The following is a 72089-nucleotide window of genomic DNA, read 5'->3' as shown; positions in this document are numbered from 1 at the left end:
ACATTGAAACATATTAAATCTCTTTTTGCCAGCATGACTCTCTGAATTCAAATACATTTCTTCTGCAGATGACAAAAGCCACATAAATGGATTGATCCTACTACAGAATCTATCAGACATTACATGTTTCTTCTTATTTAGGTATTTGTTATACACATAACGTTATTAACTGTAGAAAATGGAAAGTGGAGACTTCGTTTATGTACAACTAGTGATTCTTTCCAGGCTAGTACAAATTGAATCATATAAGCTCTTGGAGAGTATTTGTCGTGCTCAAATGTTATATACCAAGAACATCTGGGACAGGAAAAATCATACAGCACAAACTTTGTAAGGAGAATGTTCAGCCTCTCAAATTAAACCCTTGACGCTTGCTTTAGAGGACATTCAGAAAAAGTAGCATTTCAGCTGAAGCCTGTATTTGAAATATAAATTAAACAAACAAATTTACAGAACCTCTCCAGGTTACTGCTGAAGAAAAAGCTTAAACTTCTACAATTTAGAAAGCCACCATTCATTCTAGACTTCAAACATCTCAAAATTTAAATGCTGCTAAGACTGCAGACAAAAGCATAGGATCTTTAAAACTTAACACAAGAGATTTTTTTTAAAAGCAGAAGCAACAAATATCACCTTGGCTTCTCGTTTTAAATAACATCTACATTTATGAGAAATATTCTGCGCAATTAATGCTATTTTGTCTGCCTCTCCATCTCAAACTATACCACGCATATTCTAAAGGAACTTATGGTAGTACCAAGTAGATGATTTGCTCAATGTGCAACTAAGATTTTACCAGACTAGGCGCTTCTTTGTAACCCATACTGTCATGCAGAAACAAATAGAATTTCTTGCAGTTTCATCTCTACTGCATTAAATTCTAAAAAACCAAGAGCATCTTTTTCCCAGTAAAATGTTTTGTTCTTATATGGCATCAGCCTATTACCTCAGTGATGGCAAAAATGAGAAAAAAAATGAAAGTAGAAAGTTTTTCTTTTAAAGTGTTTCTAATTCCTTGTTTAATTATTTCATATTGCAACATGGATTATGTTTTGAGAAACATATCTTTTCCTGCAAATATTACTGAACTTGTATTTTTATACGTCTAAACTATTTTGAAAACCTACACTGATTTTAGTAATCTTATGTTTTCATTACAACATTTAAAATATAAGACAATTCTATGAATTAATTCATAAATAATGGAAAAAACCTGCTATTTAAGCAACTGATATAAGGTAATTTTGATTGCAACTTTCTTTTCTGAAGTAAATAGAAGTCAATGTCCTTGCTTTTTAATTACTCAGTTCAGTAGAGTTTTTTTTTTAACCAGAGAAAAAAAACGGTTATTGAGATAACTATCTGTCAAAAGTATATCAGTAGTAAGATTGTACTAGTGAAAACAAGTTCTTCCACGGTAGAAGTTGAAAATGAATTAAAATTGTGTCCTTGAGACAATGAAGGTCAACTGCATACTGGGTTGCATTGATAAGCCTGCTGAGGAAAGCAGTAGGCTGAATAAAAAAGTTACTCTCCCCTATTCTGCACTCATAAAGCCTCATCTGTAGAACTAAGTCCAGCTTAGGGCTCCCCAGAACAAGACAGACATTGAAATGCTGCAGGAAATCCACAGAAAGGCCATGAAGTTAGGGGGCCGAAAGAGGTGGAGGTAGTTCAAAACTGGATTTCTCAGTAATGCTGTGAAATTTCCACTTTTGGAGATGTTTAAAGGCTGACAGATGAGGGTCTGAGAAAGCTGACAATTTTGAAGTTGGCCCTGTGTTGAGGAGGGTTAGAACAGATGATCTCCAGAGTCAACCTAATGTTTTTCATGATTCTATGAATAAATCATTTGGCAATGATTCATCTTCTTTTGCAATGATTCATCTTCCTTTACAATAGTTAAAGAAGTTACCTAAATCATACCACCTGACTTAGAAGTCAGATAGAACTAGAATTTCTACAGTTTAAAAGCTAATTCATTACCAGATGCCAAATTGATTGAAGCTAGTGGCTTGGGATTATGCACCTTTGAACACAGACCTTTTATTATCAACAAACTTCTTGCCTACCTTACCTAAGCATAGAATCTTAGATCAGGCAATATCCACTTGAATGACAGAGTAATCACTAGTGGCTGAAAGGATTTCAGCTAATCCTAATTCAACACTTCTCATTTCAGTTTAGAGCATCACTCTTTAAAATAATATTCTAGGGCAAAATCCTAAATGCCAGTTGTCAGTCAGTAACACAGCCCCCCTGAAACTGCAGTTTGTATGGATCTTTCTGTAGCATTTTAGTCACTAACACTAAGCTTGGCAAAATAATATCTGCCACTACAGAAGCCTAACAGGAATTATTCTATTTACTGTGAATAAAATCCAGTTCAAAACCCAATCATATCTGTTTATCAAGACCTAATCCAATCCATTCGAAAAAAAATTCTCCTGGAGATGGAGCATCATAACACAATTTATCACCTTATCTTAATAGGAAAAGTTTAGCAGTTGCATCCTTTTCCCAGCATGGGATACCGTAAGAAGACCCCATCTTTCTCTACAATGGATAAAAGAAAAATTTTCCACTTCTTTCTTTGTTCACCTAAGGGAAAATTTTTGAGTACTTTGAAAGACAGCCAAGTCTCAGAGATGTTCTTGGAAATAGATGTCCAAAAACTTTTACAGAACTTGGACTAAAGAACCACTGTCACAACTGATATCTTTATCTTGCATTGCTGCTTCCAAATTTAACATCCAGGCTTAAGGGGCAGGTGGTATCATACAAAAAACTCCACACAATTTATGTAGGCTAAAGAAACGTGCCTTCTAAGTGAAGGTAGGAATCTATTATTAGTCCAATCAAAGTCTTAAAAGTTTAACTGAAGGATTATTATTAGTCCAGTTATATAACTTCTTCCTAATAAAGACAGTTAAAACTGACATTCACAAACTTTCTAACATATACTTCTTTTGCTGGTATTCCTCTGCTCACTCTATGCTCCTCTTCTTCCTCTGCTCTTCCTTCTGTGCCCCCTTCGGTTCACAGCTTATGGTGTCGGGTTCCCTTAAGGAAAAAGGGGGATGGGGGTTACAACAATTTATTAGCGTTCTATGTTCTTTGCCAGGAGTACGATGTTGATAATTCATTTCACCTTGATATTGGATGTGCTTGAGACCATTTTTACCTATTTTTTTTTTTAAACATGCACTTACTAGCTCCCTTCTAATTGGTTCACAATTGTATGTTATATATGAATTTACTGTATAAGGTTGTGTATTTTATATGTGTATTTTAATGTGATGGATACTTGCTCTTTATTTTCTCTGCTATCCCTAAAACTGGTTTTAACAGCTCTTGAGGTTGCACTAATTTAATAACCACTGGTGAGTTGTTTATTGCTCTGATACCTCTAGTATCATGCTGTGTTTGTACTTTCAAGACCTATGCTATCACTTTGTATTTGCGCATTTCAGTAACCTCTGTTACATCCTTCAAGCTGTGGTTAGCTGATAACTAAGGTTTTATTAGCACAGGATAATCATGCATATATCTTTGCTCGAGGTCAGTAATAGTTCACTCTTCAAAAACTATGATACATGAAGATACACACACATAGAAACACAATGCTCTGGTAATGACTTGCTACATCAGTAGCTGCTAGTTATTGCAGTATCTCCAGTATGTTATTGAAATTGCCTGACAATTCAAAGAACATTTACAAAGAACAGCAATGAAAATGTCTATAAGGTGAGACCTTCCTAATTGTAATGTACATTTTTGTGCTCCATTTATAAGTGTTCATTAAGTCCACATGAACTAATGCCAAAAATACTGACAAGCACTAGTCCATAGGGATTATTTCTAAAACTCTAAATATTGAGGGAGTCAGATGAGAATAGTTTGCATAAAAACATTGAGAAATGAGCCATTTTAAACAAACAAAACCTTCAAACAACTAAAGTTTAGATGAAGTCTGTATTTCCTTATAGGTACAGTATCTGTAACAGCAAAAATCATGCCTCAGTATTAGTGATTCATATGAAAAATCTTCTGTGCTGATATAGTTTGAAAATACCCCTTTAAGATGACTTGCCTGGTTACAGCTGAGGATCAGGACACACTTGGCATCGTTTGGCTGGAGAAGATTCTGACAAAATGGCCGTGAGATGGTTTTGTTCATGACCTTGTGAGGAGAAAGTGAGGCAAAAAAGCAAGACCACAACCCTGGACTCAGAGATCATCTAGCGCAGGCTCCTCTCAAAGCAGGGTTATCTTCAAAGGTGATGGATGATTAAGCTGCTGATGTTGAAAGTTCTTGTGATTGTTACCACAGCTTGTTCCCGATGCTTTAAACAAATCAAATTTATTCTGTATTGGCACTGAGCAAGGAGTACACATATGGGGTAGGTTAATGTGCCTCAGCTGACAACCTGCAACTTGTTTGAGAATTCATGGGTATATCAGAAGATTTGTCACTGCACCAGAAAAGTTGTATTCATCTCTGGCAGTAGCAAAGCTCTAAATTGGGCAAATATTTGCCAGAGTTCAATCAAACTGGCCAGAAGTAGCATTTGGCAAATTGAAGCTTATTTGCTATATAACTTCTGAAAAAAGGCTAATGACAAATAATGTCAAGAAAACATTAAACATAAGGACAGGTTTACTTTAGATTTTGCCTCAGAAGGCATTTTTGGATACCAAGGGCTGTGCTATGCTGCTGAGGTCAGCAGTGACAATGACTTTGTGATTGAGTTCAGCAAGTGCATTACATGTGGAGGCACAAAGAAGGAGCTGCAGGACTGTGCTAAGGGATAAGAGTGGATGAAAAGTCTGGCATGAAGAAAAAGGTAAAACCACACAGATTAATCTAAAGGAAAGCAAAGAAGAGATGTGGTAAGATGACAAGCCAGGAAGACTAATTTACTTTTATTGATTGCAGAATATAAAACCCAATTATCAGAGAGGTGGTTACAGGTCAAAATTAAAGGAAACAATTACTTACACAGAAATATTTAGCAGTATACATAAAACCAAAGACTGCATTTTAAATGCTTTGTACAAAAGGGCAGGATCTGAATGTAGCTCTGGGTCAACAAAGGTATCTTTACAATATAGATATGTGAATATAGGCAGGAGAGGCAGGTGACAAGTGAGAAGCAAAGGACAAAAATCAAGTAACAAAGTAACCACATGAAGGACGGGAGATGGAAGGAGAATGCAACACCTAGTTCAAGTTTAATTTTATTCAAATTCTTCTGCCATAGAAAACACATGAGTAAATCACAAAAGGATCTGTTCAGTTAAAAACGAGAAAACAACACCAGACAAGAAAAGGTAGTAGATTTTTTTTAAAAACAGATCCTATAAAAATGATCAATACAGGATCAGAGGACAAGTATAAAAGTAGAAACATGAAAGAAAGAATGTAACCTAAGATGACATCATTCTATTCACTATTGTTATAAACTTTGTTGAAGAATGGAAAGCCTGGGAGGGAATGGAGGTTTGCTGAGAAATGATACAAGATTCAGTCATAGCAGATAAGCAGGCAGCACTAAGGGAAGAAGGCAGAAAATACGTAGCAACAATAATGTAAATGGAAATGAACCACTTTGTCAGTGGGTTGTTGGCAGTAAAAACTGAATTAAGAGGTGGCCTGACACAGAAATTACTTAAGAAATGTTCAACAATTCAATCATGGGAATAGAAGCAAATGCACTGTTCAAATTTATTGGAAGAAATGTGCAAATGTGAACAATGACATTCACTTTAAGCTGCAATGCACTAGCGTAAAGCAGATGTAGGGCTGTAAAAATGGAGATGAAGACATTATTCTTGTTTGTGGAAATAGCTCCCAGTATAAATTCTCTATGAGAAGTTCAAGACAACTAAGTAGGCTCTGCTATTATCAATTGTTATGTTAATTTGTATATACAATGTACAATAACAATTCTAGGCTAAACATTAAGTTTGTTACAAGATTATTTTTATCTGACACCACTTTCTGCAAGGGCAAGAATTCAGAGAAAGCAAAATGCAGGAAAACATTATTCCCATATGTCATCTAACAGCTCTATTGGGTGTAGTTGTCTCAACAGCAAGAGGAATTTGTGCCAAGTAAAATCCTTAAAGATTAACAATGAGAAGAGTTGTCAGTACCTTGTCTTTTTCATATCACCCACTCAGCAATTTGGTTTATTCATAGCATTTTCAGAATGACCCATTCCCTTTGAAATACTGATTTAGATGCATAAACTAAGCTTGTGTAGAATGCCATGTTAGGAAGGCTGTATGCCCAGATTTTCTTGCACCATTTTTTTGTTTGTTTGTTTCAAAGCAAGTTTGTGTACTTTACATCGTGCCAAGGCCTCCCATTTAAGCTGTAGTTTAATCACTCAAAGATCATCAATCTTTGGGAGAAGTGTACCTGCATAGAAAGCCAGCAGGGTCCATGTTCAACACCTAAGTCACTAGTGACCTTCAAAGAGAGATGGAATAGAATAGTTCAGTTGGAAGGGACCTACAAGAATCATCTAGTCCAATGGCCTGGCCATTCCAGGGCTTCAATTTAATAAGCAAATAATCTTTTGTATTCTTTTTATTGGGGTGAATTCACCCAAGTAAGTTGAGTAAGGAGCCTTGAGCAAGAAGTGAGGATTAGCTCCAGTTATTCAGAATTAGTCAAATTAACTCCTTTCCATCTGAGCCAAACTGAAAAACTGGAGAAAATGTGATCATTTATCACAAACCAGGTCAATTTTCTAACTTACAGTTCCATTATATTCTGTTTTGAGGCCCATTAGTGCATTACTACATATATTTTTTTAAATCACTATTGTGACTGTAAGGAAGGAATATTAATACCAAAACTGATACATTCATCTCTCTTCCCAAGGATTCCCTCTTGTGTTAATTAAACAATTGTGGTGAGAACAAACTCTTCATTACAGTGATAAAGTTTTGCAGTTCTGCCTGTACACATTTCCTGTGCCCTCTCCGACACAGCAGTCGTTTTTTTGCACAGAATTTCCCCTATGTAAGCACCATCCATGCCATACCAGTTCTGGAAAATCTTGTATACACAAAGCCACATGGCAAAAGCTGCTATACAAGGAAGATAGGTAGTTAGTCTTAAAATAGTTTTCTGTACGCTCTGGGGACTTCTAATTCTATATCCTCATTTCTGCCTTTCCAGAACATTTTTAATTCATCACCAGGGGAAAAAAGAATAATAATGAAAAAAATGTTTGGAGTTCATCTACAGCGAGCACATGGTCAGTAGGGTATGTGAGCGTGTACTCTGCTGATACTATGTGTACACCACACGTTAGGAATGCAAGTATGTCAATTAGCTTGTTCTTAAGTAAACCATGGGAAATTTTATTTAAGCTGCCTTGGAAGGACGGAAGACTGAACCAACCCAATTTGGACATGACCCTGATGTTCTTTCTGGACTTTAGTCCAAAGAGCTGAATAGTAAATACAAGCTCAGCTATTTTAAGTAGATTTAGGTGCATGACTCACTAATATGCATAGAACTCAGTCAACTAAATCCACAAATGGCAGTTGAAAAATATTAGTATTAAACAAAGCTGAATGTTATATATGCAGAAGACTACAAAACCAATCACATTTCTTTTTTTCCTCACTTCTCATAAGGCTACACAGTGTTTCAGCCTCAGAGCTACAGTTCAGATCTCTGGACCAATAACTAGTAGGGTCTGTTCTTTCGAATGCTTTGTTTTAATGTTCTCCAACAATTACAGTATGCAAATATTTTTCTTAACTACACTTGCTTTGTACAGCTATAAGAGAGGTTTGCCATGTTTGACTTCATTAAGTGATACCGGATGTCTCCAGGCATTTAACAAAGTCAGTTAATGAAATAACTGGCATATGCTAATAAGAGCAAAGCAGACTCAACCTAACATCACAGCAGAACAGAATTAAATAGTTCAAGGCAACATATCAAAGGATAAAGCATTTTGTCTGTCTGCCAGAGATTCTTCTCATCCTCTTGCACCCCAAAATTGAACACAAGCACCCTCAATAGCCTTTAGAATTCTGTGCTACTTATTTACTAGTTTATTTTGCTAAATATCTCCTGTCAACATACCCAGGAACCTGGGATTTTGAACGAGGTTCATCATGTTAAATAGGTTTGTGTTTAATTTCCTCTCTTGCTTATAAACTTTATCAGGCAAACTGATTATTTCCATGGCATTCAGCATTGCACAGAGGATGCCAGCTTTTCATCTCTAGTATCTCTTGCTGTGCCAATGACACCTGCATTTATTTTACATCTCCTTTCACAGGATTTCGAAGGATAATACAGTCAGCTCAATTTATGCCTCAGTTCTCAAGACACAGGGTAAGAATATAATAAACATAACTTAAACAGACTCAAGCGAAAACAAAGCAGGACAGAGCAGATGTGCCTCCTACATTTCATCATTCTTTATGCAATGCAGGTTTGTAAGTAGAGATCTCCTTGCTGAAAAAGAGAGCATCTCTTTGTAATCATAAGTATTGTGCACAAAAGGATACTCTTTTAAGGTACCTAATACAGTCCTTGCCACGTTTTGATAATCAGTGTTACAAAGACATCAGAACTCTGCAACAGATTACTGCAAAATCTTTCACAAAATCATACCGTGTCTAATCAGGAGTAACTGGGACAGAGTCTCTATAGGTTCTCATCATCTGGGCCTTTGTATACTTCTATTCTGCTTCAGACTACCCAACAATGGATTCCTTTTTAGTATGATTCTGTTTACTTTCATCCTCTTCACATTTTGAACAGTCGCATCAGGCCCCCGTGCATGTACATCCCCTCATAGACAGTGTTGTGCAATCCAGCAAAGACTTCTAAAAAATCTTCAGCATAAGTTTTAAGTGTACACAGCAGAGCACAAACACAATTGTTAGAAAAGGACATAGAACATGTGGAAGCTGCATACGTTGCATTTTATTTTGAACTGAAGAAAAAAAAAAAAAAAGAATTTTGGGCTAGGATTAGTAGCAAATTCTGATCTGTGTTGAACCAATGCCAAATTAGAAATTCATGATTTTACCAGGCAGATTTTTTTCCCTAGCCCAAAAAATAATTTGTCTCATCTTCCATTACATACAAAGGATTATTCCAAGTTGTAAAAAAGAAAAGCCTGAAGATATTAATTCTAAATTAACTATTTAACTTAGAACTCCTAAAGAAATTTCTAAAATGTAAGGCAAATATAAAGCTAAAGTTGATACGTTATATTAAAAGATAAAGTTTTAAAACTTTTGTCAGCAAGTCACTCATGATTTTTTTGAGATTGGCTGAAAAGCTTAAATGTAAACAATGAATTTAACAAGTCCAATCCCTTTTCTTTGTTAGACATAAAATATGACACAACCAACCTTAGTAGGAATTTGAAACGAACATACATAAACTTGCTTTATAGTCAGACTTAAAGCAACCTTTGTTCTTTCTTCTGCTGGTGAATTCCTGCTTCTGCTGAGGAACAATTCACCAACAAAAACAGCGAACACATTTAGAAGTGCAAAGCAACAGTGACATAACAGGAAAGGCCTCAATATCCTCACCTATGTCCAGAAGACAACATGGTTTATGAGCTTCTGATCAGGATTTTGAACAAAGAGCTGAGAAACAGATGGTGAAGCAACTCAATTGCTTCACTGCTCTCTTCCCTGCTGTAGAAACAAGCTTGTGCACAGTAAGACAACAAACTTATTCAGGGGGGAAAAAAAAAGCAGCCAAACACCACAAAAAATCACCCAGAAACAAGTAACAGGAAAAGTCATATTTTACCACTGCACTGAATTTACACTCCTGCAATGCCTGTCCACTTCTGAATCACAGATTCTTAAGTCTCGTAGCGTTTTCTCTGCCGACCATAAGCAAAGGTACTAAAAACATGTTCATGAAACACATGCAGACTAATTTGAAAAACACTCTTACAGGCAGACAAGTGTGCACACTTTTTTGATGTGCATCTGTTTAAACTTAAACTGCCAGTAAGTGCCGAGTCCAGAATTTTCCGTGCTCTTTGCAGGTTGAGAGATTTTTGAGTTTTAATCCCTGTATATGCATATTTTGCTTTATAAACAAAAATCCTTTCGAGATTTACATAATAGTTTCTCTCACAGCTGACCAACCCATGGTTTTCCAGGAAAATAATTTACTGATAAAACTGGATGGAATACAGTCATATACACAAACACGGAAGCAGTTTTATTTTCACCAACTCCACCTGCTAAAAAAGCAGAAGTCTTAGCCTTTTTGAAAAGCAAAGGAATGATAAAGTGAAACGTACTGATTCCAGATAACCAACCCATTACTTCAAAACGTGCTTTTTCTTCTTTGCTTGCCTGTGCAGCCCCACTAGCTGATACTTTACATCAATTCTGCACAGAACACTGAACACAGAGCTAGGTTTTCCATATATGAAACATTTTTCCTCATATCTCAATACTTCAACAGCAAAAGTCAGTGTTGTGACAATTTGACAGTATCTAATTCCCTAGGAAGCTTTCATATTTATCTCTGACAAGCTATATGCACCCAAATTTGAGTAAACTTGCACCTAACACAAAACCTGAATTATGACCAGAAATTTTACCTACAGATCAGCACCTGTAAATTTCATTTATTGCACAGTCAAGCAAATTGTTCTACCTGTTGAGGCAGAATACTTCGCTATAACACAGACCAAGAGTGCAGCCTCACACTAAATTTAATGCAATCTAATTGCAGGCTACCTTCTAATGGGCAGTCATAATCCCCCCTTCCAGATGTTAGACAGAGCAGTGGACTGATTTAATGATCATGTGCCCACATGAGCTCACAATTAGACAGGCAGGGCAGGTAAGGGGGACATGTAGTTGGCGATCAGGCTGTCAGTGGCACGGCCCTTTCTGGCAGGATCCAGAACAAAACACAACAGATTTTAGCTTATTCATAGTCAGTTAAAGGCAATGTAGTTTTTTCTGTGGTGCATGCATTTAATGTTTCAGTTACCTAAAGCCCAAAGACATCTCACATCTCAACATTCTAACATGCGGAGACACATTTACAATGTTGTCCTTGGAAATAACCAGTAAGGTTATATATTGCATGAATTTGATTGAGGAATACTCAGTGTTGGAATGGAGAATTTTTTATTTTTTTTTTTTTTAATCTGAACTGAAAAAATATTTATCCAGACTTTTCAGATCAACAAAACAAGCTTATGTTCGCTACTGAATGCCATTTCATAGGAACAAAAGGTTTTTACTTCATACTGAACAGTACTTCCAGCTTTTCCTACAGCAATGTAAAGTCATCTTTCTAAATCACTAGGCTTTCTCCTTCATAAGATAATATCATGGAATCAATTATATCTACAATGCATAAACTAATGCTTCCCTCTGTCACTGAAATATATGCCAACCTGCTTGCTAGGTCCCCCCAGCTAGAGAGCTGGAAAGAAATGCCAGATCCTCACAGAGAGAATTAGAAAACAAGAGAAGCTAACAGGGAAACCTGAAACACACATACCTTGTGCATACCATTTCTCATATTTCTGTTAGGGAACGGTCATGTCATAAAAGGGAGGAAATTAGGCACTGTGAGAGCCTGGCAAGGCAACTGAAGTATGCCTGGGGTAAGCACTCACATTAATGCAACAGTAGCTTGGAACCTTAAGAGAAAAAAGGAGACTTTATAAAATCTCCTTTGGGCAGCAGGGGTAGGTGTAGTGCTTCTTGCTGCAGTACTGCTGCCAAAGAGCAGAAGTCACTTAACAGGAATGGCTGCTGGAAGACAGTGGTTCACACCACAGTTAGCTTCAGCTTACACGAGGTCTCACTGCCCAGCAAAAGTAGTGATACAGCCTCGGAGCTTGAAGGTGCTAATCTTTATATGACATGTTACTGGAGAAGGTAGCAAGAGCCAGTTGCTTAGCAGTCTCTCAAAATGAAGTTAGAGAGGAAGATTTGTCATTATCTTTGTATTTAGGAAAGCATAGTTTGTTTGCCTATGTTATCCTCTTTATCTTCTCTTTCTCTTTCCTTTAAATAAACCATCCACAGTAATTGTCATTCATTGAGCACTTCCACAGTTTAAATGAGTTTTTCCAGTTTCCAGGGTAAGAGACAAAGTCCAGTGCTTAGTGTTTAGTAGTGACTTCTAGAAATTGAACCCACTCTTTGCTGAAGGGTTCCCATATAAATCTGTACTCAATGTAGAAAGAAAGTGCAGAGAAATCTTTTTGAAGCATTTTAATTATTCTAACAAAACCAGTTTGCATGAGTAACACTATTTCACCTCAATTTAATTAAATATTTGGTATGACAAATCCCCATGAAAAAAGGTTTGCCATACAAACACTTATTATGCTGCACTTCAAACATTTAAATTCGCCCTATGAAAAAGTGGTTGGGTTTTTTTTTTTCCTCAGAATGTCAAAGGTGAATGTAAATTATAACACAATACAAGTCAGACATTTACTGCAATATGAAAGCCACACATGACGGAGTAACATTTTTAGCAGGAGTTCTCTAGAGCAAAGCATCATTTTCTGCTCACTCAAACGCAGGAAGTCCACACAGCTTATACAGATATACTGATTTAACTAGCCCTTGCTTTTGAGAGAAATGTTCAATGTGGATGTAAAACTGGCCTAAGCAGCCAACTAAAACAGGTCAGCCAGGTCCTAGACTGCACAGCGGTCAATATCCAGGAAATATTTCAGACAAACTGAAGCCCCATCCTCTAGTTCAGGCATTAAAAAAGTTCATAGTAAAATCCATGATTTTCTATTCTTTTCCTGCAAGGAACAGAAAAGATCAGTGGTTTGAGTTTAGAAGAGGTGGGGATCCCAGAATGAACTACAAGTGACCTCTCTCCAAAGCTAAAAAGCCTATTTGCTCATCAAAATCAGAAAACAATCAATGCAATTTCTCCATTGTTTATTATTCTTTCAAAATAAAGCAGAAGCTTCAACTTCCAAAGAAACAGGTATTGTGGAAGGGTTTGTCTGCTTTTCTGTATACTTTTAAATCAAACAGAGATAGAGATTAGCAATCTGATAACACACCCTCAAATGTAGCTCCAATAAAATTAACACCAAGACTTCTCTAAGATCCTTGTGCTTGACTCTAGAAGCTAGCACACCTTTTTCCTGATGGAGGAATATAATTAAAGGCACAGTTTTAGAGATAAACAAGTGAGTGTCATGCAGAAGTGAGCTCTAGATGCTTTCCACCTTCTTTAAAATCTCTCTTGCCTATTGAACATGTCACAGGCAGATTTTCAATGTACACATCTCATTATCAGAAAACAGTAGCCTATTCTTGAAAGATCATAAACTAGGAGTATATCTTACAGTAGTTTCTTTTAAAAAGGTGATAATGCATTTCCCAAAAATTATCCTAATACTTGAGAGCATTTACTTTCAGAGCACAAAAACTGGGAGAACATTTACACAAAGTTACCCATTTAAGAAGACCCAAAGCAATGCTTTCAGGAACACCTGCAAGCTTATCCAATTAGCAAAGATTCATGGGGCTACTCCTCAGGCGACATCAAAGCACTGCACACATTCATACTAACTCTAGATCCATCTATGAAGGATTTATCCCGAATAATTATGTTTACTGTGTTATTCCATTTTGAACTTATTTTCAGGACAGGTAAATACAGAACTCACAGCCCATTTAAAAACAATACAAACCAGTAACAGTTTCTGTAGCAAACAGTTTTTAGCAAATCACTTGTGCCTTCTCTTACACACAGCTATCTGTTACTGCTTCTATTTCCTAGAGACATTTTTAGTTTTATATAAAGTGTTATCTCTCAGCTATATGCTTCCTTTTAATAAAATATATTCTTTGTACAGTCTTATAAAACTTGAATTATTGTAAGTTTCAATAAACTCTTTGCTCAGCAGAGATACAGGGAATAGACTGTTGTGCCAATTAATGGTGTAAGAAGTTAAATTTTAGCAGAATTTCAGTATTCGTTTAGAGACTGTTTGATGGTGAAGATGGGGCTTTGTCAGATCACAAATTCAATTAACTAGTGATGAGTAATTCTCAGGGTAAGGGATCCGAAAAGCTTAGTTTGTAATACTCTGATATACACTAGAAATAATTTTTGCAACATATTATACCTCTCAGTCTAAGAAATACAATGTTGTTCTTAATATTGCTGTTCTGTTCATTTTAATTAAAGAGTATGCACCTGCTGATAAACATAGAAAATGCTTATTCATTATTCAAAACAACTAATCTAAATCATGCCTAATATGACTCCAGGCTGTAACACTGTTTCTTAAACCATAAAGGGACACTGACTGATACTTTACTGTAGTAGTAATTTTAATTTGAACCATGCATTTGAAGTTGACCAACATAAGTATCAGTTAATGAAATTAATTGAAACATCTGTTATCTAAAAAGTATAAACTAAATTTCCCTACCAACACATACAGTTCCATAATTGCATGAATCAGAGGGCAAAAGATTTGTATCCATATTGTCACTCTTCCATTCTCAAATACTAATTATTCATTTTAATCTCAGGATTTAATTGTATTTGCATCACCTGAATGGAGGATTGTATGTATACACACTGTTGCCTGGTAAACAGATATGACGCACCAAGGATCTGATAATTTGCTTTGACAAAGTAATTTCTCTCATTTCCCCCCCCAAAAAAAAGGTTTTAAATACAAACTTTTGTAAGGTGCTAAAGACCCATGGTAGAGACTGTGAGATCTTGCCAGCTCATAGCCCCCTATTTAGGATCTTCTTCCTACCAAGAGAGGACCAAAATAAGGGAGACTTGTCTTCCAACTGCAAAATTAAGATAATAATGCTTCTTGTGCTGTTTACTGGTCTGCAGTATACAGCTGGATGAGAAAACTCTTGCAGGCAGACTCTCTCCTGACATAGCTTTCTGGAGTGCCAGCCAAGCCAGCCTGACTGTTAGACCAGTACGATGCTGTTCATCCTACTTTCAGCCCCACTCCTTCAGCTGGCTTGAGCTCACTAATATACTTCACAATAGTTTTTGCAATATACCTTGCTCTTCATTATATCATTTTGTGTCAAAGTAACTCATATTGGCTCAACATCTCACCACAAAGCCTGCAACAACAACATCATGTACATTAATCAGTCTTATCAACAAAGATTTTGTGTGTGTCAGTGAAAAGCCTTGGAAGAGGAAAGCACAGCTCAAACCCTTTTTACACTTCATGCTAAACTCACAGTTGTTGTATGGAGCCATATGTGTAGAAATAAACATAAATTAATATTTTTCTTTGTTAACATTATTTGCTTGAGATACAGCCACTGTCTTTTCATAGATAAAATATCAAGAGAAATATACTGTTACCATAACAACCATATTAAATAATATTGAGGTTAAGAAGTCCTTCACAGATGTTTTCAAGCGATAAGCTAATTTAAAAACATTCACAAAGAGCACTTGAAAAATAAAATAAGATACACTCGAATATCAACCTAAAACTACAGAAGTGTTACTATAGTAACCTATGTGGTAAAGTACTATTCATGCAGTATGTTCCTGAACAGATAAATCACCCTCATTAACAGCAAGGTACATCTTTGCAGTAAGTTGGTAGAGTAAATAATGCTACAGACTCTCTAGACATACTTATGTCATTACATCTGTTTGCATCTGGAACAACATTTTAAAATAAACGAAAAATAGCAAGGTCCTGAATGTATCCAGAGAACAGCAGCTGTGTTTAACACCACAAACATTTGTGTTAACTCTGATTAAGCAATAAAATCCCAGAAACTCAGGAATATGGCTCTTAACATTTTTAATGGGTTGAACTGAATGTGGGCAAGATATCATATATTTTATGAAATTTCTTTGTTCCGAAAAAATTACTTAATGCAACCATTAATTTCTAATTTCAATGATTTATCAGTCCGATATTAATATTTTACAATTTGGTCAAAGAATTAAAGACATTTCAAGAGTTTCTTGCGTAGAATGGCACCAGCAGAACCAACTGGTTTGGGTGTCTTCATTTTCCTTAGACAAGAACAATTCCTTTTCAAATTGAAATACCACTAATAGTCAACATTTCTCCTTTAGAAAAAACAGATAACTTCTTTAAACAGATGACACAGTATGATACATACTTCTGCATTATTCTCATAAATACTAAACCAGTGGACGCTCTCGATAGTCTTGGAAGGTAACAGCTGCTTGAGATCAGGCTTACATTCATTTTAGACAGATACATAAGCTGGTTTCAAGAATGCTCCCAAGCAGTTCATCCTCAAATGCTGGCAGCAGTTCCCGAGTGCACAATACTTCTGTAATGTCACATAAAATAAACAAGTACATGTACTCAAACTTTCCTCAGTCTAATTAATGTTATTAACTTTGGACAAGTTAGACAAACTGTAAAAAACAGACGTTAAATTTGACTACTTTGCATGCTGAGATATCAAAATAAATTAAATAATACTCATATGATTTGAAAGTCATACATAAAAGTGCCCTAAATTCTATTGATTTCAAACAGATTTTAAGTTAATCACTAATAACATCAGACATACACAATATAAATAAGGACTCAGACAATAAATTGAATCTGCCTATAGAAAATTAAGGCAATGCAATAGCATGTTATGACACACCATCTGACACCCATATCAGTCCCTGCACATCTCTCTGGGACCATACATCATGGCTTAACCTGGTTATCACACACTCACTAAACCAGGGTTTGAGTGCATGCCCTCAGGCTACAGCAAATTCAAGTGAGCACAATTAAGATTACCTCGCTACTTTCCATGATCAGATATATTAATAACTAAGCATAAGGTCAAGTTTTTTTCCACAAAAAAAAAAAAATGAATGTAAGAAATTATAATTACAACTCATAAAAAGCATGGAAATGCTCTTTTGGTGTCACGTTTCTCTATTTCACAAAAATAAGACCAGAATGGATGTCTGAGACCTTAGTACAAAATATGTCAGATCACTGGGTTTACCTCAATTGCTCTGAAATCACACAGTAGTTATCAATGCTGTATTTTATAAGCTGTGTTTAGATATATTTATAAAAGCAATGAAATAAATTTGAGAGCTGACCATATATAACATATATATCACTAATGGAAAAATAACCATTCCCCATAACACTGTTAATTTAAGATTAGCCCACAGTATTAGCACAATTCCAGAATAACACTGAAGTGGTAATTTAGGTAGACAGTAGGAAGAGTGCAATCCAGCAGTAACAGAAATACAGAAATTAATATTTTCAAAAATACACAGAAATTTATTACTGAGACTTAAAACTGTCATCTGTGTATCTATTACAGCTGATTTTCCCTAATATCTTAAAGAACATTATTGACATGCCTTTAAAAACTTTGTTATTGCCTAAAATATCAAGCATAATAAGAAAACACATCCAGGCATCATCAGTTTGATAAGTCAACATTCTCATCTAAATTCTACTGTCATTCTGGACAGAGTCTATGCATTTATTACACAGTTAGCTGGATTTCTATTTATTGAATGTATGTGTGAGACTATATACAGGCATCTTGATGTAGATTAAGAACACTTGCACTTATTTCATTGACTGCTATGTTTCAGATATTTTAATTTTCTTCAGTAATGCCCCAGTATATCCTTGGACCCAAAGAACTGAGTGAGAAATTGGAAGTTGAGGTTTATTACTGATAAAATAAAACAAAAAGATTCTTACAAACACTGTCACTGTTCTGCTTTAAAGGGCAGTCAATAAATTATTCCTTTAACAAAAATGTCAGTGTTTACATAGGACAGATAAGAAAATCAGAAAAACAATTAGATGTTCTTGCTCTCTCCCTCTGCAGGTTCTGCAACGATAACGGCACAAGCATTTGTGGAGACACTTGTGGCATAACTGATGCTCCTGATATACAAACAAGAGATAAACAGATGATGCTCAACCAATCATTATCCAGCAACATTAAACCACAAAAAAGCAATTTTGGTAATGTAAAAAAAAAAGAAAACAACCCCACAAAAAAACCACAAAACACAACCTCAAACACCATGGAGAAGAAAGAGTTAAGGGCAAAACAGGAAGGGAAAAAAACTTTTTGCTGACTAAACTTACATACATCAAATTCACCTGATATTCAAATGATGATAATACTATCTCCTCCCCAAAACATAAATCAAAAACTCAAAAAGATATGTCACAGATAAACCAACTTCTTTTAATACACAAAGATGACACAACCAAAATAAATAGTGAGGAGAAATATTAAAAGCAAAAGGGTGTGATGGATAAAAATTGCACTCCTGCAATCTATTAACTGTGTACTGAAGTCATATAAAAGATGATTTATGCTTTCTGTAACAGTATTTTCTTTTCTCTATAAAATGTCTCTTACCACCTTCAAAAATGGATAGAATTTTTAAATTCAATTTTTATTTCAATTTTTCTCTAAGAAGAAAAAAAAATATCAATTTTATTTCCACAGAAAACAAAAAGAAACCTAAGGCACTCTAACAGAGGGCCTATGAAGTGTACATAATCCACCCCCTCTTTTCTAATTTATCCTAACTTTTTTCATTCTTTTGAGAAGATACCTTTATTTTTCAGATTCAGGAACCAACTTCAGAACAGAAACACAGTTTCAATTTCTGTTTTATCCACCTCAGGTTTATGCTAAGTAACTTGATTTTGGAAATACGCTGCTGAGATTTAACATGCAACAATTCATAAACACAAGCAGCTACGGGAGAAAAAGATTTACCCCAAAGTAAGCAGACAAGCTCTTAGGGTCAGCAGAGAAAAAGAAGATGCAGGGAGAAGATGAAATGTGAAACAGTGTAAATTAAAAAGCAAAGCAAACATCACATCACAGATCCAAGAGTGTCTCTGTACCAGGTCAAGCTTCTCAAACAGTCTGAAGAAGCTTTTCATTGAAAATGAGTGGAATAACGATGAAAGTTTAAAAGCTTAGTAGAAAACTCAGTTTATACTTTCTACAGTGTCAGAAGCAGACCACACTTTGACAGGCCACAGTGTAGTTTTTAAGTTAAGCGGGTCGGAGAGAGGTTCCCTAGGATCTCCTCTTCTGTCACAGTGCAGCAGGAGATCTCACCAGGCCCATCTCTCTGCTGTGATTCCTGCACTTCTAGACTCCTGGGTCAGTCCGATTCCACAACTTCCACAGAAAATTGTGGATAAACACATATCCTAATAAGATCTAATACTGAATCAATGACACAGGATTCTTCATCTCATTGGGCTCTACCTAAGAATACACTACAGAATCCAAAACGACAATTCTTTGCCCTGAAATAATCTTTCTACTTCCATTTCCTATAGTCTGCATACCAGATACTACTTACAGTTTAGATCTGATTGTAACAAGGATGCTATCTGTAAGTGTAAATTATTGAGTTACCAATAAAATTGATAATTTATAAAGATGGAATACGTTTGTGTCCTGAGATAGGGGCCTGAAGGGGACCCTCAACATTAAAAGGTATTCTTTGATACACTAAGAACAGGAAGGGCAAATAAAACCATTGCTATTACACCATTTTCATATCTGTTACAGTTAATTACTCTGTGTTTCTTTCGTGATTTTCAAAAGTAATTAAAAATTAGTTGTTTATTGGGTTGCACTGCTACTTTCACTAAATTCTTTTAAAATTTTTGAAACTTTTCCACTGAAGACAGAAGAAGCAGCCATAAACCAATGAAGAAAAAGTGCAATATCCAATTAGGACACTCCCCTTAAAGATCACCCTGCTTCCACAAACTGAAGTTTGCTGCTTTTACAACTCAATGCCTGCATAGAATTACCACAAGAAAGGCAGCAGGTAGAGAATTTTTCCTCTGAATGAGAAAAGTTTCTCTTGTGTAGGTGATATTCATATAGCAACAGGTGAAAGAAAAACTTACTGTCGTTACAAAAAACTATATAGCTGACTCATGGAGAGAAGTGGTACCTGAAATAATATAAGTTTATTCTTTTTAACTGACCAGATTTCATACTCTGATAGTCCTTTGGGAGTGGTGAGCAGAGATTTCATACAGATTTCATACACAGGTTATTTCCATTGACTGTGAAGATATTCATAGCACATGCAGAACTGTATTTGACTTAGTTTATTATTATTATTATTACAATTTGAATTGCATTTCATACGTACAGGCCCAAACCCACTACATGCAAGCATAAAGTGAGAAAAATCCCCTGCCTTAGGTTGTTTTCCTAACAGATGAGGCTGTAAAAATTTGAAAATATAAATGATGACTGAACAAGTGAAACAGTTTGCCCAAGGGTATAAAAGGCCTTTTAAAATTTTTCCCTACAGGATACCAGTAAAATGTCATTGTTTTGCATGTGAAAATACTTGTTATCTTAGTACTTTTTACTTTAAAAATATTAATCAGGGAACCATGCTTCTAGTTCTGCACTGCCCTCAGATGAACCACAGTATTCTTTGATAATAAAGATACTGTCTAAAGAGTGAAAGAAAACACTATACAGCCCAGTGCCCTTTTTTTTTCTCTCCTGTGTAAGCTTTAGTTAGCAGGTGCTGCCTGGTTCTTTTTAACGGCATCTTTAATGTTCTTGAGTGTTACTGCTTGGTGCTATATTATTATTTCTGCTTAAGTTTCTACTGTGAACTGGAATAAGTTTCTGTATCTACACTTTTGCACTGCTTACATCCAAGAAATGTTTACAATGAGTCTTGCTACAGGGAAAGATAAGAAATCTAGTCAATGAAATTGCCTAGAGTTGTGATAGAAAGACTTAACAGTGGTTTTATTTCAAAAAAACTATATTTGATGAAAGAAAGAGCTAATATAGCTACTTGCTTGAGTCTGAATTCAGTCTTTCACCAGAGTCTCTCATGAATTCTTTGTGGTTAGATCATAATCGTTTTATTGGCCTACATTGTATGAAAGTTCATTTGTAGAAACCTGAAGAAATTATATATAGATTTACTGTACCTTTAGTTACTGAGATTTCAGAATATTTAGCTTCTGCAACAGATGCTGTAAATAGAACTGTCAAAATAGCAACAACCTTTTTTCTTACACTAATAAGAAAAATGTGCTATTTGAAAGCCTATTATTTCCACCAGCTGAAAGGTCATTCCACTCACCCAACAGATTTCAAACCAAATTTACCACTGATAATTCCTCTATAACATTCCCATATGCTGTATCATTTATTCCAAGGTAAATATAAAACATGTGATAAATTACTCTTTAACAATCATCCTCAGAAATATTCTAGAAGAATCACCTTTTCAAGAAAGAGCATGCAGTGAGTGAATAGTGGTAAGTGTCTATTTGCCATTGTAAACATCTTATCAATATTTACAGATTAGTATTAAAATCAAGTAGTTCCATGTGGACCACAGGTATTTCCTTGCCATCTATATGACTGTATCCTCAATAACCAGAAGTCAGTATAGCCTGTTTTTATGGTAATAAATCTTAACAAATAAGACCGAGGAGGATAAAAGTGAATTCCTACAAAATCTTACCATTTGTTTTAGACCCACAGAAACAGTTACATTCTTCTTTGCAATTTTCAGGAGACCCTCAGAATATCAATTATGTAACTGTAATGAATGAGGACTAATTCTTGTGACTTACTGTCACGAACAGAATGTGTGTGTCACTGAATTCAGGTACAGGGATAAAACATGACAGTTCTGTTACCTTCAATGAGTATTAATGGCTGGTCAAAAACATTGTCACTTAAAAGTTGTTGCAAATATCTTAACAGAAAATGCTACTTTCAACAGCATAATTCTTTTTCTGAGAAATTATTTGCTTTTTGAAAGAAATGTCATCATTTCATTAAAAAAATAATTTCCATAAAATATAATTACAAAACTCATTTCAATACTGCGTGTGATTCCTCTCCTGTCTAGCCAGAGGCTCTGCAGAGACACGATTTACATCCCATAGTTTATCTCAATCACTAGAGACTCCTGAGTTGCCCTGCACTAAAGGGGGAGATATACATTACACACGTGTGCTTCCAACCAAGGAGTCCTAGAAGCCAGAAAGGCATGGGATCGGTACCATGTCTGACTTATAACCATTTTCATTAGGTACAGTGACATCTTCCAATATTACTACGAATTTTGACTTCACAAAAAGTAAGTATAAATGGAGGGGTGGAGGGGAACAGCATACTCTTACCAACTAAAGGATGTAAGCAGGTTTACATTAGTTAAAAGGGGCATACAGGTGTTAGAGAGCCAGAGGTGTGCATAAAGCTATTGTTACAAGAAAGTACACAAATTGTAGGAAAGACTTTTACAAACTATCCAGAACAAGGACTGTATTTTGTAGCTTAGACAGCACCAGTTACTCTATCAGTGAAATCACAAAATAATCAATGACGTAGAATGTATTTCAAAGCAGAGGGAGGAATACAGACAGAAAAACTGCTTTCTCTTAGCTGACGTCATATGTTGACATGATTTCAATCTAATGAGAGGAGATTATCGATGACTCTTCAGCTGTAACAAGTTTCTCAGATGTTGCTATCTCTCATTCCAAACTCTTCAAAAGTTAAATTCCTTTAATTGACCAGATCTCAATAACATTGATATTTACACAGTAAGTTTCAGTTTACCAGACACTTTCATAAAAGGCAAATCTAAGCAGTTTTCTTCAAAATTTCATATTGGAATCCACTGGTATTTTATGTCACAAATATGTAATGATTTTGTCTAACTTTGCTGCAGTGTGTTCAAGACTAGGCTCAAAACCCTTTTATTTGCATTCACTGTAGAATAATCTGCATTTAACAGATCTATAAATCAAAAAAATATCATAAACAGAGTAGTACCATATAAAAAAATTACCCTACCATAAAAAAAAATTCATGTAAATAAGTCTTTCATAGAAAGAATCATGTAATTCTACCACAGAACACAATACTCATAGCTGCTGCTTCTCGCCTATTACCTACCCAAACAAAACCTTTCAGCATTATTTAATGGTCCAAAATGATACAGGAACAAAACAGATTTTTAACAGCATCCTCCAAAAATTTATTAAAAACAGACAAGTGATTTAAACCTTCCACTAGGAAAACCGTGACAGAACTAATTTTATTCTATACCCTGATGCTAACAGAACATGTTAAAACAATCCTTCTTTTAATGAAATCAAATACGAAATGTTTTATCAAAAGATACTGTTTCTCTTCTGTGGCTGCACATATAAAAGTGATTAGTATTAAAACATTTGGTCCCAAAAATCTCTTCCTCCATACTGGCTATATTTACTTCACTCCATAATGGACTCAATCTCTGTTCCTGTTCCCTCCAAACAGACATAAATGCTTGTTCTTCCCCCATTGTGACCCACAGGAGCAAGTGTTTTTACTTCTCAATCCTTTTTATTGGAAAAAAGAAACTAATCTTCTTTCCAGTTAAGGAGCTGAAGCATATGAACTGCTTCCCCTATTTTTCCATGCAAATACAAATTGTAAACCACAGAACCTAAAATCTACTTATATTTTGCATAAGAATTTTGCCTGCAACCCATAAAAACTGGCTCTGAAGTCAAAGAGGATTTTGCAGGCTCAGAAGTGGAGGAACAATTTATTTTTTTCAAATATTTTGTGCATTCTTATTTATTCTTTTGCATTAGTCTTGCAAATGATTTCTAATACGCTATAAAGTGAAATTTCTTAATGCGTAGAGATTAATCTACTTCGAGATTAGAACACAGTGGCAGATATCTAAAAGTCATAAGTGCAAAATGCACGTATTATTAAAAAATAATTTAATGAAGGAATATGTCAAAAAGAGGACTGACTGAATGTGACAAGAGAGTGAAAGAAAGGGCTGTACCTACACCACAACTACCACCCAGAATGGTGGGCATTTCAGATCACCGTTCTGCCTAAACTCAGTCTCTCCTCCCCTGATTATCATCACTGTACATTTTCTGTATATGCCAATAGACCAATTAAAATCTCATCTATCATTCTTTCTGCGGCAACAGTCATATACAGTGTAATGCCCTATTGTGTTTTTTAGTGCATCTGTATGTTTAGTTGTTACTTCAAGTACTGGAAAAAAATTATATACTGTTTGGCTGTACATGCAGTCCTCTGCATACCTGCATCAAGACCATCTCTGTATAGCATACTCATTTGTTGAAGTAAGGTATATTATGCAAACTAGAAGAATAGCTTATGCTAATACATTAAGTAACAATAAGCCAAGCTAATAAAAATCTGTCTCTTAATGGATATCTCTTTCTATATATCTTTTTTTGCTTTGTTTTTAAACTTGTAACACATGCTAACATTAAGAAAGTGAATATTAGCTATGCCACTAATAACGTCCTTTCTCATATTCTTAATTTTTAAACCTGGTACAACATACTTTATCTATTGACATTTTTGAAGGAGGAGATATGCTCAAGTAGAATATTAAATACTGTTAACTTCTGGCACTTGTGAACAGTAAAAGACTTCTTGGAGAAATCAACTGAAATGATCACAAGTTCCAAATGACCTCTCTAGCCACTTCTTTCTGTGAAGTTGTCTTTTAACAAGAGACAATTTACAAACTGGTAGAACAGACACTTCTCTTGCCTTTTCTATAACATGATAACAAACATTTTCCAAGACAGAATACTGACTTGAATATTTTGCAGCATTTAAAAAACAGTAGCAGTAAAGACATAATAAATAAAAAGCTCATTACAGTATAAAACTCTGAGTGATTTCTACTTGTTTGAAGAATGGCTACTTGACCATCATAATGAACAGCTATTTTGAACTAACTATTTGCAGAATGCAGATAGGTTATTTAGCAACCAGGGGAAAAAAAAAAAAAATCAAGTTGAAAAGGCAGCATAGCAGAATCTAGTAGAGCAACTACGTGTGTAGTTTCTTTACACACATTTAACAATAAGAGTAGCTGTACTTTACGAAACCCTTATTAAAATAAGCAAAGACACAATGCAAACCAGTGGCTCAGTTTAGGCATGAATAAATAATGTAGAAGTTAAACATACAACTTATAACAAAAATAGCTTCGCTGCAAGTAATTAACTTCTCGTATGACACTGACTATTGCTTCTGACAAACAGCTCCAATGCCGTTTGCTTTAAATACATATGCTAGAATAAACAGTGTTGAGCTGACAGTTTACCTACTTTGTATTATTGAAATCCCATTCTTGACCATGTATTCATTTGCTTTTAAACATATTACTGACACATATGACGAAAAGCCGTGATCTATCCTGGGTAAAATCGTGTCTCAACCATATTCATTGAAGTCTGCTAGAGTAAATAGGTATAATTTTATTGAGATAAATGGAGCTGAACCAATTTTCAGCTCCACTGAAGTTTATGGAGCTGAGGAAAGAATGCATCCCTTGTTTTGTAAAAGGACAGAAGAATTTAGTAAAAAGGCTTAATGTTAAATTTAACTGCATCAGGATCTCAGAGATGCAGTAGAATCATTTATTTCTCGAGTATTCTGTGAAGAGTTGGCAATGCAAGACTAAGTACAGAGTTATTTTTACTTACAAATACTGCTTGATTGTTCCCTTTAGTTGATTTTTTTTTTTTAGAAGAGCTAGGCTACAGATTTAAATTCTTCACAGGAATTCTTTGGGATTTCTGAAAAACCTATCAGCACTACAAGTTGAAAAGAGCATCCTCGTGGAACATGAAGAGATTCCTAAAGTAACCGATTGACTTTCAAAGAAAATTAATTGCCTTGCTGCCTTGCATTCTTACAGGAGGTATAATCAGCTCAATTCTTGTTTTGTTGACTACTGTAAAACATACATAGTCATAGGCAAAGCATATGTTTAGTGATTGAGAAAGGAAAAGCAAATGTGTTACATGCACAGTTACTTCAGGTTACTCACTGAACAAATAACGAAACTTTCAGGTGTCAGAGCTCTTATTTCACTGCAAGAACAGATCAGTAAAGATCTTGTTTACATTAGAATAGTTTTTAAAATTAAACAAATGTGAAATAAAAAATGGAATTGGCTTCTTTTACTCTAAATTAAGAAAAATGCTTTATATCTATTCAGAAGTCTTTGATCAAGCTACACTCTCCAGTAGTTTAATCCGGGTTTGTTTCTTCCCTCTCGTTGTCTCTTTCTGTCCCACTTACTGGAATCAGAACTCTAAATTCAATGAAAAAAAAAAAAAGACATTCCAAAGTAATAATCCAATCATCAAGAGAAAATTATACTGGGTGTGTCACACACACATTGACGCTGAAGAAGTCAGCTCTCAACTATTACTACTACTAGGAAGGGTGATGACAGGATACAAAGCTACTCCATCACTCCTCCTTCCAGGAGCTACCAAATGTGTGCGTTATGTGTTGCAGCAGAAATACAGCCAGAGGAAATGAGAAAAAGCCAGTCTGGATTTCTTTGCCTTCCTATTACTTCCTCCACAAGCAGACACATTTTTAAGTCTTTAAGAATCAGTCCTTTTGGTCTGCTTTCTAAATGCTTACATATTTAGGCAGTCATACCGAAATCAGTATGATTGCACACTTCCCCTAAAGATGTACATGTGCAAGTTGAACATTTTTTTTTTTTTTTTCCCAAGTGTTGCATTTTCTGATGTCCTTTTCAGATGAGAAGAGGAAGTTTCAGTCTCTCGTCCTTTCTCAGTTGCTTTTAAAACTAAAGGCATTAAAGGGAGAGATTACGAACATTTCCAACAGCTCCCTAGAGAGCTAAAGATTAGTAGTATCTTCTTTTGCACTCAATTATAGAATTTAGCTAGGAGAGATTTTGAAGGAGCTGTTTAAGCACTTAAAACCAAAGTTTTAGGGGGCAATTCTGGCAAGTAAAGATATAGCTGTAAGTCTGTGCTACTCCTAGTTCATTTTAATTTAGAAATACTTAATAGAATAGTAGATTCCTTAACAAAGGAATTAAAATGGTTTTTAATAGAATTCTCATCACTTAAAATTCTTACACACATAACAAGAGCCCTTATCCAAAAAATGCTACTTCAGGATGATATATTTAACTCCAATTTAAAAGAGGACAGATAATTCCCCTTTCCTTATAAATATAAAATTTAAAGGGCAACTTAGTAGTTATTCAAACTGCTTCAGCTGAGGCATGTTGCGCTGATTACAAACAGTGTAATAAATTTTTTTAATAAATTTGTAATTCTAATTAGCATTGGCTTTCTGTCAAGTACAGTAATTAGGGAAGTTGTCAATGTCAATCCTATTATTCTTCTTGATAATGAAATTATTTAAACATCAACCAAACATGAATGTTCTATTTTTACTTGAAGAACAGTACATTAACATGGAGAGTGTAATTACTGTTGAAACCCTCATAGTGCTTAATAAATGGATCTCATCAACCAAAATTATCTACCTAAATACCTGAATACAGATGTTCATGATTAACAGTTTAAAGAGAGATCTATGGCCACCTTAAGGTAACATAAATGTTTGTAATTAGTCCTTAAGGTACAGAAGAGCTAGAAATGGCACAGAAATCCTTGAAGCAAATCCTCCAAGAATTCTACTGAGGACCTTAAGTGAGACCATATATCACATCAAAATGCCTGGTAAAGGACCATAAGTGAAGGACAAACCATATAATATTCTTTGGGATTATGCTGTATGCCTTGTTACTTTTTTAAGGCTAACTGAAAACAGAAGACATCCATCAACATATTCCATCATGCTTCACATATGTGGTATTCCGAAAAAGCATATTCTGAAATGAGTTCAGCCTCCCTCTTTCAGGGTGACACACACAGCTATTTCCAAATCTACTGAAACAGCAAGGACCTTCCCAGGCGAAGAAAGCAAAAGGCACAAAACCTGATGATTTTTTTCCTGATCCAGCATCTGGTGATTTGCGGAGTACCATATCTGTCACTGAAATACTATGTAAAGCAGATTGATGAAGTCTATCCTATCTGTGTTATAAATGCAGACTGTACATGTGCACAAACATACATGTTTAGTTGTGTAAATATGATTCATAATGGAAAAGACAGAAACCAAGAAGGGCCACATGAAAATTCTGGCTTTCTCTGCTTAGGAATTTAGGTGTTCTGAAGCTACATTATGGAAATGCAGCTTGAAAAAGTGTCATGCATATTTGGGGCTTGGATTCTTTGCTAATATAATTTTCAAGTATATTTTGCTATGGATAAATGAGATACACAGAGCTCTAATTTAGTCTTTATGTGTGCACTGAATACACTACTTTAGTTACCACTCACATTACTTTCAGCAAATTCAATACCTTACAAACAATCTTTCCTCTTTTAATATATTCTAAAGTACATTTAAGGATCTTAAAATACAAATCAAATCTCTTTGGAGTGCAATAAAAGCACAACAAAACAGGTCTAACACATAATCAAATGTAATAAACACATATTTAAAGGTGCAAAATGAACTGATGTGGCTTGCAAAACTCAGTGTCCAACATTTCAGAACAACAAAAAAATCTGCAGTCTGAATTCATTCAACCCAACTCTCCACTTCTCTGTTTGCAAAATATACGAAGATAAAAGGAATGAGAGGGAAACTTTAAAATAACAAGAAATGACTTCTTATTCTTCTCAGCTTGCTACTATAACCATGTATACTCATGCATTTATTCATCATCATTTAGAAATATAGACAGATATTCGATAGGTGGGCTGTGCTTGTCTAAGAAACCTTTAATTCTTAGGACAGATAAAAGGGAAAGACAGGTTTGTAAACCACTGAAAAATCCACAAACAATAGTTTTAATTTAGCTTTTTTGTGACACATTTCTCACACAAAATGACTTCAAAAAAGAATGAAGACACAGACAGTTTATCCAGAAAAATAGCCCAAAATGTATGTCCACTTGGTTTGGATGTTTAAAGTATCATAGTGTATCTGTAGGAATGACTATTAAAAACATAAAGATACTTTCATTTAGATAGCACGGTCTAGTGACAGGCATAACGTGAGAAATTCTGCTGTTAGGCGAATACGCTCTTTTATATTTCTCTGGTGTCTTTTTCTGCGTAACAACATAAAAGCATTCTATGCAGGGCATTCTCCTTTGGATTTCTACAAATATTCAGAGACAACTAGGATAGACATAAAATTAGTGCATTTTAAAGAAAATAATTACTTTCCGTGTACAAACGACATAAGGTATGGAAAATGACGGAAGTATAGAAAGATAATTTCATTCTTCAGAACGTCCTAATAAATTTGCATAAATAGCAGCAGAACTCCAAGGGGGTCAACCTCTTACAAGTACAGTTACTTGAAGAAGATAGCTGCAGATTACAGGGTAGTTGAATACTTACAAGACTTTGAGGCTCTCACTCGGAGAGCACCAACTGCCCTCTTACAAAATGTTGTATTAGCTAACCTAAACAGCACAGTTAGACAATGCCATTAACACTTTCAACTGCTTTCACACAAAGTGCAGTAACTATTCTAAAACAGCAAATAACTTGTAGAGGTTTTAGAAATCTTTGCCAGGAGAAGGTCCCTATGACGGATTTTTCCGCACCTTCCCCCACGGTGTTTCCGTAAGTTCTGACTCTCACTCCCTCCAAAAGAATTAAGAAAATAATTTTTTAATTGGGTGTTACAACTTTTACAGCAAAACTTATTGTGAAATAAGTACTTCATTTTTGAATGTGCCGTGGAAACATTACATATATAGAAAAAAACCCAACTGAACTTACATACAGCAACACTGTTTAGGAAGCACATCTAATTCTCTTTACCTGTCCTCACTTAGATGTAACTTCAGGAGTGCCTGTTCGCAGTATTGTGAACATCATTTGAAGGCCATGACTTGCACTGCAGCACCAGTAATTAGTTAGAGAAGCACCGATTTGAAAGCAGTAAGTTCACAGAAAACCCTTTAAGAAAACATAAAATGTAATACAATAAATGTTTAGGTAGAGGAAAAGACGCTTTATTTGCCTTCGTATGACTGTTTTACTGTTGCACAAATACATTCCTACCTGTGTTTCATCCACAAACCACATAAAGGCTATGATAAGAAGACAACACTGACGAGATAGAAATATTTTTGCTCGTGACTGGTAGAATTGTTCCTCCAAATCTCATTCTTCCTCCAGGTGACCACAAGTTATAAACTTCCCTCTTGTCAATACGCTATTAGAAATCTCTAAACTGATAAATGCAATTTATTCTCTTTCTCCAGTTCTCTTAGGCTGACATTCACCAATAGGAAGCTTTAGAAGGTGTTTAAGGACAGAAAAGGCATGGTACTATGGGTTCAGTATGCTCTAAAAAGACAGACTCCAACTTTTACACATTTAGTAAGTAGGTGAATGACTTGGGATGTCTCTAAACTGGAGGAAGTGTTGTAACAGGAGAATTCCAACCATATTTTTCTGAGCAACACACAACGCCACAATCCCCAACCACATGTTGGGTAACAGGTCAGAACTCTTTCCATTACTAGAGTGAAGGATTTCTTTGCATAACGTCACTGAGCAACACCAATAAATTATCACATGTACCAAAGTGTCCCTGCCACACTTAGGTAATTAAAGCAGCGATCCAAAGTTCAGGGCCAGCTACAAGATACCCCAATAAATTAATTATGAGATTCCAATTTAGAAACACAGCAATGACTCTTCCATTTTTTATGTATGCTGTATTCTGAGAAACATCACGGTATAACATTTACCATTTCATCCAGACATTTTTGATGACTCTGTAATCCCAGAAATGGCAATTCTGTTTTCAGGAAAGGTCACCTTCAGTACTGCAGTGGAGATAAAGTAAAATGAGAGAAAAAGCTGACCTTTTGAAGTGCAGCCATGACTCTTCCTAGCTCTTCCGTGTAACAAAGGAAGAAAACATAAAACTTATGCCCTTGGGTGCTCTTATGACTTAGGACACTAAGTATTTTGTCAGTAGCTGCTCAGAGGGGAAAGCTGCCACTGGAGAAAACAGGCTTTAGTTTATCTTTCAGCTAAATAAATATCACGAAAACATGCATTTCTGCTAAACTCCAGAATGTTGTGTGAAGATATACAGCTTACAACTTTGTTTTAAGGTTGTAAGTATATTAAGTTCAGGATGTCCAGCTACTTCAAAACACAGACAAAATACGTAGAAGTGAAGCAAAGTTCAGTTTTCTACAATACATGAATAAATGAGTCAATAAACAAAGAATCACTGCCTATCCACATACAGCATATGGATTTTAGTTGCCCAGACTAAAATGGCAATGCAATAAAAAAATGCTATTCTTTCATGTATTATTGAAGCTGATTGAATTAATATCAGAAAATCTTCCTTTGAAATCATGTTAATAAAGGATTACTGTAGCATCCATTTTGCATAATATTTTATTTATGAGCTTATAAACTACAATAATAAAATTCTTAATCAGATAAAGCATTTCTGTTGTTTAAAGGCAAGTACTACCATAAAAACGTACGCCAATTGTTAAATCAGCAACCCATCCCTGAAACCAAGCCATCATCAGTGTGTCAACTAGTCAATAGTCATAATGATGTAAGGAATAAAATGTTTCCAGCACTAATATTATCATCACCATTTCAATAGCTCATTTAGAGGAAAAAAAAAGCCTTTTTTCCCATTGCTTGAGTAAGCTCCTCACACCTGAGAATTTATTACTTTTAATTAAATGTGTTCCATGTTATTTCAAGACTACGGGAAAATTGTTTCTTTACAAAGGTGCAGAGATACTGACATATTTATGGGTATATCAAAAACAATTTAAGAATTTTTGATTTTGTACGTTTGAAACACATAGATTATCAGACTCATTTTTCAGTTTCTTGCAATTCAACTGCTGTCACTGGCCTAATTTCAGAAAGTCCCTCAAACAAGGAGTCCAATTTAAAAAGTTGCCATCTTGAAAGTAACAGAAGGTAATGACTCAACAGGAGTGCTTAGAGTGCCTCCTTTTTAGATACCAATTAAGCACGCTGTCTTCATATTTTCAGGCAAAAATACATCAGTGAAAGCAATTCTTTTGAAACTGTGTATCTGCGATAATGAAAAAGGAGTAGAAATAGACCTTGCACTTGTTAAAACAAAAACCAAGTTGCTACCCACCCTAAATGTAGTGTTAAAACAAAAGAGGGGGAAAAAAGCAAGAGAACTATAGGTGTCAAGCAAAAAACCAGCCCCAAACACTACCACTACTCAATCTCAAAGGTCTAGACATGTTTTCATGTCACTGGTTACATTATACAGAGTGCCATTTATCCATAAATTTGGATAGATAAGACTGGCAGCCAGAGTTTCAAGAGCAGTGACAGATATGATCCACTGAAATATTAGTTAAAAGCCACCAAAAATAAGAGCAATATAAGAAAAGTAAAGTATCAATATACTTTTTTTAAGAGGAGAAAATAGAAGTAAATCTGAAACCTTAAATACTACATGAGAAATGCAATAAGCTTATACCTTATTGCTATCTGGAAACAGAATTTATAAATAAGGAGCATAGTCAGTTCCATGCAATTAAGCTGCAGATGATACTGCCATACATCAAAGCAGTACTCTTTTTTCCTTTAACCATTAGGAAGGACATGAAAATCTTTTAACTATGTACCTATAAATTCAATTTAATTTGCAATCCATATCATATACTATTAAAAATATCTAATGGACCAAGTTTAAAAGAGAAAAATAAATACCAGTCTGGAAATACTGACAGTGACATATTCTAAGGAAGTAATTAAACCTCAGCTTATTTACCAAATCTTGAATCACTTCCTCCACTGTTGGGTTCCTTATGGAATAACTCAATCTAACTGTTCATCACAGTATTTCACAGATTGGCATCTTCCCACGGAAAGAACATTGTTCCAAATTGGTTTACTAGTAAAAATTAGCAAGAGATTTTGCATTCATTTGCATGCATCTGGGACTTTTTGCATGACTGCTGTCACACTGAAGAGAAGTTACTCTTTGTAATACTGCCCAAAATATCATGCCAGCGATTTATGCTCATTCTTTAACACAACAGTGAACACCAATACCCTGGGATAACAAAGATGAGGTTGGGGTTAAAGAAAGCAGATGAAAACAACTCAGTAACTGGATATGTCACTAAGTTTCTTGTCACAACAGTTCCAGAGAGTTCAATAACTAAGACTTTTTGTAAAATAATACACAACCAGATTTCTTTTTCAAGCAAAAGCTGAATTTAAGAATAGATTTTGAAGCATAACATTCTGCAACATCAGTTCAACCAAACGTTCACGGACTTCTCATTCAAACTATTATAATGAAGTTCAACAGTTTAAATGGTCTCTCTGAAGTAAACTATTTTACATTCCAGAATTTAACATAAATAGATAAAAGCTGATGGACTTTTTTTTTTTTATGGCCTTAAGTTTCCAAAAATCCATTAAGACTTTTGAAAAACCAAGATCTATTTGTCCCAGCTTAATTATCTCAGAGAAGGAGTAATTTCAAAAAAACATGTCTCTGATTCATAAGCTACTTGCATAATTTTAAAAGCACTATTTCTTACCCAATCTACATCACTACTGACGATACTAATACGTGTGATAGTTGTGTTGGCATATTCTAGAGATACATTAATACAAGAGAAGATTACTTTCTCATGTCTTTAAATCATAATTTATAAACATATCACTAGATGCTTATTTCAGTAAACTAAGATCTCAAAAATTCATATCTATTTTATTTTAAAATTTTGGAAAAAAGTACTTACATTCTAGAAATAACAATATGTCTAGAACATGTACAGAATTTCATTTATTCATAGTGAGTTTTGAGAATTGTCATTTCAATCACATTTTCATATGTATAGTGGTTTCGGCTGAGATAGAGTTAGTTTCCTTCACAGTAGCTAGTATGTGGCTGGATTTGTGCCGAAAACTGTGTTGATAACTCAGGGATGTTTTCATTACTGCTGAGCGGTGCTTACACAGAGCCAAGGCCTTTTCTGCCTCTCACACCACCCCACCAGCAAGTAGGCTGTGGGTGCACAAGAAGCTGTGAGGGGATATGGCTGGGACAGCTGACCCCAACTGACCAAAGGGATATCCCAGACCATACAAAGCTGGGAGAAGATGGAGGAAGGCAGCAGATATCCAGAGTTATGGTGTCTGTCTTCCCAAATAGCAATTGCATGTGGCGAAGCCCTGCTTTCCGAAATAGCTAAGCATCTGCCTGCTGATGAGAAGTAGTGAATGAATTATTAATTTTGCTTTGCTTGTGTGTATGTGGCTTTTACTCTACCTATTAAAATGGCTTTATCTCAACCCATGAGTTTTGTCAGTCTTAGCTTTCCAATTCTGTTCCTCATCTCACCGAAGGGGAGTGAGAGAGCAGCTGTGCGGGGCTTGGCCATCTACCGGAGTTAACCCACAGCAATGTTACATTTAAAGAGCATCTTCCAGAATGGCTGAAAACATTTGTGTTATTAAGTAGCAGATATATAAAGGAACCATCAACGTAACTTATTTTTCACAAGAAAAGGAAGGTCTTCCTATACAAAAGCTATTTCTTTGTTTTTCAATCCAATTTTGTTGCCAGCAAAATAAAGCTTTATGAAAGCCTTCTCTCGCTGATATAATTTAGAATCTGTTTAACAACATTCTCTACTGCTTGTGAGTCAATATCCTAAGAGTTGTTTTCACTGACCACAGGATAAAATTTTTTTACAAGATACTTGGATCTCTCACTTTTGATTCATACAAACTTTCATATCTTTCTCTTGTATAAGACCTTTTTGTTCTATATTTAAACAAAAATTTGGCATGCTGAGTATCTCTGATATATTTTATAGATATAAAATAACAGTTCAGTTTCTTTCCATTAGGCTTGTACTAAACAGAGCATTATCTACTACTACTTATTCCTTATGAAAATTACTAGGAATAAAATTCTTGATGATTACTTATTATCCAGATCCATATTACAAGACAGTCTGAGATGGTATTAATTGGCTTACAAGAAAAATTGGTCAAAAACAAAAAAGAAAGTTCTAAAATGAGGGGAAAAGAAGTCTTTTTGGGGAGAAACAGCAACACCAGTGACTAAACACACAGAATTTTAACACAAGGATATCTCTAATATGATATAATTTCTTGGATTTATAACTAGATCACAAACTAAATGGTAAATGTTTCCTCCACTGTTACCATAAAGTATTTTCACCTTCAATTTGAGCTTACTGGGACAATCAGTGCCGAGAGCAGTATTTAGACTTTCAAAGTTCTGGCAGCTAAACTAGTAGCTTAGCCTCCTAAGGCTCTCTATTGCCACAGTGAAAAAGCAATTCCTCCAAGGCAAGTTAGTTTAGCCTCATGTCCTCCAGAGGGTAATTCAGAGTACTCCTCTATCCCTTCACTGCCTATCTGAAGTAGCCTGTGAGACTACAATCCTAATTTAGATACCAGTTAGATATTTAAATATAGATGACATGAACTGTTTTCTTGCATCCCCAAAAGTGCTTAAATTACCTCCTATGAGAGAACATGGACAAGAAATGAGGACTTCATCTCTACTACCTTCTTTAAATTACCACCCCCAAGAACAAGATAAAAAGGAACAGCAAGTATCTAGCTAAAGGAAACAGCTGGAAATCGTTTTATGTTAGCACAGTTCAGGGAGCAGCTTGTGCTTAGAATTACAATTTTCTTTCTATAGGTAAATCCTTTCTTGTCTGCTTTGTACGTATGCACCAAAGCCCATAAAGGTTTCATAATTTTTAATAAATTTTTTTTTTTTAGAGATAATAGACACTTAATCATTTAAGAATCCTAATTTTCCCAATCACTATAAAAGAACATCTCTCTAATACAGGTATGCGTATGCTCAACTTGTTTACAACCTTCTCCTTTGTTATACAAATTCTCTTTTGTTTGCTTTAATCTCTGTTTTTGTACACCATTAGTATAATAAAAAGTTGAAGCAAATCAGTGACTCAGGAAAGCGGTCAATGATTTACAAAATTTCCCAGGAACTGCCTTATTTTACAAGACTCAGCACATTTTAATTTCAAGAAATTGTATTAAAACCCAGGCAAAAATATATCTTGCTAAGCAATGCACAGCCTGGTTTATTCCAAGTTACACTTCAAATTATGCCTTTTACACAGTAGTCCCTCATTCATCCATTACATGATTTTACTCCTGTAACCAGAACATTTCCAATAGCTGTCTGTATTTTAGACAACTTTCTGTTCTTTCTCAGCTATTTTACATCAACCAGCCCTACAGAACAGTGAGTCTAGTAGCTGCCTAAGTGCAGTGTGCAGGTAAAACACGTAGTTCTGTGCTGCGCACTGTAATTTTCAATTAGTGCCTGTGGGAGATGTTGTTACATCAAACACAAGTACAGTTGTATTTGTCCACAGTAGACAGCATTATTCCAAATCAGGTGAGAGATTTCTAGAGGAAAAGAATCTTCCCTCATTTTTTTGTGAATCCTCAACCGTTTTTATTATTTACTCTAAGAGGTGAAGATCTGTTACAGCTTCTGAACTTTCACCAGCTTATAGTATAAAGGGAAAATGCGAATGCCCAGCTGTTGGGTAAGCAATTCTAGCTCATTCAGAACAAACAGATGTATAGATACTGAAAGGTATTTTAACTTGGTCTGCAAGTCTGTTTGGCTTTCACAAGGGACTTCAGAGAAACAGAATATTCTTTTACGAACAGATCAAAACTTTACATCTCGAAGTAAATTTGAGGGTCTTCCCCATTTGTTACCCTTTTAAAAGGTTAGTAAGTTTTAGCTGAAAACAACTTGAGTACCCAGGCAGCGATTAATGTAATGGTTAGTAGATGGAGAAATGTTGTTACAGCTAGAATGTATCAGAGACAGTCACCATGGCCACAGAAAGACCTTCGCCTAAGGCTGTGCCTAAAGTCACAGTCCATGCTTTCAACACAAAGTTAATTTTGGAGTAATGGTCCTTGAAGGAATGGATAACTGAAACATGAAGCTGGGGAGTGCTTCACCATTTCATACCTTTATTTTGTGTTGAAGAAGCTGTAATCACAATCAAAGAATGAATAACATGTAAAGAATTATCTCTGTCTTTGAAATCCAGTTTAGGTAGGCTAAATTTGTAGGTGTCAACAACAGGCAGTATCAAACTTAACAGAACTTTTAAAACAAAAGTTTTGATCCAAATTCTGACACACTGAAAAGTGAAAAAGCTTTTTAAAGTAATTGTTCTTGCAAATGACACCAGGGAGTTTTAAAAAAATTTGCTCTCTGTATGTTCCCTTCAAACTTACAGTATTACTCTAGCATTTAGGAAGCCATAAAAAGAAGGAAAATGCTTCAAATATTTGTGTTGTGAGGGGTGTTATACTCATGGCAGCCAGCTTTTAATATTCATCATCTGAAGTCTGATGTCTCATGGTTGGTCTTAGATTTGGCTTTTTGTTTTGCATTTTATGGGGTTTTGATTTTGTTTTAAATACTGCCTATTACTTTAGAATCCCTGTAATGGATATGAGTCTCAAAGAGCTTTAAGAAATACAGAATAGTTTATGTGAACAGTAAGGGTTTTTTTCTTTTTATTCACCTGACATTCTAACAGGCATAGCCAGTGTTTCTGAACTGACTACAGTTTAAACTACTGTTTTGCTCAGTGGAGCAGATAGTCTCCCTAATTTTCTTCAAAACTACAGTGATCAGCTTTTAAATGAGGAACAGCACTATCAAAACTCTAACTACTTTTATGACTAATCTAGATATTATATAGAAAAAGTGAAACCATCACTTTATCCTGGCCCTTTGTAAGAAGAAAAGCAAGTCTGCCCATGTTCTTGGTGTTCAGATATTTTGGTACTTCAGGGCTCCCTGTGCAATGTATCTGCAGTCTTTGCTATTCTATTCTGTCAACTCTATCTGTTGCTAAATTTCTCTTTCCTCTGAAGTGTTTCTAGTGCTATTTAGACAGAAATAAATAGCAAATTAAGTACAGTCTATCCTTTAGCATGAAAGGGAAACTCTTGCACTATTATGACAAGTAGAGTCGTCCAAATGTCAGCTTTTGTCAACACATGATATATAAGCATATAAGATATGCTCAGCTATCTTACGCGCTAACTTCTGATCTTTGTCATACTAAGTTAATGACCAAATTCCCATAGGCTTCACTTCAGAGTAGCTACAGTTGAGAAATACAGCAATTTTAAATCTTAATGTACACAGACTTTTATCAATGATGTTGTTAAAAATTAAGAAAGCTATATGCAATGTGCATTCTAATTTGTTCTGTTCACACATTGAACTTCAAGCTGCGATATTTTCAGTATTTAAATCCTTTAATATAATGTAAAATTATCAAATATTCATAATTTGAAATATTAGAAACTGACTGCATTTAATGAATTACAGCTGAATAAGCATTCCTATAAAGCGATTGCTTAATTACCATTGAAAACACGATCATCATTACTTAATTATTATTCTGCAAAGATATTGCAGCAGATTACGAATAAAACTGTGGTTGCAGATTTAAGCTGAGGATTTTGCTACCTTTTCTTTTTTTCATCATTACTGTCAGGATATAGATGAAGAAATCTGGTAAGACATCAGGGATTCAAAATTCCAGCTAACCCAGAGGCCTACATTCTACAAATATTAATTTGGGCTTAGACTTTACAAGGATAAACACGAACATACAAATTCAAACCACATAAGTAGTGAAATAATTCACATGTTTACATTTAACCATTTGTGATCCAGGAAAGCAAAAGTAAGGTGCAATTTTAGTCAGTGGAATGATCCAATTTGTTAACAACTTGCTTAGTTACCAAGTAATTGTAGAAAAAAAATATTTGATTCCTATCTGTTTTTCTAAACTGCTTTTGCAAATTATACCAAGTATAAAAAGTATATTTCTTTAATAGCCCACCAAACAAATGGTTTTTTCCGCCTAAGAATACTCAGCATTATGAGCAAGAGGCTGTCTTCCAAAGTAATACTGTACCTAATGATAACAGCAAAAGAAATTATCAGTATCTAAAGTCAGACCTGACAAACCCACCAATTTTTAGACTGTCCGCTTTGTTATCAAGTAAATGATTTGTTATTCAGAACTGTGACATTAAATGTCTTCCTTTAAAAGAAATTCCTGCTGGTTATTTTCTGCACATCTAAATGCATTTATGTGATAAATACACCTCACTAATCTCTAGTGCTAGTTTAATTAAGGACATTAATTTATGAGAAGTTAGAAACAAAGTTTTTAATAAGTACTGTTTGAGTCCACACTTCCATCAAGCTAAGGTTGTCACAATTGCATTTATTGTATGTTCACAACACTTTGATTAAATGTCACATTCAACAAACTATTTACAGATACTTTGTGCCTTGCTCTATCAAAAAGCCCACTTGATTTGCACCTAGAAATATGTTCACTATATTAACAAAAACTGTGTTGTAATGCAATTGGAAGCAGTGGCACAAGTATTTGGGTGCCAATAAATTAAGGCACTTCACAGTAAAAGTGAAGGAAGGATCCATACCATAAGGAGATTCAGATAAATGTTCTTCAAATGCAGATTGTAATTATTTGAGGACAAAATTTAAGATTTCAAAAGCTATCATCATCAACATAATTACCTCTACTAAATGTCTATAGAAAAGAATAGGAAACAAAACATGTGGCTTGAGAGTTTCTTTAAAAACAAAGGGCATGAGCAATATTTTATTACATTTCTAAGCATTCTATCCTACCACTTTCCCAACCAATCCTCTTTTAGTACTAGGGTCACAAAAAAGAACAGCTTCAGTTTGTCTAGAAAAGATAACTAATACTAAAAAACTAGGGGGGGTACTATTGTGAAGTAATATTAATTTAATTTTAGATTAATAATTGGAAAAATGCTTTCATTTAGAATACTTTCTCCATAGTGATGAATTTCCCCATTTTTACTTGAAATCTGGATCAAGCTCTGATCAAGGGCACATCACAAGTTGGTCTTGATTTTGACAGTGTTTATGATTCTGCATTATGTGGCTGCAACTCATTTTACTTCGATAGAGCAACTAAACTGGAGCATTTAACTATTCTACCTTCAAATAAAGTAAAGGTTTGTCAAAATGTAAAATCATGTGAGCTACTAAGTCTTGCAGAGAAGTAACAAAACCAGGAAATTTTTACTATCTATGCTTGAAACTTTGGGTTCTGTATTTGATGGATATCAACTTCAAAATTGTAAGTAGCATTACTTACTCCTTACTTTATTCATCAAGACAACTGAACTGCATTTTTTTCCTTCATGCAAAATCATGGTACATGCAAAACATTTCAAAACAGATTATTCTTATTAATGTACAAAAAACCTCCATAAATGTAATCACCATGGGCAATGTATTTATTAAATTGTATCGTCTGGTGATATTAATAAAACTTCAGAAAAGATTGAGAAGACATCTCCCAAATACATGACATTTTCTAAAAATATTTCCAGACCACAGTGGGGTTTTTTATATATATGTGCATGTATTATATTATCAAGGGTGGAAGAGTGGGGCTCTACAGCCAATTTTTATACAAGACAAACTGCATTACCCAAGCTCTCTATACAAAGCCTTATGTAATAAAGAGCCTTGCTCTTTCTATGTGGGGGAAATGAGGTCAGGCTAAGCATACAGGGTAGGAGGAAAAACAAAACAGGTGAAGGAAATAGAACAACTGCACTCCCAGATTTGCTGTGGGATAGGAATCAGTGCTTGGAAGCTGTGAAAAGCACAAATCTTTGAAGATGAACCCTGTGCCTGGATTGTGTCTGAAAGTGGATTGTGCTGGATTTGGTTAATAAAACTTAAAGGTAAGGCTTTTGTGGAATCATGCCTAGTATGTCAAGCATTGCCTGATCTAACCTTTCATATTATTTTCTTTAAAGGAATCCTTTACATTTCAATTTCTACTTAAATGAGATTCACCAAACTTGAAAAGGCGGCAAATCAGTTTTTGCCAGGTGACAAGTACCACAACAAGTTTAAAAATCAAAGAGAAAACTTTTACCCTTTACCTTTCCCTCTTTGGAAGCTACGAATTCACTGAGTAGCTGCACATGAAAGAGAAAAAAAATTAAAATATGCTAATACATTGTATTTCTTTTATGATTCAGCAGGAAGTATGCAGCTTGGACAAATCAAACTACACAATATAATTAAAAAACAAATGTAACATTCTAATGATGACTAATAGAAAATGATAGAGTTCATAAGTAGTAAGTATTAAACACGCTAATAGTACACCAGAAGTTGCAGGGGAGCCGGGTATCTTAAAACTAAGTGTCTGCTCCCGTTCTTCAGTGGGAAAACACTCAAACTAATCAATACAAGCTTATATATGCTGAAAACCAGCTTCTGTTCCTTTAATTGCTAATTAAATAGTTGAACTTAAAAGCCTAAGCAAATTAATAATAATCTTCCTTACCAAGTTAACAACTTTTGTCTTGGTTGGCGGCCTGCTCTCAGAAGCTACTGTCAATGTACCCATTTTGATTACTACGGGCCTGCATACGTCTTTGTCTTCAACCTCAGCGATCTCCAAAATCACAAAGCAGTTTTGGTTTATTTGGCTTCTTCTCACAAAGGTTCTCCAAATCGGTTCAGAGATGATGTTCCAGTGAGAGTTTTCAGTAACAATGACACTTCAGAGTAAAGGGAAGCATTTTCAAAGAAAACAAGTACTTTGGTAAATACTCTCAGGTTACTCTCAAATTATTCTCACAGGTATGTAGCTATTTTAGGCTAAAGTGCAGAAAAGAATAAATATCAAGTTTGTTAATTTAAATATTTATTCTGCATCTAATTTGTCACTTGCAGAACATTAAAATAGGAGTGGAAGTAAGAACCTGTAAAATACTAAAGCACTTTAATATACATTAAAAGCCAAAACCAACAGAATTTTTTTCTAAAAGACAAAATGCAAGTCAGAAATAACAATTTAAGGAAACAACCTAAACAAACAGAAAATACCACAGAAAGACGCTGAACCAGAAAGAGAACCCCAAACTATCTAAAGCAAAGTACAAGTTTTATCAAGTAAAACAAAAATCAGCTGAAGTTCTGGATCTTTTCCTTCCACGTTTTTATAAAACTAAACACACACACGTCTCAAAACATGCATAGGCATAATGCACACACACACAGTGCTTATGGAATAGTTTCTAGAAAGCTGACAGCTCAGCACTTAGGGATGCAGCTACACCCAGGCCAAAGTCTAAAGCTAAGTCTTTCTGAGTCCAAGCGAGCTCTGCTAACCTGTGCAAGAGCAGCATTTTCTACTATAGTTAAGAACATTAAAAACCAAGGACCGAAAAAAAATACCATACAAAATACCATACAGAAATACATAGTACAAGGAATTGAAGGATTCAATACAGAACATATTAGAACATAAGGACAGATCCCAAATTAGTCCTGATCAAGTTTGTTTAAAATTGACAATTTAAATGAGGTCTTTAATGTGATCATATTTCCAGTTTATGTACTTAATGCTTCTTTTTCTGGGATGCTACTTGCAATTATTTGGAGAATAGCACACAGAAAGAACCAAATGTCTTGCTGAAAAACATCCAGGTAATAAACCACGAATTTTAACTATCCTAAGTATTCTTGCAGTTTTAAATCTTTCTGACAATCCCTTTGAAGGCAGGGAAAACATCTGGGTAAATTCATTTAAGTCTCCTAAAAGCCTTCTGCTTTAGTCTTCTGTAATAAAATTTGTGAGATGAATTTAAATACACGTTTTTTTTTGGAACTACTGGGGTTTTTCACAGGTATACCAGCTTCATCAAAAAGCAGCACAGAACGAAAATCCTGACAAATAAAATACACAGCTAAATTGGATTAATATTATGAAATAGTACAGTAAGAATAGTTATGTAATGAAAAGAACAAATATTTCCTTGATAATGTACTAGCGGTCTCTTTCAAGATTAAGGGGACTTGCACTCAGATTACAATTTTGAAAGCTGCCAAGCATATTTACCTATAAAATTTTTGCCAAAAGGGAACTGTATAACTACGTTCATCATTAACACTAAAAAAATCATCCTGTCCCGAGAATATCAGAGAAGGTGCTTATTCTACTGATAGCTAATATGCTGGCAGTTATCAACAGAAATTAAGTGCTTGTTCAATAAAAATGGGACGTTTTTACCCCTTTAATGTGTTTGCAATATTTATATACAGTTTGGGGAGTGCAAGGAAGTGTGCCTGCCTTCCTTTCTGACACCAAAATAATGGTACAATTTATCTACTGAAAATACATCCCTTATCCCAAATTAAAACCACACAAATAGTCCATTCTGGAAATACAAACTGTGTTCTGACTGTAAAAGCAGTTGTCCAGGTGTCAAATACCAACCATATCTGCAAGACCACATTGTTCCATTATGAAATCTGAGCATTATCCTGGTTTTTGTAATTTTTTTTTTTTTTTTTTTTTTTTTTAAACCATAGCTGTTACCACTGAGTCATGAAAGCACAGGCTACTTTAAAAAAGTTCATTGCTTTATCTACCAGACTGACAGATAACTGGGTGTGTGCAAACCTGAATCACAGAAATAAATATGAAGGTAAAACAGCACCACAAATGGAAAACCTGATAGCTTGGGTCGCAACAGCAGGACTTAATTTGTCTTTAAATGTTTTCATTAAAGCACATTCCCCTCTTGTTTAACTCAGCAGCTTGTTTGGGCAGATGTGCTTTTTCAAACCCAAGACAAAGCTCTGTTTTGTAACCTAACACTGTACAGAGCAGCTGGGCAGCCATAAGGCACATGAGCCTCAACTGGTGACAATTAATTGCCACATGTGTTCAAGTTAACGCAATACATTTGGCTCCTGGTTCGTCAGTGATTAAGTTCCCCTTGAAGTATCAGCTACCAACTAAAAGAACACCATGATCCTAAAAGGTCTCATTGCTGTACATCAAAATATCCTGGGTTTGTAAGAATTAAATATATGAAGGAAAAGACATTTTCTTAAACTAAGTTCCCTTCAATACAAAGGCTGAACAACTCCTATATTGAGCACTAACATGAAAGTTATACAAACTTTTATTGATTGCGAAGCTGAAAACCAGGAACGTGAGAGCTGGCAGTCATACCAGTTGCTTGCCAGCCCCTAAGGCTCTCTGGTCTGAATTGCCTTACGAAGAGATTTCTTTTCACTGACCACAGAGAAACATTACAGTCCTAAACTTCAGGCTTCACACTCATCTTTGTTAGATGCCTGGAAATTATAGTAAACACCCCAGAACTTTAAATATTCAGTGTCATCATATTAATATTAATGTGTGAGTCTTCATTCAGAACATGCATACAGTTATAGTTCCCAGTTTTGGAAGAAATAAAAGGGAATATCCCTGCTGAATGTGAGCACATCTCACCTCTAAGAATATGAAGCAATGTAAAACCACTGAGAAACACATGGCAGGACAGGAAAATAAACTGCCTTTCTACTTGCCTACACCCTAGGCATTGGGCCACCTTTACTATGAAAAAAGTAATTATGAATTAACATTAACTGCATTAAAAGTCTCCCTGTAATTACACCGAAGGAAAACACCAAAAAGGTGCCCCCCTCACCTCACAAAACGTTCTACTAAACAATAACTAACAAAGATCACTTTAAAATAATACTGAGTATTCCAGGTGTTTGTCCCTCACAGAGTTCTTTCAGATTCCTGCATGCCATCTACCTACTTCTGTTCTTTAAAGATAATATAATTAAATCAGGTATCAACTGCCTGCTTTCACAGCTGATTCATTTCTAATTAACACTACTGCAACAGTGAAGCATAAAAAAAAAAGTCCAGGCAATATTCAGATTTTTACTAGAGTCATGCCTTTTAAGAAATCAAAAGTGGTCTTTAAAAGCCTAAAGGCCAAGCAGGAGTAACATTTACCTAGTGGAGAAGTTACTGCATTTCTGTTTTAGAAAAAGCAACAGGCTGGCTTAAAGAGAGCAAGGCCAGAGCCTTAATATTCATTTTAATATTTCCTTCCACAGCTACTTCCTAAGTTTCATAACAGTGACTAACTTCTTTAAAGTTTATATTACTATAGTAGTCCCTGTGAATCTGCTGCTTATGGACATTCACACCATTACCCAAGATACACTGTAGAAATCTGTTAAATTTGAAATGGTGCTACTTCTATCAAAAACCCAAAGGAAACCCTGAACGTGAATTTTGTCAGCTGAAATCACTTTCTCCTGCTGTTTTTATGTGGAATTTCTTGTTTAGGTTTTCCTGAGAATCAGAACCATGTTGAAAGCCTTGGCAGAGTACTGTTTTCAGTGGCCTTTTTTTTTTTTTAAGTCTTAGAAAATACAGAAGTGATCACATGAGAAGCTGCGACTAGAGTTTATCAGAATTACAAGTTCCAATTCTGCTTCCCATTGCAATGGAACAAGCATAATTCCATGCTTTTTTAGACAAAAGCTAATGATAGCAGTCAGCTATAAGGATGAGTTAGTCTTTAGTGTTTGGGTCTGGTGCAAATAAGCATAAAAAGAACTGGTTACTTATTTCATCTGTTAAGCAAAAACTATCTGAACATATCCAAGGCTGAAACATTTGACTACGCCTATTACAAAACCAACAGCCTAGTGCAAGATGTCCTTTATTTGTGCAAGAATCACAGTATGTTCCTAGGAGTAGCAATAAACACTGTACGAACACCTTCAGTCCCATCACTGCGCTGCTCTGCCACTGCCATATCCTCTCCAGGGGAGCGACAGGAGCTACTCACAAAACATTTGACTACGCCTATTACAAAACCAACAGCCTAGTGCAAGATGTCCTTTATTTGTGCAAGAATCACAGTATGTTCCTAGGAGTAGCAATAAACACTGTACGAACACCTTCAGTCCCATCACTGCGCTGCTCTGCCACTGCCATATCCTCTCCAGGGGAGCGACAGGAGCTACTCACAGCCCTTCAGACAGCATATGTGCAAGTGGCTGCTCGCTGGCCTTACTTCCCACCGTCTGGAGAGCTCAGCCAGCAATACCTGATTTCACACAAGCACAGACATCAGTATCTCCACAAACACAACAATGCAACCCTAAGAAGTCCCTGCGTGCTGCAGTTCCCTACTAGCATAATGACAGCAATAAACAAATTTCAGTGTCAGCCCTCCATGAAGAACAGGGCTAGTCAAGCTTTATATGGCTTTAACAAGCTGCTTGCATTTTTCAGGACTTATTATTGTATTAACATGCAGTATACATTCTTAAACACAACATTTTATTCAGAATCCTGACTATTAGAAAAGCCTATACAGAGCATGAATAACTGCAGTACTACTATCATACAAGTCAGGAGCTAGGCACAGGTTTTGAAATACACCTGCAGATGAACACTGTAGTAGGAGTTTCATACACACCTAGATACATTTTTTATTAATTGTAGGGGGAGTTGGAGATTTTCTAACATGTTTTAACAGGTCTCTCTAAATGCCTAAAAATACCATCTCAAACAGCATCATGAACCTAGTTCTACTATATTCAATACTGGTAGATAAAGGACACTACCAATATTGGTGTGGTCTAAAGGTTTAAGCTCAATGTTACAGTGCCTGGGGAAAAAAAAGGGGGGGGGGAGGGCTGAGAAAGCCCTAAAATCATGACCTATAAAATATTCCAATTCTGCCTCAGAAGACAGAAGCATTAGGATATTCATTTTTCTCCTAAAAGCACTACTTTTATTTGTTCTCTCTGTAACTGAAATATATATTCACATGAAAGGTAATGCTGAGAAAACAGTTAAAAGTGGGGGAAAAAAAAGCACAATGAAGATGGCAGTTCACACATCAGAAACCTTTTCGTGAAATTCTGAAAGTTCGGAAAGAAATTAAGTTTTCATGACCAAAAAGTTTAGTCCAAAAATTTGCCTCAAAATGGACAAGTCCACAATGTCCATTTAAGAAGAGAGAGAAAAGTACCGAAGCATTCATTAGGTTTGAGACATTCTGCTGAGAATTGGAAAGTTTGGAATCCCCTAAAATCCAGTTCAAAAGGTCCCAAGATTCTCACAGAAAAGTCAATGAAATTGGCCCAATTTGCAAAATATGAATAAAATTACTTTTCTTTGATAGCAGAAGTAAACATTGTTTTAGAAAACTTACAAGTAATTTTAGACCAAATCAAAGCATCTATTGTAAGTATTAGAGTACCACTTCACAATTAGGACATCATGTCCATAAAGCAGTTGAGAACTGATCACTTGTGAAGTTATTTAAAGTTGGTTTAACTGTTTTTACACAAAAACCTGCTGCCAGACAGCAAATATCTCAATTATCTTATGTTTACATTTCAGATATACATTCACTAAAGCACACAGTAGAATTTTAATGTAAGCCTTCCGTCATCTTCACTTTCTGCTGCACGTACATTCAGCTGAAGGTAGTGCAGTACCTGATCCCTCCTAAATGACTCCTCACAATCTTGTGTAGGCTTCAAAGCCTCCTCCCCTGCATATTCGTAGCCTTCCTGAAGAATGCAGCCTAACAGGTAATGTATCTTAATGGGCCCTTGGACATACTATGGCATTGCTAAAATAACACAACTCACAGGCAGGGCCAGTCTATGCAAGCTGCACAATATGGCTTCACAGTGGATGAAGATTTTTCTTCAATGAACAAACTGTAAAGTTAACAGAGGCAAGAAAAATGTGATTAGGAGACAGATTTCTTTGTACAGGTACTTGATTTCACAGCAGTTGGTCTCAGAGGTGCTGAGTAAAACTACACTTGAAATAATATAATCCCTAAAGATCCATACTGAACTGCTAGGCACAATGTCTTGAAAGAATGGAAATCACAGCCCTGTTAAATTTGTTTCTCATACACAGAGAGAACATTCTTGGAGCTTAAATCTTCATTATCTTGACAGGATGCGTGACAAAGGGAGGTATTTGTTAAACCAGTGACATATTGTTAGACCGCATCTCAGATTTATGCTTTTGTCTAACCACCAGTTAGACAAAAGCAGGACTGAAGTCATCTTTCCTCACTTTGTTATATAGGACTTTCATACCATTTTTTGCAACTTATTATTGCACTCTGTCGTTCCATTATTGCAGTCCAAGTACAATATAATCTTGCTCATTAAAGTAATAAACACGCTTCAAATAAACGGCTCCCAAGGCCGCTATCAAATAGAGGGGACAAAATATAGGCATTGCTAGGAAAATGAGACATTGTTTCAGTACAACTCAAGTCACTTTAAAACAGTTTCTTGGTAGATTGGTAAGTCAATGCCATTTTACAGAACTAATTTGATTCCATTAAAAACATGGGGGTTTCCTCTGTTATACAATCTCCTTGGAGTTCAGTGGGGCTGAATACTGGTACAATACAAGAACAGACGGAAAGATACTCAATACAGACCCAGAAAAGACCCATCACTGGAAAGCAGTTTAAAATGAGCAGAATGAAAGCATGACTATAAAATTTAGATAGTCTTCATTTTGAAAAGAAGAGATGTTTAAATGATGGTTGAAGACAGTTTGGAGACATAGAAGCCTTTCAATTGTGCTGCTGCATTTTTTTCCAGTATACACACCTACGAAAAAATTTTATGCAACCTTAACTAGCTATCTGCTGTGTCACCTTCATACTTGTTGAAAACTCTCTGCAGAAATACGAACAAAAATAATCTGAGCTCCTGAATTAGTTTTGTGTCTATCAGATTCCTTTTTAGCTCTTTAAAAGGAATCTAGATTATCCTGAACACTTCCAAAAAAGTCTTCAGCTGATGAAAATCATAACTGCAGGGAATGGAAAAGTAACAGTTCGTACCTGCCGAGATATGCTTTTATGATACTATCGGTATCTTCTGGGCAACATATTTAGAGGCTGAGGCAGCAGGCCAACAGTTTCTCATTTTGGGATGTATTCCTCAGTCTGTCACTCATTACTGTATTAAACTATCATATAAAGATATAATACAGTGAAAGAGTGAAAAGCAGAGGGTAACTCAAATTGCAGAGCATACGATCACTGACAAAAAAAAAATGACACTTCTGTATTTGTGACATTGCCCTATTACATAGGGATTCAGTGTTTCAGTCCTAGTCATTTGGCAGAGAAGCTTATTTAACTCGAATGATAAGGGACTGTATTTTCAAAGAAATCTCAAGTTTTAAAAGACTGTATAATATTTGGCAAAAAGAACAGGAAATAGAGATTAGGTGGAGAAGTCTGCGTAGGTCACAAGAACATTAAAATAGGAACAGTTAAAAGTGACCTCACAGTCCTCCTCTACCAACTGTGAAATGAATATTTCTGATAAAATATTATTGGAAAAAGGGTCAGAGAACTATGGCTCACTATGCTATAAAGGTCTTTTACAAGCATGTCAGAGAAACTCTAATTTCCTTCACTAAGTGTTTTCTTACTTTACAAGATAAAAGCAATATTCAAGGCCTCATTGCTTTAAATTTTTATTAAAAAGTTATGAAACAGTTTGTAAACAGAATCTGATCTTTCTGCATGAAGCCCATGGAATTCAAGTCAAGTCTATTCCTGCATGCCTGGTGAGATAAAATATAAAAGGCTAAGCACTTGAATTAAGACAGTTATTTTTGAATTATTTTTTCAACTGGTTTTTCTACCATGGATCGGAACTACCACACCTGAGAATTATTTTATATACATCCCAAATAACAATTTAGCACCTTGCAGAGGGATTCAGGGCTTTTTCTAATGCCTGACAGCAGCATCCAAAGCAGAAGCCAGAAGTTTTAAGTGGTTCTGACCCATTCTACCAGCATTACTTGATAACTGCATTAGTCCATAAAAAATTTAAACAACCTTTTAATTAAATTGAAGTGAAGACAAGATCCTATAGAGAAATCTAAGGTTTCTCTATAAATCAGTCCTCCTATCTGGTCTTTCAGAAACTGCATCATTAACTAACACTATTTAGAGTGTAAAGTAAAAGTCTACGCTAAAAGAAACTTCTCTGCAAATACACTCTGGTTTCCCTGACAGGGTTTCATAGGGGAGTGGGTGGCATAAGAACAGCTTTGCCAACTTAACCACTTCAGTGATGTCCTCTCCTGGCAGCTTTTCACCATGTATTTTATCCTCCAGGGGAATCTGCTCAGAAGCACCAACAAACTGGCATTCCTTATAATCACGCTCAGTCTGAAAAGCTTATTTTTATTTTTATTTTTTTATGAGAATGGTTACAATCAATATAGATTTTGCCTTGCAAGTGCATTTATGTAGCAGTAGCAGAATCTCCACTGCCACCCACACTGCCTTGCAGGATCCTTACTTAAAAGATAACATACTCTTTGCAAGGTGTGCGTGACATTTCTAAATGACATACACTGAGAATTTTTTTTTAAATTAACATTTGTTAGTTCCTCCTCACTCACCCCTGCCTCCATAGAGTGAGAAATCATCAAGGAGACATATGACGAACCATACAGGAAGCAACTGCCAAAATGTTTCAGTGTGGATATAACTGACAGTTCAGAAAGTAGAAAATCCTTTATACATTTCTCATGTAGAAAAGCTAGTGCATGCAGATTAAAGTGCCCCAGTTTCTTTGCAGAGGAAGCTCTCTTCAACCACCTTTCCTTTTTCCAGATTAGATACCGCTTTTCTCACTAGCACAAAATCCTAAATTCAAACAAGATTTTAAAAGGATTTCGTTCAGCAGCTAAGTATAAGGATACTATGCTCGTCTGATACTACAAAATTATGCAGTCCCTTTTCACTCCGAACTCTATGACTGCTTCCACTCTAACACAGGGACCATAAACCATAGGCATACAAGTATAATCTAACCAAAATCTGATCTGGTTTAACAATCTCTTTATCATCATACATTGCACGATGCTGTTAAATTATCAATACCAAAGAGTCATCTATTAAGGGACAAACCCTTAATTTCCCTTTAAAATCTCATTCTGGTTTTTCATTCTGATTAAATGCTGGCCAGTATGAAGCAGTGATGAGGCTGTCAGAGAAGAAACAGACACAGACAGCATCTACCTTAAAGAAAAAGCAGGACAAGTAAAATAATGCAAGAGGACAATAAATGAAGATGACTGAAATTTAAGATTTCTCTGCATCACAACGTAAGATAATATCTAAACAGAAAGAAAAATACACTTTGCAGTACGTACATTTGAAGTTGCCTCCAGCAGGATATTTTTGTTTTGCTGTTTTTGCACCTTATATACAACCATCTACAAAAAAGGAAGGCAATTTCAAGGAGCATGAGGGCAGGCTGTTTTGCAAGGAAAAGTGAGGCAGAATCCCAAAGTCACAGCAAGGCAGGCAGGGCCGTGCCCTGAGTGATAAAGGTGCAGTCCTACAGGACCCAAGCAAGGCACACAGGGCCGGTCCAGTGATGGTTACCAGGTTCTGCCAACTGTCCAGACTGTCAGGCACAACCATAGTGATGGAGCAGGCCTGGGTCAGAATCAGGGAAGTACAAGACGGCACAGGCATACCTGCAGCATAGCTCAGGTAGAGACCAAGAGCAAGAACCAGAGCTTAAAAGCAGCCCCTGGCAAAGGAGGAGCCAGTCCCTGCTCAGGATCCTCAAGGCTGCCGAGCAGTGCCACATGAAAGGTGGCCCAAATCCCCATGAGAGGGCTTGTGCTCTGAACTTGGCAGCCAGGGGCATTTTGTAGCTAAAGATCAAGTTAGAGTCACAAGGGATAAGAAGAATTCCCATTTTTGTTATCAACCTGCACTGTAATTCTCAAGCAAGTGTCTCTACTGTTTTGTTTCTTCTCCCTCTCCTTGCCTGTTAAATCACACCCTTTCTCATGCAGGGACCACTTACCTACCTGTCTGCATGACTCACAATGGAGCCCAGTGCTATACCACAAACAATAGTGATACCATTCCTCTCCCTGCTGCAAATTTGGAGCCAGGAAGGGTTCACATTCAAGAGCACAACTCAGATAAAAAAAGATGCAATTCCACCATACTTTCAGAAAAATACTTGTGAATTTAATTACTCCAAAATGAACTTCATGCATCTGAAAGATTCCAATCTCCAGAGAACAAAGATCATGACCAGCTTTAAATAAGGTTTCCCAATTATCAGAGTACAAAGACAAGGTCGGATCTGTTGTATACACAGCTTTTCTTCCCAAGGACACCACAATAAATAAAAAGAAACATGAAAAAACCCATTCTACTTCTGCCCTGAAAATTAACAGAAAGAAATTATATCTACAAGGTAAATTTTCCAAAGAACAGCTGGCACCAAGCTCAGAAATTAAAATAAAACTCATCTGTAACTACAATACTGCTAACAAAATGCTCGTGCATCGATTAATACTAAAAGTGGTAAAATTCCCAAGACTCAGTTCACACAGAGCAAACAAAAAGCGTTCTCAACAGAACCACTAAAGTGTTTGAGGAAAGGATGTTGCAAAGACTGAACACTGTCTGTCTCTCTCTCCAAGTATTCAGCTTTTAGTATTTTTCCATCTATTCTGAAAGCCAGCAATCACTCGGGAGAACGATGTATTGATGAAATACACAAAACCAGATACTTACACTTTTGACTGCCTGATGGAAGAGGAAAATGATTAAGAAAAATCTCAAGAGAACAAGGTCACAGATGTGAAGAAGTGATCCTGATAGTTTCAGATGAAGTAGTTTTGGCACTTAAAACATCCTTTTAGAACTAGAAGCACAGATTTTAAAACTAATTATGACAAAAATAAAACTTTATGATGATCAAGTAAGACTGTCATGTGGTTGATACATCATAATTCAGTTCATATATTACTAGAGAAAAGCGAATAAAAAAGACCTTAGTTTGAGTTTGTTGTAAAGTTGTTGTCTATCAGCAGTTTTGATATATATAATTAAAGACACCTATTCAATGTGAAACACAGAAAATGCTAATTCCAAATTATTTATTATGCTAAGTGTTCTTATATCATTTTAGTCTAACAAGACAGGAGCCAGGCAAGACTGATTTTGATTGTAGATTTCAAAGACATCAGTATTTACTGAATTTGAATCAAATAGTGTTTAGGGACTCTCAGCTAGGCACTGAGTGGGGGTCAGCACTGTCACAGCTCCAAAAGTTTTAAACTATCCTCAAGCCTTCTTTACATCATTAAAAAGTACATTGTGAACAAAACCAGAACATTAAAAACCCAATTGTTTAACTTTATTTTTGTTACAATCTATGATAAAGTTATCATTGCTGTTATCTTTCCTAAGGGAAGGTACTCATTCTTGCTCTGATACGTGATGAAATTATCTAAGTAACAATTAAGAAACCATAAAAGACTTACATGCATGTAAGGGTAACTTTCAGGATAGGAAGTGTGGAAGATGACATTAGCTGGCCTTTTATAATCATAGAATCATTTAGGTTGGAAAGGACCTTTAAGATTAAGTCCACCCTCTAGCTAATTACCATTGGAAAATATCAGGCTAACGCTAAGTATGGGAGTGCTGGGAAACAGTAAACACAACTGCAGACTGCCACGTTGGCTGTAGTATACAGAACAGTCCTGTGGCACGACTGTATCAGAACTCTAATTTCTATTCAGTGATTTGCTTTCCATCAAGCAGAAGATGTAAAAGTAGTCCTTGCAGTTGTTCAGCTCTTGATTCATTTTAGAAACAGGGGACCAATGTTGTCAGATACTGAGGGACCACAAATGTGCTTAGTAGAACTAAGCTTGGGGTGCATACGTGAAAAGTCATACAGTACCTCTAAAAAAAAATATCATACGGTCACTGAGGATCCACTTCCCTTTAATCTTACTGTTCCACCAAGTGACTGTCCCGCACTGAGTGGTTCATGTAGCAGGTACTGCATGCACAGACACTGAGTCTTCTGTGCCTGTCTGATTCTTACCAGAACAATTTTCTCTCTAATTACAAGGATGAAGATTAGGAATTCTGAGTGTGCGAGAAGCAGCATTAGCCTAAAGGGAAGTTTTTTCTCCTTGAAGCTAGCAAATGTCTCAAAATGTTTTGTTGCTGTCTGGTTAGAAGATATAATCAAATGCTGTTTACTCAACAAAACATTGCAGGAAAAACATTTCTATTTCACCTCAAAAGAATGCAGACTTTTTCACTAGAAAAATGTTGTCAATGTAATTTTTTCATCCCTCTGAGTGAATGGATAATAAGCCTGTCACTTTTTCAGGTTCAGACACACAATTTCAGTCTCACTAAAAAGTGTAAAAATTAATTGCTATAACTGTAGTAATTTTTGGAAGGGTTCCTGGGTTTAGCTTCGGGGCAGGGGGGTGAGGAGAGGAAGACACAGCATCTTCTGGCATGTTACAGGTGGTGTCCACACCAACTACTTCCAGCTAGAGTCCTCAGCTACTCTGGAACATTCAGACTTCCAGCCACAACTGGGCAAACTCAGTCATGTGAAAAGCAGGAGTTCATAAAGGAGACAAATTACTTTGAAGACTCTAGGACTGACCCTGATATTTTCTATAACTTGACAAAATTTCATGGATTGTGATCCCGTAAAGTTCTGTTTCCAGAGCCAGGCAATAAAAACTAGCCACTACATACCATAATCCAGGATTTTCAGGTACTGAGCAGTTGCAATTTTTATTAGCGTCAATACTGTTGGCTGCAAATATTTCCATCTTAATCCAAATTTTGTCAACTCATATGATAGAAATATCTATTGCAATTGTTTCTGCTAGAAAGTCAGTCACTAAAACGGTATAGTTAACGTTAAAGAGTAATTTCTGGTGGAAGAGAAAGAGTTTTCCCAACAGGGCCAGAGCTGAAGCTGGCAGGCACCCATGGCCCTTTCCTAGTAGCTTCTATAGGGGTGGAACAAGGCCGCCAACACATGGTGCTCCAGAGTCAGTCCCATGTACTTCCATTCTATGAGCTGGAGAGATAAGGGGTTCTTTTGATTTGTTCGGTTTTGGAAACCAGGCTTACACCAAGGCTTTTGTTCACTAATCCTAGCACAAGGAAGTCACAAGAGTCACACTGACCATCCATAAATGAAGCAGAAAAACCACCAAAAAAAAATCTAAACAACAGCAGTCCACAGAGGTGGACTATGTGCGTGCTTCAGTATGCTAGTGTAACAGATGGAAGTAGGGGCTCCCGTTGCTTCAGACTGCTCTTGGAACCAGTCAGTTGGTAGTAAGTATACAGGAATTCTGCTGACTTTCAGGCTCTTCTGCAAAGACATGCAGTGTTAGGTAGTGGCATAACACAGGAGTCTGTCTGGAAAGAAGATATAGATATTCTTAGTTCTGTTCAGTGATTCCACAGATGATGTATTAACCCCCCTAAGAGAGCACCAACAGAAACGTTATCGCTTTCAAATGAATTGCAGTTCTTCAGGAAGATAGGAGTGGGCACTGCATCAGGGGTAAACAATGAAAAATTTGCCTAAAAGGGTAATTTCTAGTATGGTTATCTTTAGGAACTAGGTCTGCTACATATAAGGGGGAAAAAAAGGGGGGGGGGCTGTAGTAACCTTCACTAACAGCCCACTGCACTGATACTAAACCAGAAAAGGGAAATTCTTCCAGATGTGGAAAACATGTGGAGCCTAACCAGATTAGTTGTAATCTGGTTAGAATATAACTCAATAGTAGCTGCATCCTCAAAGAGGAGAAATGGGGAGTTGTACTGTAGAAATACTTGCTGGAGTATGAACCCAGAAGATGTGGAAGTTACCAAAGTGGAAATTACCAAGTTGATCAAATATGAGGCTATGGCTGGCTGGAAGGATAAGAGGCTGGAGAAGCAGAGAAGCAGCACACAACAATGCAAATATCTCTGCTTCAGATAGAGATTAAAGACTGTGCTTTAGAGTGAGGGCATTCTCCCTCTGCACTGTAGCAGATAGAGAACAGGCATGACTAAGCTCGTGTACATGATGCATATTCCATCTTAGCACCAGAAAGATAGGAAACAAAACAATTTATGAACCTAACAAGAGACTAATGCTAATTTTTTAGTACAATTTGCCAAAGGTGATTATGATCATTTGAGCAGCCTTTGGGAAGCTTACTACATGTCATTTGCCTGCTTATGTTTAATTTTACAGGTATGTCCTACTTTGAAAAAGCTAAGTATTCAAGGAGGAGAAAAATTCTTCTTTTGGTGGTCCTGCATGGACCACAGGACTGTAAAGAGGGCTACATCAATCACCGCTTTTTTTTTTTTTTTTTTTTACACTTTAGATACAGGTTTTGGACACATTGTTACGATTAAGGATAAAACAGCGTAGCATGAAGATCTATTTGTGAAATGCTGCATGTTTTCCCTATACCTAGATGTAAGGTAAGTTTGCTTTAGAGTTGGAAGTGAAATAGTGATATATGCTTGCTTAACATAGTTGTATGCAAACAGTAAAACTGGGCTAACAGTACCTGGTCTGCAACTAACTTGAAGGAATCAATTGCCAGTGGAGGTCATGTATTAGAAGGAACTTTTTGATTTGCAATCAAGCAAAAGAATTCAAAACACATATTTCAAACTGTTCAAAATGCTCAGACTTCTTCATCCACAGTCTTGTTCTGATGTGAACAGTAATGGAAGTAGCCCGATTTCTTGAATGGTATGGTTACATCAGCATTGCTCTGATCATTTCTGACTCATTTTTTCACATACACGGTGAGTTTTACTGATCTAAAAGCAAAAGAAAATTCAGGTTTCTTAGCCTGATTACTCCACAGGCTTCCACATTAACTGTGGCATTAATTGCAAGAGTCCTTTTCTTAAAAAAAAAAAAAAAAGAAGCCAAAACCCAAACAAAATTCTATTTCCCCAAATACAATATTTTCCACTTCTATTTCCCTGCTGACTGTACAACTTCCTTTTGTATTCTACTTTGACTTTTCACTTGTGCTATAAGCAAGTACAGCATACTTATACATAATTTTTAAATTGTTGGAACAGTTTGATATTTTTAAGTGGAAGGAAATACACTCATCTTTTTTGAAAGAACAAATTTAATGTCCAGAGAAAAAGACATACGTAATTCAAATCCATCAAAAATATTCTATAGGTGTCATTTGAGAACACTTCCATCCACCTATTTCAAATCACAATCTCTATCCTATCGGAACCTTCCTCTTCAGACCTAGGTCCAGGAACTATTAACATGAAACTAGTAGAGCCATCTGTGAACCTATCAAATTTCAACCCAGAAGAGGTTGCAGTACCTCAGAGAAGTGTTAACAGAGGAGAGAGTCATTCAGACATCAGGCTTGACTTCATTTCAACTTGACAGCAGCAGAAAGCTACCCTGGCAAATACATATTCTTCAATCTATGAAAAAGCAACACTTTTCATTATCCTTCCAGTTCTCTGGTCACATATGTATACACCACAGAAATTACTATCACAGATGGCATACTTAATATCACTTTGGACAGAGGCCACAGAGGTCCTGAATAAACATGATTTCATATTAGTCGCAGTTAAAGGACGTTAATAAGTTAGGTAATAAATTCAGTCATAGCAGAAAGTAATAGCTACATGTATTTCAAAGTGGTTGAAACCATGGTACACAGGTGTATTCTCTTTCCTTTAACACCAATGTTGATCAAATTATTTTTTAAAAACTCTTTCTAACTCAAGTTTTTAATCCATTTACTACAAAGAAAAACCTTTCCTCTTTCCTCCTCTTGTAATGCCTTGAGCTGCTTATAGGAGCAGCTGTTGGAACACATATCATGTCTCCTGGGCAAAATAAAGACGAATCTTACAAGTATAGACAGACTGGAGGGGTCACTTGTGCTGGAGGGAGTCATAGTTGGCTTTTCAACTGCAAGGCTTCATTTCTACCATGATGACAAGCTTTTATAAACTTGAGCTTTATACCTTGCCCTCTCTACTTTCTGTGGTTCATACAGTCATTTGTCATAAGCTAACCTAAAAATCATGCTGTGTGTTGACTCAGACAGCAAAGAAACAAAATGGCATACTTAGTGCAGGAAAAAGAGTTTACATTATTAAAAGTTTGAAAACTTGATTTTTCTTTTTCAGAAAGTTTGTGTATTTGCTGAAGACACTCTTCAGTTGTACAGTTAATTATTCAGATATAACGTGGCCTTGGATGACACAGGTAGAAAAAAGCTCACAATTCATTTAGTCATATTGTAACTATATTCCTTCAGAAGTAATTCAGTCCTCTATTAATGGAACAGATGCACAGCTACATATTTCAGTGTTCATTTCCATAAGACCCTGATGGAAGTTACGCACTTTTCAGGTGGCTGAAAATCTCATTTTTCCCTTCTAGCAATTAGTAATACTGATTTTAACATCTACTGAAGATCTACTGAAATTAACTAAAAGACTTTGATCAGCTTTGGATCAGATGCACCGTATGAGAGAGAGAGAGACATACATGAAAGCTCCCACCCCTTTAAACATAAGAAAAACTGAAAACAGTAGATGACACGAAAACCTCATTTCTCTTTGAAGTCGGTCTGATTCATCAACCCTGGTGGGCAGAAACTCTTATAAAATTTTAATGTCCTATGCCTTTAAACTTATTCCCTTACTCTATGCAAAAGTCCATTTGCCCTATACAAAACAGAAGGCAATGAAACGAAGATTTCATCTATTAAAATTTTGAAGTGTTCAGCTAATTATGCATGTTTACCAAGTACAGAATTCTGCCACTACATAGATAACGGAAATAGAAAATAACATACTTTTAAAAAATAGAGTACAGGAGCAATTATATTAATATCTTACAGTATTTTAAAATTACTCTGCAAACATTAATTATTTTTGAAATGCCTTTCAAATAGAAAAAGTAATCCATGAAGATGACCGATTAATGCAATAGTCAGAAGATACAACAAACTCTGAATATCCTTTCCCAGTCCATCTGTTGGCCTTGTGTTCATCTGCCTGACAAGGTCTCTGTGTTGCAGTTAGTCTATAAAACTAAAATCTGTGACACATGGGGATCATTCACCATAAAAAATAGTCTCCAAGAGCATGTGTCGACCTGCATATTGGTATCGCCCTTAGTTCCAAGACAGAAGTACAATTTTACCCTTGTATTCATAATAAACCATTGCTTTTGGAATTCCATTTTCATCCAAGCTATTTTGTAAACAAACAAGACATCAGGGAATAAGTGGTGCTTAAACAGATCACACAAAAGATTGTGTTTGAAACTTAGTACTTGTTACTTCCATTCTCCTCTTTGACAGAGCAGACATTCAACCATTTTTTAAAAATAAGGCTTGAATAGAAGGTAACGGTTCACTCTGCTAAAAACAGTTGGCTTCTCAGCTGCTGCTTCAAAGTAGAAGACCACCAGAGAGCACTAAATTTAACTCAGCCATACTGAGGTGTCTGAAAGCTTGTTTGTGACAGAGCAAACCAAACCCTGTTAGGTTGCGTTGCTGGTACCCCTGTAGGTATTGAATGGCTACCACTAGCAGAAGACATCCCTGCTCCAGGTTGAACATGCCCTTTTCACTCATCTTCTCACCACAGGGCCTCTGCTTCTGCCCTTGACCATTTTGGTTGTTCCTTACTGAACTCAGTCCAGTTTCTCCAGGTTTCTGCTGCATTAGGGGGCCAAAAACTGTCACTGGACACCACTAGAAAGAGCATGGGTCCATCTTCTTTACACCCTCCCTTCAGGTATTTCTTTACATTGATAAGATCATCACCTCCATCAGCTAACTGCTTTTTTACTGCAGAATCAATTAAGATTCTAATCAATCACATTAGATTACAGGCACCAGACAACTATCACTTCCACTAAATTAACAACTGCAATAGGTACACAAAGTAGCTAAGCAACCAGATGAAATTTTGCGCTTTCCCATTGAAGTGTTCCTTTCTTTTTGCCAAATTTTTAAACATCAAGAATTTAAGAATTTTATCTTTTTTTTTTTTTTTGTACCAAACAACTACTAAACAAAGTCTACTATATTTTATACATAGTGAAAGTATTTGCCATTACCCACATTGGTGAAAAATAGTCAGAATGTTGATAGTATAATTGAAACAAACTGTTCTATACCATAGCCAGTTGTAACAATAAAAAGCAGCATGGCAAGCTCAATTTGTTGATGCAAAATTAAACCCATAATGATTACTTGTTGTACAAAATGGAAAATTGCATTTATCGGCCATAAAATGCCATAAAAAGACACAAAATGCAGAGGAATAAGACTTGACCCTATATTATAGCATAAAACTTTCACAATGGTTGGCCTGATTATGGATAGTGCACCTACTCAGATTTCAAACAGATTTAACAATGGAACTGCAAGAACTAACATTATAAGGTCATCCTAAATACTAAAGAATCTGTTTTCAGACCTTCAATGTTCAAATATAGAAATTTCCAAAGATACCCAAGGCCCATTTAGCAGGTGGCTAGTTCTCAGAAATATATGCAACTGTAAATATTCTTTAAACATCCACATATTCAAATGCTTAGCCTTAATGCTCAAAAATTCTTTCAAATTGAACAGGAAACGTGTTTAGCCTGTACCTGGGGCTAAACTGTAACAGTCGCTCTATCACCTGACAACCCCTCACCAGCCAGGGAACGGAATCAGGAAAAAGGAGAGCTGACCCATGGGTAGAAGTGAAACAGATTTAATGAAACACCACCAATACCAAGAGAGATATACAGTTATACTTAGCCAAATAAACATCCAGTTGTCATAACTGACTAGAGAACAGCCCTCAGGAGAAGTCAGAAGGGGAACTTAAAGAACCCCAGCAAGATCCCACAGGATATTTGTCTCCTGAGCAAACCTCCCTCCTTTATAATGACCATGACGTTATGGGCCACACCTGTAGCTAACTCAGGTCAGCTGCCCTGGCTGACTTGAAACTACTAACAGCCTGCCCAGCACGGCTGGGCTGGGATTCTGTCCCAGCCAAACCAGGACAAAATGATACAATGATTTCCTTAAACATCTTGTACTTTTTAGCTCCATTTGGTGCAATAATTAGAGCTTTACCTGCAACATTTGAGCCTACCATCTGGTTCCGGTTTAGGTAATACCCACCCACCTATGATCTCAGGCATAATAAGGGAAATCAATATTTCTTCCTCCAGCAGCTCTGATGGACTTCTGTAAGAACGACAGCAAATCTAGATGAGAACAGTATAAAAATACCTTTGTTGATAATCTCAACAAGTAACTTGGACCAGTTGCTATGATAATGGCTATGCATTAACAGGAGATTGCTAAATATTTCATCTGTTGTTCACCAGCAAACTATCTACCATATCAATGTCTCAAGAAAGCCCACAATTGGATCAAGCCTGCTCTTTTGTAGTACTGTACATTTTTGATAGAATCCTTCCATATCACCATCCTCAGTTTTTAGAATCAGTGATACAAAGACAACAGCCAATGATTTGAGGAGCCACAAACCCGAATCACTGCTGCAGTGACTAGAATCAAATTTATCCAAAGCTCACCAGCTCATCATGCAGGATGAATATTGAAGTAAATCCCCTTTAAATGACAGTAATTCCAGCAAGCACTTTGACCTGTTTTCAAAAGAAGTATAAAAGAACTGCAAATGGAAGATTGATTCCTAATCTCTTGGAATCTTTTGGAAATCTGAGCTTGTTTTCTCTATAAACCAGCCAATATATGAAGCAATTCCTATCCTTCTCAAAGGCACGCTGCTCAGACATTTAATTTCTCTTGAATAACATCTCCCTTAAAATCGTGTATTTGAGAGCACTTTTCCATACAGCTTGTACTGAGTTTCTTTTACTCTTTTTGCTAAGTGAAGTGATTAATACAGGGCGATTTATCATACACTGGTTCTTTCAACATGATGTAAATTGGTGTGAATATTTTTCTGAACCAAAGTAGTTCCTACATTTAATAAAATACAGTAACCATAACTACAGGATCAAGTGGATGTTGCTAATGTAGAAAGTAATCAGAGACAGCGTTTTGTTGTAGATTAAACATGCTCAGAAGAATATCAGCTTCTACTGTTCATGTCACCACTAAGCACCTCTAGCTGCTATGTAGTATCAAAGCAGACAGACCCTCAAATGCTCCACTAAACTTTCTCAGGGCTTGTCTGTCATCATGCAGGTGAGAAGTAGCATCAAGGGTCAAAACCGGCATAACAGAAAGAACTGTAATTTTCAGTGTCATGGGCATATTCATCTCCATTCATAATGGACTTTCCATGGCATTGCTCTCACTAAAACTTTGACTATGCACTTAGTATATGATAACCAGTTTAAATCAGGATGCTTTATTTTAACTTAGCTACCAGTATCACTAGTTATGTAGCATGGATTTCCATAACAGACAATTTACCCCTTGCTTTTGTGACTGCAATGAAAACCTAGTCTTAAGACACTAAAAAGTAAGAATCTATTCACCGTCTCAGTTTCTTTATTTCCCAGAACTACACTGATTTCATTAGCTCATTGAAGACCATGCCAGAGAAAGTCAATTTTTCTTTCTGCAAAAAAAGAACAGGTGTGATTATGAAATTTAAAGGAAAGTCTTAAAAAATGAAACTAGGGTAAATGTTAAGCTTTATTGCACTGTAATTATTTTAGTTCTTTACTGCAAACAGAACTGGTAAAAAATCAAATCATATCTCCTTTGCAAGGCGCTTACCAGATTAAATCTTATCAACTCATTCCTTTACAAATACTAAGTTCCTCGTCTCTTTCACTCCTTCAGCTGCACTTCCAATATCTCACACTGTCTTAAACTTCATTAAGAAGAAATTAAAGGAACTTAAGATGTCTTTATAGTACACATACATTTTGCTCTAACACCAGCCAGCTTGTACCATTAAAACGTAGTATTGGGCCAATGCTGTAATTACATTCACATAAAGGTAAGCATAGAAATAGCACAACATTGAGGACATCTGCAATTCAACATGCCCTGAAGATCAGCTCATACGGGTGCTTGCAGGAATGCTATTTTGGCATTTCTCAGAAGAAATATTATTCTAATAACAGGAGGTTTATGGCAAAAAATGATTGACTAAATCAATCATGCATATAACAATTGACCAAAACGGAGTCAACTAATTTTTTCCTCACATACTCCATCATCAGTCTTCATAAATAGTATGTCCATTGCTGTACTCTCTGTAAGTAACACCATACAATACAAATAAGTCTCTTATTGGGGACTAAAACTGTTATTTGGGATTATCTGAACTCTTTCCACCTCACTCATGCTGTATATCCTGGTTACTAGCTTCCCACAGTTAAGTTGATCACATATGAATCGCTTTTGCTTTTGGAAAGCACTGTTCAGCATTTTACTTAAACACTCTCAATATGAGACAGTTAAAAAAATCATTTTCAAGCACATACAACTGTATGTCAGATAATCCCAATGAAAGTAAATCATAACTTATTTCTTTAACTCAGTAAGTTAATTTACAATTCATATTATTTTCCTGCCCATGGTATCCCTTGCATAGAATGCAGCAATGGCTCCAGCCTTTGGACCAACTCAGGAACAGCTCTTCTTCCACAGAAGAACCGAAGCATCAAAATAGCAATTTCTCTTCAAGCCTTTGCAAACCATGAGGTAGGTGTAGCTGTATTTACCTGATTTACCTGTATACACGCAGAAAGTAAAGACTTTGATGGCTTATCAAATAGTGACCATGAGATGGTGGAGTTCAGTATCCTCTGTGGAAGAAGCAGGGCAATCAGTAGGATCACAACCCTGGCCTTCAAGAGAGCTAACTTTAGCAACTTCAAAGACCTACTTGGAGGAATCCAATGGGCTAGGGTTCTAGAAAGTAGGGGGGGGGGCCAGGAGAGCTGGTTGCTATTCAAGCACCACTTCCTCCAAGCCAATGCATCCCTATGAGGAAGAAATCGAGCAAAGGAGGCAAAAGGCCTGATTGGATGAGCAAGCAGCTTCTGGAAAAACTCAAAGTGGAGAAGGAGGTTTACAACATGTGGAAAAAGGAAATGGCCACGTGGGAGGAATATAGGAATATTGTCAGAGTATGCAGGGATGAGGAAGGCTAAGGCCCATTTGGAATTAAGTCTGGCTAGGGATGTCAAAGACAGTGAGAAGGGATTCTTCAAACACATCAGTAGTAAAAGGAAGACCAAGGAAAATGTGGGGCCCCTGCTGAATGAGGCAGGTGCCCTGGTGACAGAGGATACGGAGAAGGCAGAGTTACTGAATGCCTTCTTTGCCTCAGTCTTTACTCCTAAGGCTGGTCCTCAGGAATCCTAGAGAAGCAGGAGAAGAAGTCTGGAGGAAGGAAGACTGCCCCTTGGTTGAGGAGGATTGAGTTAGGGATCTCTTAGCCAGACTGGACACTCACAAATCCATGGGCCCCAGTGGGATGCACCCACAAGTGCTAAAGGAGCTGGCAGATGTTATTGCTAAGCCGCTCTCCACAATCTTTGACAGGTCATGGAGGACAGGAGAGGTGCCTGAGGACTGGAGGAAAGCCAATGTCACTTCAGTCTTCAAAAAGGAGGATCCAGATAACTACGGACCAGTCAGCCTCACCTCCATCCCTGGAAAGGTGATAGAACAGCTCATTCTGGCTGTTATCTCTAAACAGGTGGCCGAAAAGATGATTATCAGGAGTAATCAGCCACCAAGGGGAAATCATGCCTGACCAACCCGACAGCCTTCTATGATGGTATGACTGGCTGGGTGGACAAGGGGAAAGCAGTGGATGTTGTCTACTTTGACTTTAGCAAAGCTTTTGACACTGTATCCCACCACATCCTCATAAGTAAGCTTAGCAAGTGTGGGATAGATGAGTGGGCAGTGAGGTGGATTGAGAACCGGCTGAAGGACCGAGCTCAGAATGTTGTGATCAGTGGTGCTGAGTCTAGTTGGAGGCCTGTAACTAAGTGGTGTTCCCCAGAGGTCAGTACTGGGTCCAGTCTTACTCAACACATTCATCAGCGACCTGGATGAAGGGACAGAGTGCACCCTCAGCAAATTTGAACTGGGAGGAGTGGCTGATACACCAGAAGGCTGTGCTGCCATTCAGCAAGACCTGAACAGGCTGGAGATCTGGGCAGAGAGGAACCTAATGAGGTTCAATAAGGGCAAGTGTAGGGGTCCTACACCTAGGGAGGAATAATCCCATGCATCACCAGTACAGGCTGGGGGTCAACCTGCTGGAAGACAGCTCTGCGGAGAATGACCTGGGAGTTGTGGTAGACAATGTTAACCATGAGCCAGCAATGTGCCCTTGTGACCAAAAAGGCCAACGGTATCCTGGGGTGCATTAAGAGTGTGGCCAGCAGGTCAAGGGAGGTTATTCTCCCCTCTACTCTGCCCTGGTGAGGCCACATCTGGAGTACTGTGTTCAGTTCTAGGCACCCCAGTTTAAGACGGATGGGAAACTATGGGAGAGAGTCCAGCAGAGGGCCACAAAGATGAAGAGGGGACTGGAGCATCTCTCTAATGAGAAGAGGCTGAGAGATCTGGGGCTTTTTAGCCTGGAGAAGACTGAGGGGGGACCTTATCAACACTTATAAATATCTAAAGGGCGGGCGTCAAGAGGATGGGCCCAGACTCTTCTCAGTGGTGCACAGCGACAGGATAAGTGGCAATGGGGACAAACTGGAGCACAGGAAGTTCCACCTCAACATGAGGAATAACTTTGCATTAAGGGTGACAGCACTGGAACAGGCTGCCCAGGGAGGCTGTGGAGTCTCCTTCCCTGGAGATACTCAAAACCTGCCTGGACGCAGTCCTGTGTAACCTGCTTTAGCAGGGGGGTTGGACTAGATGATCTCTAGAGATCACTTCCAACCCCTGCCATTCTGTGATTCTGTGAGTCAGACACAAAAAACAATTTGGCCAACTTTTGTAGTGAGCTGGATGTTATCCAGGCCACAGTGACCTCCACTGAAACTGAAAAATTACAGGAGACTGATAAGAGCAGCAGAAGTTAAAGATGCAGAAATTACTACTGATGGATAGAACATAATTTTTGATTGGAGTATTGAAACTTCTACAACTGCTGATATCAAAGTAATAGCAATAGGAGAGAAGAAAAAACTAGAAGTTTCATTTGTTGTTTACATGTGGGTTCCTCAAGAAAGAAGATTTTTTTTCATAGTTTCCTATTTTAAACTGAAACAAGTAAAGTTAGGAAGACGCTATATTTTCTATTGACCCTCATATTTTAGTTAATTTTATGCTTCCTAAGATTTAGCTCCAAGTAGTAAAATTGTAAAAAATAATTCAACCTTGCTCTCCAAAAAGCCAACACACAGCAGCAGCTGTTTTAGAGAAAGGTATAAGACGGTGCCACTGTAGCTAAATGCAGAAAAAAATCCAATTTGTCAAAGTGGAAAGACTCCACCTAGAACTGCTAGACAAATGTGTAAGTGGCACAACCAACAAAGAATTTAAAAAAAAAAAAAAAAAAAAAAAAGGGGGAGAAAAGATCACAGGATTCAGCCTTCCAAGACTGTAGATCTTCCAGGACTGTAGATCTCAGGGACACAGTAAAGGGCTTTCACACATCACTAACAATAGCTCCCTCATCTTTTTCAGGAGACCAATGTTTCAAAAACCTAATAGTACCTATGTTCATGTATACAGCCCTTCTCCAGAACACAGCCCATTTGCACTTCCTAGCCTGTGTCTGGCAAATGAAGATGTACATCATGAGCCTCTGTGTTTTTCTCTTTCTAGCTTTCTACACACATACAAAAGTGCAACACTTTAACTAGCTGGTTTAGAGCTAACTGAAATTCTATAACCTGGATGCAAACTGATAATCCACGGTTAACTCCTGTGGTTGAGGTTACTATTTAAAAAAATACTAGGGAGGCAGCCTTTCCCTTTCAATTACTCTGTGTTGCTGGTAGTCAGCAGGGTGTTACATCCATTGATGTAATACACCACTGACTTCATCGAACTGCAGTTTTGATCCAACCTCTTCTGCTTTCAATGATTTCATCTGCATCACTTAGGTTAATAATTCACAGCTATCTTACAAAATAATTGTAATTGGTAAATTTAAAAAGTATAGTAAAAACTCTTAACAGGTAAGTATTCTCCCCATCAAATGTATTTTAATACTTGTACTTATTGATCAACGGAACAAACAGACCACTACTATGAAAAAAATAAATATCTAACCTGCTGTTCTTTTCCTGTAGTTCTTGAAGACTATAATCTTTGTTCTTACACATTTTTCATTGATTATATAGATGAATTATTTTAATTCGATCTTGCTGCATTGTATGTGTGTATTAGGGAAAGTAATTATAATGAAAAGTAGATGGCAATAAATGAGGGGGAAAAGGCACATAATTTTGAGTGTGTACACAGATACTAACCAAAGATGTTTACTTAATTTTATCCAAGCAATATCTCTGAAAATTAAAACCTTAATGAAAGCAATAACTGAAGCATAAGCAAAACAATATTAAAGCCCCAATATAATTTTTCATTACATTAAAGGTTTGAAACTGTTTTCCTTTTTTAATTCTACAGTGCTCTCAAAGGAAGTTATTAGTTTTTAATGTTATTATTCAGTTGTACATACTTGGAGAACAATCTACACACATAATGTCGCTGGGGAGTAATGCAAGCAACAAACTGTAAAAGCTCAAAAATGATCAGTACAGAATATGCAAGAGTATTTTAATAACCAGAAAGAGGCTTTTTGTTATTAATGATATGCATCAAAAGCAGTGCTGTTGATTCCCACAATAAAAGCATTAAGATTCATTTCATAACTGCTAGGAAGTCTCTTTGCAATTTTTCGAATTAAAAACTTCATTTTTATAATGAACAATACGATTTATCAATGATTGCATTTTTTCAAAGGCTAATATCTAGACATTCAAGATTCACTTTTGACACAGTAGCAGCCCTGTAATAAATTGGCTATAAAAGAAGAAACAGGAACACATTACAATTAACCTTTTTATTTCCCTTTACTTTGATATGAGTTCATAATTTTAATTTGTAAAAATCATTAGGCTCAATCCCAAAATATAACTTTAAGCTATTGGTCTCTTGCAACCAAAACTGTCCTATGATTCAATAATTCTATAAAATAAAGGCTTCATGTTCTGTTTTTTTTTTTAATTTTACCATTTGGGGAAAAGTGCAATGCATGTTTAAAACAGTAGAAAACAGTCAGAACATTTTACAAGGTAAATGGAGGTTTTCTTTGTATTTAATTCGCAGCAAACCTGCTCTTCTGAGACTCCCTGTCAAGCCAGAATAGTTGCTTAGAGATTTCCCAGTTTCCCTTTAAAGAAAAATCCAAACCTTACATTTCTCAAAAAGGACACTTGATGTGTTTATTAGTATCAATTCAGTGGTAAATTTACAGGTTTGATATGTCAATTTACTTTCATAAAAAAATCTTATTTACTTTTTCTGCCTTGGTAAAAAAAAAATGAACCTCAGTTCTGTGCATGGGGGAAGCTGAATTTTCTGCAGAATGTTATATAAAGGGTGATCATTCCCCTGTACTGGTGAGGCCACATCTTCAGTACTGTTCAGTTTTGGGCCCCTCTCTACAAGAAGGACATTGAGGTGCTGGAGAGGGTACAGAGGTGGGCTACCAAGCTAGTAAAGGATTTGGAGCATGTCTCATACAAGGAATGGCTGAGGGATCTGGGGCTGTTTAGCCTGCAGAAGAGAAGGCTGAGGGGAGACCTTGTCGCTCTCTACAACTACCTGAAAGGAAGTTGTAGCGAGGTGGGTGTCGGTCTGTTCTCCCTAGTAACAAGCGATAGAACAAGGGGAAATGGCCTTAAGCTGCACCAGGGGAGGTTCAGACTGGGTATTAGGAAGAATTTCTTGACTGAAAGGGTTGTCAGGCATTGGAACAGCCTGCCCAGGGAGGTGGTGGAGTCACCATCCCTGGAGGTGTTTAAGAGACGGGTAGGTGTTGTACTTAGGGACATGGTTTGGTGGTGTTGGTAGAGCTAGGGCAAAGATTGGACTCGATGATCTTGAATGTCTCTTGCAACCAAAACTGTCCTATGATTCGATAATTCTATAAAATAAAGGCTTCATGTTCTGTTTTTTTTTTTTTATTTTACAATTTGGGGAAAAGTGCAATGCATGTTTAAAACAGTAGAAAAAATGCAGTTCCATCATTTCAACAAATTGCATGTTATAAAGAAAAAAAAAAGTCTAAAACCAATATCATAAACTCCTCTGAATTACAAATTATCAACGTATACCTTGTGTTCACAAATCAGCAGCAGAACACAGCAGATAGCAGAGCACTATTCAGTGGGAATTACAGGTGCTTGATAGTAAAACAAAAAAATTATCTGCTAATGATAGTTTCACATAAGATGAATCAACCCCTCTGCCATAAATGTACAAAACTTTAGAAGAATCATTATAAACAGAAAATATGAAATGAGAGCTCAGAGAGGACAAAAAGAAAGAAAAACAAGCTCTTAAATTTCTCAGTGGGGCTGAAATATCTCTACCATTTCTCTTTCTAACTCATCCCACTGATTTATCCAGCTTAAGGGACTTACTTTAGATCATATGGATCAATGAGAGATGCATGGTTCTTATTAGTCAATTTATTTTGATTCTTTCAAACACAGGTCTCTTCTCCTCTCATTTCTGAGGAGGTTGTGAAGGGATGATGGTTTGATAGTATAAGGTAGTTTTTATACGACCAATATAACATACTCTTAGACTAACTAGTAAGCTAACTCTCTTCTACAGAAAGTACTCTGCCGTTGCAATAGCCAAGACATATTCTCAAAATCCAAATTAACTCTGTGTTCCTTACATAAACACCCTGAACCTAAAGTATCCTCTTCCCTCAGCATCATTTTATTATTAAAGAAATTACATTATCCAGAGTTAAGTCTCTCCTATTGCTCAAGGTTTATTAGCAATTAACACTTCAACACCCATTGTATAAGTCTCTCCATAAGTCTTTGTAAATCTCTAAAATCAACTGGACATTTGTTCAGCCAAATTAGTTTAATTTTCTGACTGTAAAAGAACATAAACTGAAACTATTAAAAGACTAATGCAAAATTATGCAAAATACATTCTGATCACCACTGCTCATTATAAAGAACTGACCCTAGGCCATTCAGAATACATAATACTACTAATAAAATTGTTAAATTCAGTCCATCTAGCAGTTTTTGTTGATAATATGATCTACTGCACAAAAAGTGTTGTTACATGGTGATTTTAATGCAAAAGGCATCAACTTCCATTCCCCAAAATCATTCATTATGTAATCTCACTTACTGAATGTGTCCTAAAGGATTTAATTTGTGTTTTAAGGGCAATTACATTATCTTATCTTTCCTCATCAATAATCCAGTTTCTAAGCTGTGCTAAACGATAAGGGCAAAGGACAAACAATTATTCATTTAAGAAACAGATTATTATGCAGGAAAATGAAGATTTATTTACATTCTCATGTAAATTCAGTAGGAAGTGGTTTTGTTTAATGAATTTGATGGTTTCTACTATTCCTATTTTGGATCAAAGGAAAGTAAGACATTTTCAAACTATTCAAAAGGAAATCCAAACTGGTTTTTCAAAAGGTGGTGGCTAATTTAAAGAGTGGTGATAATTTAAACAATAGTATTAAATTAAACAAGGCATCAATAATGAATTTTACCTTGTGGCAGCTTTAAAAGAGTGGCGGTTTATCATGTTCTCAAATGGAATCCATTTTACTTTCTGCCAGGACATATAATGAGATTGCCTGTTGGCCTACAGGTGGCCAATATCAGTCAAATGACAGTTTTAAGAAGCCATTCAGCATTATAAAAAACATACAAAGAAAACTTTACTTCCTAAAATTGTCTGAAAGCAGAATTCTTCACTGTTCGTTGTGTTACATAAATGCAGGAAGAGAAAAAACTAGGAGCAGAGAAAGAATAATAGAGTAAATAATGAACTGGCTTCAAATATATCAGTGTACAAACATCGTTGTTTATAAAATTATTTTCTGGTATGTTTACAAATCCTATGAAAACCCTCCAAACTTTCCAACTTAACTTCAACAAAAATTAATACAACTCAGGATACACTTTTATTATCTTCATTCTCCTCAATCTACTTAAGATAGTGAAATAGGCAGCAGGCAGTTCAGAACAATGATTTTTGTTTGTTTCCGAGAATCTAAGTGTTTTAAGAAACGTAGCTTTCAAGGCACCTTCATGCAACAGTCAGTATTATAAAAGGGATTGATGGAATCCAAAAAATTGGCTAGCGACAAGTGTGCATACTCTGGAAATAGTCTGAAATCAGGGTAATCATGTATTCACGTATTTGCTGAAGAGATTAAAGAGAAATAAATGTTTGTTACCAACATCGTGTGAATCATTCCCTTGAACTTTGCCTTTCTCTTTTTCATATATTAAGAAACATTCCAGTACTTTTATGCAAGGAAGAAATTGAAGAGCTTTCACTTATTCAGTCTCTCCAAAATCTACTTCTCATCGTACTAGAGATCTTCCATCTCAGGAAGAAAGCTGACTAACATCACAATACTCTCAACATATTTCCATTGCCACACTTTCCTATTACGATTCAATATGTTCACAGAAATTCCAGACAGTCCAGGATTATAGAAACATTCAAAACACACAGCTAAGTATTTCTTACGCCATCTTACAATATTAAATCCTGCATAAAAGTTTAATACTTTTGATTAAACAGACCCTTAAGTATTTTTGCTAAAAATATTTAGTGAGCTACTACTGAAGTTGCAAGCTGAACAAGCTTATCATTAATTCCAGAAAGACTTAACGCTTATCCTATGGATCTGCTTTACACAGGATGACAATTACTTACAGAAAGTACAGTACTGAAACACACAGTGTCTAGCAGATAGCAGAGCTCATTTACAATTCTTGGACTGGGTCAGAGTTCCCTCTGAAGGGGAGAAACTACTTATGAAAAATCTTGGTTTTAAAGAAATCAGCTAAAACTCTGGATTAATACAATTCCCTTTGACTTCTGTCAGCTTTGGACTAAGACTTAAATGGGATTTTTATTAATAAAAAAGAGAGAAACCTCCAAAACAGGAAAGTACCTTGATCAAAACTAAATTGATTTTATT

Source organism: Leptosomus discolor, chromosome 3, assembly GCF_034619465.1.
Source record: "Leptosomus discolor isolate bLepDis1 chromosome 3, bLepDis1.hap2, whole genome shotgun sequence".
Classification (NCBI taxonomy): Eukaryota; Metazoa; Chordata; class Aves; order Leptosomiformes; family Leptosomidae; genus Leptosomus; species Leptosomus discolor.
Note: the sequence above shows the minus strand (reverse complement) of the source record.